Source organism: Lethenteron reissneri, chromosome 30 (assembly GCF_015708825.2).
Source record: "Lethenteron reissneri isolate LAM-NWPU_2019-01 chromosome 30, ASM1570882v1, whole genome shotgun sequence".
Taxonomy (NCBI): Eukaryota; Metazoa; Chordata; class Hyperoartia; order Petromyzontiformes; family Petromyzontidae; genus Lethenteron; species Lethenteron reissneri.
The window spans coordinates 7,202,894-7,262,592 of NC_083808.1; the positions used below are offsets into that span (position 1 = coordinate 7,202,894).

A 59,699-nucleotide genomic window follows, 5' to 3' on the forward strand; every position below is an offset into this window, starting at 1 on the left:
GAGAAAGAAATAATAGCATAATGGCCAGGAAACAAACACAAATCAATTGTATTGACTATTAAGGCAAGCAGGTAGGCTTCGGCAGGACACAGCAGTGATGGCCAATGGACGTGACTGTACGTATGTTGAACTTCTTTCGCACCCTACGTATCCAACCAACTGGTAACGGAATGGCCGCCAAAGGACAGACCACACCTGAGAGGAGGGTCACCGCGGAGATGGAACGATGAGATACGTTCACCTGCATGAGCGCAATGGATTGTGGCCTCACTGAGTCATGAAAGATGGCCTTCATCCAGCAGTGGATAGACAATGGCTATAATAATGAATGATAACCTACGAGGAGCCCAGAACACGGGAGGTAATGCCATCGGTGTTAGCCTGCAGTACGAAGGGACTAGTGGCCACGGGAGGTAATGACAGGGGTGTCAGCCTGCAGTACGAAGGGACTAGTGGCCACGGCAGGTAATGACAGGGGTGTCAGCCTGCAGTACGAAGGGACTAGTGGCCACGGGAGGTAATGACAGGGGTGTCAGCCTGCAGTACGAAGGGACTAGTGGCCACGGGAGGTAATGATAGGGGTGTCAGCCTGCAGTACGAAGGGACTAGTGGCCACGGGAGGTAATGACAGGGGTGTCAGCCTGCAGTACGAAGGGACTGGTGGCCACAGGAGGTAATGATAGAGGTGTTAGCCTGCAGTGCGAAGGGACTAGTGGCCACGGGAGGTAATGACAGGGGTGTCAACCTGCAGTGCGAAGGGACTAGTGGCCACGGGAGGTAATGACAGGGGAGTCAACCTGCAATACGAAGGGACTGGTGGTTACAGGAGGTAATGACAGGGGAGTCAGCCTGCAGTACGAAGGGATTGGTGGTTACGGGAGGTAATGACAGGGGTGTCAGCTTGTAGTATGCAGGGACTAGTGGCCACGGGAGGTAATGACAGGGGAGTCAGCCTGCAGTGCGAAGGGACTAGTGGCCACGGGAGGTAATGACAGGGGTGTCAGCCTGCAGTGCGAAGGGACTAGTGGCCACGGGAGGTAATGACAGGGGTGTCAGCCTTCAGTGCGAAGGGACTAGTGGCCACGGGAGGTAATGACAGGGGTGTCAGCCTGCAGTACGAAGGGACTGGTGGTTACGGGAGATAATGACAGGGGTGTTAGCTTGCAGTACGAAGGGACTAGTGGTTACAGGAGGTAATGACAGGGGTGTCAGCCTGCAGTGCGAAGAGAGTAGTGGCCACAGGAGGTAATGACAGGGGTGTCAGCCTGCAGTACGAAGGGACTGGTGGCTACCGGAATGATGAATAGGAGCGTTGTCACGTGACGGAAGAAGATGGTCGAGTCTGCTGGTGGAGTGAGCATCCAGAGTCAGGGAGAAGGTTCAGGAATGAGGGCGTGGCCTCGGTCCGTATATAAGGGGGAGATGTGCGGGAGACTCGGGGCTGTTGCAGTGGGGTCTCCGCCTTTGAGTGAATGTGTCTCGTCCAATAAATAAACCGTCTCAAGAAAAGTGTGTCAAATCGTCATTGCAAATGTGTCAAGGTGCATGAGCGACTTGTCTGAAGACATTCGACACTGGAACGTAGAATGACGTAATGCCCAAGTGTTAGCTTGGAAACATCAAGCAAGAGGGCATTCATTTAAAACAAGGTGTGTTTAAACAAGAGACTTGACTGTCATGGTTGGAACATTATACGCCTGACGGGTTCTCTGCCTAGCTGTGTTTTGTTTGCATTAAAGGCATCATTAAACATTGCTGTGCAGTTATGTTTAACACTCATCACCCTCCAGCATAGAGTCAACTATCCCACATACACAAAGCATCCTTTTATTTACTAGGAAAATGACTTATCTTTGATACCTTTAAAACACACACACACACGTGTGATTGTTCTTCTCCGAGATCAAAGTTTTAATAGAAACTGCATACATGTGTTGGCAGTACATGTAAAACAAACCTTTGGTACATGAAACTGCTAATAGTGTTCAAAATACAGAAGTATGGGGTAAATATGCAATAATACACTGTACAATATACTATAGTTGGTTCATATAGAAAATTACAATGCAAATTTTCAAATGTCAATGATAAATGTAAGGCTATCTATGTTTTGAGTTATTAGCATTTCATTTAAACTTGTCAGAAATAATATAATCACCTGTTCTTACTTACAGTTTCACTGCTGGCAAGTCAGCAACGGCCAGTACAGGCGAGAGTTCCATTAAAATATTCTTAAAACTTACAAATAACAATAATGTTGAGAGCAATACTGCAAAAAACAGCTGAGAAACACACATTTCCCAATTAAAGTGCAACCATTCCACTTAAGAATCCATAGCTCGTTAGCTGAACCCTGGAAGGACCCCGTGCACTGTCCCAGTGTGCAGGGTCGACTTGCTTTATCAGAGCTCTAGAAAGCCGGGCCAGGTGGGTTCCTGGCCAGTATTGTCCACTTTAAAACAAAATCCCTGCTAAAAGCTCAATAATACCAATCTCTAAGAATGTGGGGGCACTATCGGCAGAGCCCATTATCCGTGCCTAGTCCATTATCCGTGCCTATCCAGGCCAATAACTCCTCATATACACCGGTCGAGAAGTAGTACAATGGTTAGCGCACTGTGCTTTCAACCTAGCTGCCTGCGTTCCATTCCTAGCCACAGATAACATCAGTGGCGAGCGATATTTGAACCCGTTCCGGGCCACGTTTCCCCTTAACCAACCCACCAGAGCTGGGATTGACAAAGGACTGTAAATGATTATTTCTTCGTGTGGTTATCCACAGATAAACAGAGCCAGTGGACTATATTTTCAGCAATTTCCAGCGTATTCCTCTTTACGTGTTGAAAACGGTATAGGTAATATGATGAATTCGTCACTTCTGGGAGACCGCTTCTAGGTAACGTGTATGCATGGATAATGCCATGAATTTCCCACTACAGTACTTCTGCGTGGATGATCCTCTCATTGCTGGATAAACATTAATGGGATTTTGTTTTGACACTTCTGGGTCATTCCTTTTACGGATAAATAAAACACAGGGTTATAGTTATAATACATTCTGGGATATAAACAATCATTTGAGTACCAGACTTGGTCAAAACGATCAGAAGGAAACCGACAACGGTGCCATCGTAGTGTGCATGTGGAGCTGTTTATACCTGAAAAGTGATCGCACCTCATTCCGATTGCATGAATCGTCACAGCAGCCAGATGTCAATAAAAATCAACTAAGTTCAGTGTTTGCAAATCTGCTCAAATCACTGCCGCCGCAATCGTGGGCTGTATCAATCAATTAGTCTTCTCTGTTGGTGAAACGGGTGTCTAAATCACCAAGCCGCAACACCTGTGTACATTATTTAATTGAATCTCTCTTACAATTGAATAATCTTTCCAAATGACTCACCGAAACGAACCCTAAATCATTCTCCGCCCCACCAAGTCATTTCCAGCCCAACCCTGTTCTACCCGAGGCGAAACTGTCTCTTCTTATTTTTTTAATCAGAGCTGGCAACCCACAAGCAATACATTAGCCCGCGCCCGAGAGCAAAGCAATCTAATTGTCTCCGTCTACCGCACTTGAACTTGCTCATTCGACCGTCCATCACATTGCCAATTTCATTATAAAGTTTAATTTTTATGGACATGGCAAACCAAAACTATTTCTGATAGGCCGCCCCAGCTAAATCTCAATACTGCATGTTTATTATATGGGTATATATATATTATTGTATATACAAACATGGGAAACGGTTGTGTAGCGGTTAGTGCGCTACGCTACGAAACCGGCGACCCGAGTTCGATTCATGGTCAACACCAGTGACATTTATCTTAACCGTTCCTGGGCCTCCTCTAGGTCTACCCAGCCTCAAATGAGTAGCTGATGCAGTGTGTAAATATCGCCACGTTAGAGACAAATGTGACCGGGCGTGGAGTGAACACCCACTCCCTCATGCACTGTGCCAGCCTTCGGAGGTGCTCGCTAACAGCACTTGCCCCAAGTCTTTTAAAAGTTATATGGGGGATCTTTATCGTTGTCATATTTACTTTTTGGCAGATTCATGTTGACATCCCCACAATCTAGAATTCGCCAATGTACATGGTGCAAATGCCATGTTACATTTTAAAAAGACTGTATTCGTTTTAAAAAAATACCATGCTTTTGAAAGAAAATCGTCATTTAATCCCCAAAAAAGCTAGGAGACACTGCATATAGCATTTTTTCCAAAACATAAAAGCAAGGTTAAACATTGCGAACCGCTATAATCCACGTGCAGTTTCCAGTTCTTAAGTCACAGGATGCTTTAGAATGTTAGCATTCACTTGAAACGACCAAGAAAAAACTAAATCCGATTCTTCAAAAACCAGAAAGTCAACGATATTGCTGGAAAGGAGCTTCTTTCTTTCGCTGTTTGCAGGAACTGATCAAACAGTTGGGCACTCCGCTTCTGAAGGAAGGCGGACGAGCAGCTTTAAATAATATTTTTGCAGCTGCTTTTTTCATGTTGTGTGATCCAGCAGGCGGCGTTGGGGGGACCAAGGGTGGCACAGTCGGGTTTTTTACAATCGGGTCTAATTGTCTTTTTATATTAAACCCGATCATCTGAGATTGGGAGAAATCCGGTTTAATTGGTTCTAATTGCAGAACCGCACATCTCAACGATGGGCTTCATCCATTCCAAGCGAAGGAACTCACTGGCGCCCACGATTGTGGAGGAGAAGCTCCTCGTGTTCATCAAGACCAACCTGCCCGCCGCATTCTACGACTACCCCGTGCCCGACGGCCCCCCCGAGTACGATAGCAGCACCGACGAGGAAGCAGCCTAAGCCTTGGATCAGAGTTCCGTATTCATTAAACCAGGTTTTAAATCCCCGAAATCGGATTTAATTGTATTAAAGAAAAAACCCAATGCCTGCCGCTGGAAAAATCGGTTTTTTTTCCACCCATGGGGGGGACTGGTCACAGTTGCTCTGCAGGCGTTTCCAACGAAATTATTTGCTCTGTGGTCAACACCATCGACATTGGTCTCAGCCGTTCTTTGACTTTCACGAACTCCGGCACATTTCCGTTCTCCACGTCCTCCACCGCCTTCTCCCTTTCCTTTTCAGTCTGCAAAAAGATATTCAGCATTGTCATATAACCAACGATTAAATACAATTCAGAAAAAAAAAACACTGCATGCACATGACTTCCGGTTTGATTGTATGCAGTTTGCTATGCAGAAATGTGAAACGTCCAAGTGTCTGCCTGTTAAAATTAGTAGTGAGGGTAGCACCTATTTCCTTTGGCAACCCAGTGCCAGTGGTGGAAATGCCACGTCTCAGCATGGCAGGAGTTGGGCTCTCCATAAGATGACCACATACGTACATATAAACCAAATTCACTTTCTCAGCTGTTTTGATGTAGAGTGTGAATAATAAACAATCTATTTGGTGGTATGGGAGAGTAACACCATTCCCAAGGACTGTACAAAAGGCCTAGTCGTGATACTTCCCCAAAAGGGACAGCTTGGAAACTTCAATAACTGGCAAAGAATTAGTCTCGTTTAGCTTCCTAGCAAAGTCTTCTGCAAAATCCTGTTCAACAGGATGAACAGTGCCCTTGACCAGACCCTGCGGAAAGAGTAAGCTGGTTTTAGAAAAGAGAGAGAAAGAGAGAGACTCATTCAGACGCTGTCTTTCCGGCAGACCTGTTCTTCACCTGAGGACGGCTGCTTGCGTTGTGACCGAAACGTCGTGAGAATTATTTAATTATGTTTTATTTTTATTATTTTATTATTTCCCTTCTACGTGACTTTACCGAAAGAACCAAGAAGAGGAATCCCTGCAGTCACGAAAGCTTTAAATCGAAATTTAAGAGAGAGGCTGCGGGACCACGTATTCACTCGACGCAATATCATAGAACAGTGCCGGGAATGGAAAGCCCCACTATACCTCAATGTAATCGATTTTAAGAAAGCGTTTGATAGCATACACAGAGACAGTCTTTGGAAAATCCTACAGACATGGCACCCCACTAAAACTCATTGAGCTGATCAAGAGCTTCTATCAAGAATTTGAATGTACCATCCTGGTCAACAACACTACCTCGGACTGGTTGCCCGTGGCATCAGGGGTACGCCAAGGATGCATCCATTTACCAATTCTCTACCAGGTTGCCATTGACTGGGTTACGAGATGTACCACATAAGACTTTCCAGGGAGAATCCAGTGGCCCCCCTTCTCAGTGCTTGAAGATCTTGATTTTCGCAGATGACAGCTCTGCTCTCTTCTAAATAAACCCATATACAGGAGAAAACAACTGGGTGGAGTCAGTTTGCTGACCAACCAAGGCTTGCAGATAAATGTAGAAAAGACCCAAAAATGTAAATCAATACAGCAACAACAACAACAAGGTAAAACCACTGGAACAGATTTAAATTTTACATACCCTGGCACTGTAATAAGCAAAGCAAACTCCACCTCAGAAGACCAAGCTAAACAAGGCAAGGACACACCTTCTTCCAACTGAGAAACGTCTAGAAGTCTGGCAATACAGTTTAAAGACGAATATATAACAGCAATGTAAAATCAGTGTTACTGTACAATAGTGAAAGTTGGGAGAACCACCAAGATAGACATGAACTCCCCATCAACCTTCCACAACAACTGCCTGAGGAAAATCTGTCGCATCTTCCGGCCAAACAAGATTTCAAACCGAGACCTGTACATCAAGACCAATTCAAGATGCACAACGCGGGGACGTAACAGAGAGAAGACTCAGGTGGCTGGGACACGTGCTGCGAATGGAACCCGAGTCCAGAGCGGAAACTGTTGGTTATGGACACCAAGAGGGAAAAGACCACGGGGCAGGCCTAAAACCACCTGGAGACGCACCATTAAAAACCAACTATAGACCTTGGGCCTGTCTTGGGGTGAAGCAGAGAAAGCTGCTAAAGACCGTCCCGGCAATGATGTGGGCTTGTTGCAGCCTTATGCTCCACAGGTAGCGAACAGGAGTAAGCAGAAATTCTAGATTTGAAGCTTTCGTGACTGCAAGGATTCATATTCTTAGGTTTTTTTCGGTAAAGTCACGTAGGTAAAAAATTAAAATAAAAATAAAATAAAAATCACGATGTTTCGGAGGCAACACAAGCTTCCGTCTTTACTTAATGCAGCAGTCGTGCTGTGACTGTTCCACCTGAAGACGGAAGCTTGTGTTGCCGCCGAAACGTCGTGATTTTTATTTTACTTTTATTAATTTAAATTAAAAAAATTTACCTACGTGACTTTACCGAAAAAAACTAAGAATAAGCAGAAATTATTACTTAATTTATGTTTCTGAGTTAACCAGGCTTGTTTTACCATGTTTAGTTGTTTTCTTTTTTCACACTATTGTTATGTAGGCCAGGCTTAGTCACAAACCGTACCTCTCCATAACAAAGGCTCAGCCTTTTGTTATGCAGTCTATTCTTAGTCTTAAGCCTCACCTTACCATATTAATAAAAAGTGTGCCTTACTTGGCCCTTCCCCTCTCCAACCATTATATATACGGAGTGGTAGTTCTTGTAATCTCTCATTTACTTGATACAGCTGTCGTGGCTGTGACGGTTCCACCTGAAGACGGAAGCTTGTGTTGTCTCCGAAACGTCGTGATTTTTATTTTATTTTACTTTGATTAATTTTAATGTTTTACCTACGTGACTTTACCGAAAAAACCTAAGAATATAAATCCTTGCAGTCACGAACGCTTCAAATCTAGAAATATATATTGGAGTTCAATGCTTACATTAGTACGAGTTTCACACAGGCAAGCAGGAAGGAAATGGTTATGCAGGGACCAAGTGGCAACATACAGGTTATATATATATATATATCACCTGTTTTAGTCTTAGGAAATGTCGTCTGTGCATTCTGTGTTGTTAATGTTAACACAGCGGCCTTAATTTTCAAAGACGGCACTGCTCAGATCATCGAATGAAGGAAACTGGAATAAATGACCCAATTTGACAAAGCTTGGATATTGAAGTGATGCTTGCCAAGACCGCTGCTTCCCAGAGGACATCCCATACAGAACTACAGTGTCATTTAAAAGTGTCACCTCAATTCTCTGGCCATTTTCAAAGAAAGCTGAGCTCTAAAGTCACGGGGGAGTTTAATACCCTTCTCTCTATAAGCCCTGCATGAAGTGATAAGTTTCAAAGGGAAAAGTACCAAACTTTGTCATTTTCTGGAAAATGTGCTATTGCATAAACACGTGAGCAGCTCTGATTAGACACTTGCAGTTTATAATGTCACATGTGCTGCACGTTCGTAACAATCACATACACACTTTAGAGTATTCATCGCTATATTTACAGATGTAGGGTTCAGAAAGGATGTTTCCTGTGTTGAATAATTAACTCGTCCTCTAACATTCCACATCAGTGGAATTTTTAAGTTAAAATTAAATAAAAAGTATGATTACACATCCCCCCCAAAGCCACCAATTAATTTTTTGTCTCATCAAACATTTACTGTTTTCACACCTCATTTCCAAATAAACTACCCACTGGAACATATACTTCTTGCTACAATACAGCTATAATTTATCCAGCAATACCAATATAATTTGAATACAAACTTTATTCAGATTGTGGTTTTACTGAGATCATTACGAGTATATAATTAAAAGTACATGATGGCATTACACATTACATGTCGTTCTATTTGCATATAAACACAAACCAAAACATGTTTTTTATATTATATGGTCACTAATGACAGCAAATCACATAGTATGTTGTGGAATGACCCACAAGTTACTTCACAGCTCTATTTTACACACCCACTAAATAAACGAGCGGTATTTTGGTGATGTCTCTAGAAGGCGACTTGACCGCGTTTAAGTGCAAGATCCAAACGTTGTGACTTTTCTGAGCTTAACGGGCCTATGGCCAAAGCACCCGCAATGCACCCGACCTTGTCAGACCTTAAAAGCTGAGCAGCCTGGATAGCGCTCGGGTGGGTGAACATCGCCCACAAGAGGCAGGCGTTACAGGCGTCGCGGGCATCAGAGGGCACTGCAGCAATTCCCATTCTAATTCTGCACTCCACAAACTTTCATCAACCCACACTGACCACAGCTGTGATATACGTTCATTTATCGCTCATGGCCTGCAAGACGTGGGGAAGCCTTAAACATTGGCAGCAGCTTTCGTGACTGCAGGGATTCATCTTCTTGGTTCTTTCGGTAAAGTCACGTAGAAGGGAAGTAATAAAATAATGAAAATAAAACATAATAAAGTAATTCTCACGACGTTTCGGCTCCGACAGACCTGGTCTTCACCTGAGAACGACTGCTTGCGTTGTGGCCGAAACGTCGTGAGAATTATTTTATTATATTTTATTATTATTATTTTATTACTTCCCTTCTACGTCACTTTACCGAAAGAACCAAGAAGATTGGCAGCAGCGTTCGTCTAAACTACCCAGCCACCTATTTTGCATGTTCTCCCCGTGGCCGCATGGATGAGTGGATCTTTCCTCCGGGCACCTCCGGTTTTACCCCTCCACATTTAGAATCGGCGTGCGTTTAGAGTCATTTGCCCGCTATAAATTTACACGCGATAAGCCACTTCGTTGAGCTATCAATTGTGGCCAGGTCGCTTGTGAAAAAGAGCTAGACAGCTCAGTGGGCCTTACGTGGTAAAATAAAAAGTAAATACTTTAGTTTTTTTTATGTCACGGGTTAAATTGATCCCTACAGTCACAAGAGGTGCTACTATGGATAGTACAGTATATATATGAAAGTACGAGTTGAATCGCAACCCTGACTTTGAATAATTTATCGAATTGCCAGAGTGGTGAATCGTTAAATCCCTCGTGTCAATCCGCTGCTAGAGTAGGGCCTCCCCACGCCATACATGCAGTGGCCCAGTAAACATGGGATATTGAGCCAACGTTAACTTTGGCCCAACGTCGCATACCTACTGTGTTGAGGGCTGTTTGACCATGACTGTGTAGTTTTATTGTAAATCTTTTTACTAGTTTTGGATGAACAAACACAAACCTGCTCGATCTTCTCGTATCTCTTGAGCAGCTCCACGTCGAACATGGACTTGGGCCTCTGGGCATCGAGGTTGCGTTGATGGAAGTGTTGGTCCCTCCGTCTCTGCTCCATCACCTTCTGCAGCTCGGGCTTGGTGCGCAGGAGCACCCCTCTGCACGCCAGGCAATAATATACAGGTCAACTCCCCCTATTCCCAACCCTATTACTCACAGCTCCTATTATCCATGGTCTGCGAAAATACATGCGTGTGACCCTATTTATTATTTTAGCCACAATTACCCATAGTTTTTCCCATACTGCTTTGCTGGAAGGATTCCTCTTATCAGAATTTGTTCATAAGAGTCATGTGGCAAAGCCATCCTATTATCCACGGATTGTCCATTTTTCCTGGTGATAAGTGGAGTAACATCACAGAGAACCCAGAGGATAATAGTATCCGTGATACTGGTCTCCCACATCACCATAAACAACAGAAGTTCTCCTCCATAATAAGAGGTTTTTGGCTTCTCTTGTACACTACTCGTATTACAATGCACGTGCTTATATTGTTCCCAAGCTAATTATAAATTGTGCTTTCATGGTACTTAACGACTGGGAAAATGTGATGTTTTCAGTTCAGTTCTATGCATTCCTCATTATAAAACTTTTTTAATGAACAAAAAATTATCCTTGCTCATTATTTCTGCCAGAAAATTTTAGCTATAAATATGAACTTAATTAGATTGCATATATTTTTCCGCCATTAAAAGTGTATTGACGATTATTTCATGATTGTACTAAAATGGCCAATATGCATTGCAACTGGATGGTTGATGAACGTAATGCCAATGTGAAATGGATGAGTCATCAAATTAAACGTAAATTGGCCAATATAATTAATGCACTAATTTTCACCACTGTGGGAAAAATAGCATTGTCCACATCACATTATGGAGAAGACAAACTTCTCCTTTGTTTAAAGCACACACGCACAACATTGTTATAAACAGATCCGTTACCATGTGTGGTGTTAGTTTCCTGTGTCAACCCTGACTACATTATTTCCCACTTTGAAGTCTGAACAACACCTGTGCAACTACTCTTACCAGGTTAACGGTTATATTACAGATATGATCCACGTGCCACCCCAACTTTGTCGTGGATAGGAGTGCTACTTCACTGTAATTCTACTGAATCCACACAGCGATTGGCTAATGACTCGGTAGTGAGCTGACCGTCTTTGTACTACTGTTAATTTAAAGCTTCCATCATCAACATAATTTGCATTATGTATGTCACCGTGTTACGTGAATAACAATGCAGCAGACTCGAACAAACGCCATGATAATTGTCTAAAATGGTGCAGGTATCTCATAGAAATTTCTAAACAACGTTGGGATTGTTGGACACCCACAACTCCCTCCTGCCGTGGCTGTGTCCCCGATGCCTTCCCACAATCGTGAGCTGGTGAGAGATGTACAAGGTGAAAATTTTAAATTAATAAAAGTAAAATAAAAATAAAATAAAAATCACGACGTTTCGGAGGCAACAAAAGCTTCCGTCTGTGTTGCCTCTGAAACGTCGTGATTTTTATTTTATTTTTATTTTACTTTTATTAATTTTAATTTTTTACCTACGTTACTTTACCGAAAAAACCTAAGAATATGAATCCTTGCAGTCACGAAAGCTTCAAATCTAGAATGTACAGGGTGGTCCTGATGTCTTGTGGCCCTCATTTAATTCTCTAAAATGAAATGTTTTTTTTTTTAACGTAAGGTTTATTTAAAACATAAATGAATACGCAAAGGAAAAAAAATTCTGGGTCAATTAATTTGGGGTCATAAGACATCTGGACCACTCTATATATTTGGTGGGCTGGGTTGTTCACTAGATTTCAAGGGAACGTGGCAATATTTTTAATACAGAATTATATTTTACATTAAAAAAAGGGGTTCTTTTTAGTGTCACACGTACTACACCATGTTATCCAATGCCGTAACCACAAAGGGGGGAACGACTGTTTATGCATATTTAACTTATTTCGCACCGTGCATAGGCAACCGTGCAAATTGGAGGTGCGGGGGAAGGACAACAAACTAAACACAAAAAGTAGTTATATGACAGAGAACATGTTCACATTCTACGTTACTAAATATTTTCAGTTTTTACCCATTTTTCTTCGCCATGGCAATAGATATAATCTTCAATAACAAAGTGGCGTGTTCATGCACCAAGAGACAAATAAAGAGGTTCATGGTTCTAGAAAATTAGAGACCGGTAATGAGCGTGGACAAAATTGAGTGGGCTTAATGTAGGACACGACGCTAGAAACGCTGATAGGCAATGGAATGGTAATTGAGGGAGAAAATGCCGAGTGGATGAACACTGTGGAGGTGGGATTAGTCCGTGTGCGTGCGGCAGTGAGATAGAACGTCACTGTTCAGACTAAAATATAGAGCCTACATGCACCTGTACCTCGCCTTTCATATTACACTGCCACTGCTTTTGACTCGCATGTATTTCGCTTTATAGCTTGAGGACGGCTGCTTGCGTTGTGGCCGAAACGTCGTGAGAATTATTTTATTATGTTTTATTTTTATTCTTTTATTATTTCCCTTCTACGTGACTTTACCGAAAGAACCAAGAAGATGTATTTCGCCTATGACCGCCAAATACCTCGTTTGTCAGTTGTTAAATATGCCTTAAGGACCCTGTACTAGTTCTCCACAATTTTAATGTTTTTGTTGTTGCTGCTGCTGTGCTCCGGTTCTACGGAATCTCTGCTTCAAAACAGGCAGGCGACTGGCCCAACGGGATCATCCGTGGTGAACATCAAAATGTAATTCTAGATTTGAAGCTTTCGTGACTGCAAGGATTCATACTCTTAGGTTGTTTTTTCGGTAAAGTCACGTAGGTAAAAAAATAAAATTTCTAAAAGTAATAATAGAAATGAGGGCTGGTCTCTTGGAATTTTGCCTCACTTGATGCAGTAATTTTAGCTGTGACGGTCCCACCTGATGACGGAGACTTGTGTTGCCTCCGAAACGTCGTGATTTATTATTTTACTTTATTTCTATTATTACTTTAAGTAATTTAATTTTTTACCTACGTGACTTTACCGAAAAAACCTAAGATCATCAAAATGTAGTTGACTCAAAATGTATCTACACAGCGCAACGAGGGCCCGCGTATATCCTAAGGCTGTACAAAATGTATGCTCCATTATTTGTTTCAGACCGTTCACTATTCGACAATTCTGACAATGGACCTCTCCCCCCCCCCCCCTCCCTCTTACCACCCGAACAGCACCCAACCATGTACTCTCCATCTCCCTTCTTATCTAACGCTTACGCTCACGACGCAGTTTGTCTGAACGTATGTTTTTTGCGTTTGCTTGCGTATTTTCTCCGGTGGTGCCCTTGGAGCGTGCGGTGCATTTTAATATTTAACAAAATATCGCTTTGGAAAGACAAAAAACAATGTTGTAGATGGCTGTCCTTGAGCATGTGCCCCCTCATACCCTCATGGGTAGAGAACTGCTGTGTTGAGTTGGTGCCCGCATAGGCAAATGCTGTTGCATGACTCCCCTTAAAATACATTGTTTGGTTGAATCTATTTGTTGACGAGGGTAAGAAACGTTCAGCCTTAAGCTGTTTTGTATGAATGACCCGTGGAGGACCTTGGTAAAAAGAAAAGGAAATTACGGCAAATAAATCATAACGTTGGAAACACTGAAGATCAAACACGTTCAAGGAATTTTTTCGATTTAAAGCTTTCGTGACTGCAGGGATTCATCTTCTTGGTTCTTTCGGTAAAGTCACGTAGAAGAGAAGTAATAAAATAATAAAAAATAATAAAACATAATAAAATAATATTATACTTTTTTTTATTACTTCCCTTCTACGTGACTTTACCGAAAAAAACAAGAAGACTTTCAAGGAAAACAACAATATTCAAGTCACGCACCACTCAAGTAACAGCGGCAGGCAACACACAAATATATAATCGACTCGTGTGGTGTTCGCTAACCACATGCGCAAGAAAATGGGTCTCTTAAATTAAATAAAGGAGTTTAAAAACAAGCCCTCCTCTGTGCGTCTCCTAGCATCAGAGGCGCGGCCGCTGTGTGGGTGTTGTGTGGATTATTTATGGGTTTTTTTTTTATCGAAGTTGTGCGAGCACAGCCCGAAAGTCCCAAAATGTCAAACGTGGCGAGCAACAGACAGCACGAGTAAGAGTTGTCACATCTCTTCAATTGATCTCGGTTATATGAACTTGAGATGTAGACGATTAAAAAAGAGACATCCACAGATTTTTTTTGAGGGAGAAAAAATTAACCCGTAAAAACAAAGTTTTTCACTATAAATCCTTTATATGCGTGGCATCGGTTTTATTTTATTATTCATTTCTGTTTTTCTTGAGTAAGAGTTTCATTTTTATCACATTGGTATTTTAAATTAAATATGAAAAAAAAATTCCTAAAAAGTGGAAAATTTTTTGGAAAAAGTTTTTCACGAAAATAAATTGTCACGCACAACGAGTCTGTGTGCAAAATGTCAGCTCGATTGGATCACGGGAAGTGGGTTAAAAAACGACCGAAAGATTTGCACGGTCGTAAGCGCGCAAGCAAGCAAGCAAGTGAACTTAATATAAAGGATTTTAAAAAATCGTGATATACTTGGAGATGTGATTTACCTGCTGCACAAATGTGATATAAATGCCGACTGCGATGGAAGCTGTAACTATGTACGTACGTGTGCTGAACTTCTTTCGCACCGCACATAGCCAGCCGTGCTAATCGGAGGTGTTATATGAACAGTCATTGGCCAAGAGTTACCAGCAGTCGCATAGATTTAATATAACCACTGTACAGTAGTTTATATAATCAAACATATGATAAATAGGGTGTGCAAGTATTAACATATAGCTTGCCAACAGCGATTGTTGGCAGCAAGTAATGGGCACCTGTGCCTTCGTGATGTCACCAATAACCACCAATCCCGAGTGAGACAACCCATAGCTTCCAATGTGAGGCTCTGGCCCTGCTTTGGCATGGCCAATGTGTGTGTGAGGCCACATTTGCACAATACACAGAGTGACTTTTTTCTTGCAGGTGTGGCAGTTTTGATGTCAGCTAAGCCTGTTGGAACACTATTCAATTGTCCTTACGATGAAAAGATGAAAAAGGAGATTAAGGAGGTTTGGTTTTTTTTAATATCCCTACAGCAGGAAATGAATAAAGCTCATTCAGTGTGTGTACAGGTTGGTGCAGATGTCTTGTGACCCCCATTTAATTCTCTAAAACTTTTACTTTTTTCGGTAAGGTTGATTTAAAATCAGGTTTATTAGACAGGGAAATTAATGTACAAATGATAGCTTGTGTTGCCTCTGAAATGTCGTGATTTTTTATTTGATTTTTATTTGATTTTACTTTTATTAATTTAAATTTCTTACCTACGTGACTTTACCGAAAAAAAATCTAAGAATATGAATCATTGCAGTCACGAAAGCTTCAAATCTAGAATAAATGATAAGGGGTCACAAGACATCTGGACCAGCCTGCACAACTGCCAACGCTGAGTGCTGTATTCCATACGATGCAGACAATATAAAAACAATGGTCTCAACAGTCTTACGCTGTCAGCTATTGGTCTATCTCTCTACACTCGCGTCCATAGCAGAGCTCCATCTCCACACTATAATTGCTTTTACCTTAAGATTTGTGAAACATGATACTCCTCCCCTTTCTGCATTATTCTGATCGCAGGATGTGGCTGTGCAATCTCGAACGTCTAAATGCCCGCGCTTCGGAAACAACGTAAGAGGACGCCTGTGTTATGCTCAATAAAGAAAGTCATTCTGAAATCGATAGGAACCCGTCTTTAAAATATAAAAAAAAACATCCACGGTTAATTATTTGTTGCTCAAAATGGTTAACGTAGCCAAGCTCGCCTTTGTCTACTCGTGTTAAAGCTTGTAAAGTGTAACCTTTAAACTTTAAAACAACTTTCATTCGACTGAGCATGTTCAAACTGCGCAGCATTCTTCCAAGGACCAGTTTTTCAGGTCCTGGTATTTTTCGAATACCTCGTTAACAAGGGTGCCTCTTCTCTCTCTGTTCATGTTTTGATTTTCAGTTTGGTTTGCTGTTTAATTATCAAGCCATTATTATTTATTTTACTGCTTTATCCCCAAAAGTTGCATTGCTTCGGTAAGTTCATATATTATGTAGTGATATATTACGTTCAATATACAATCATAACGATGGAAAGCAAGAATTCAATCCAACTGCATTCTAATTAACCATGTTACTATTAAGGATACAGATGTGCATAGAGAGAGCACCTACGAGCAAGAACGGCTGAGGAGTTTGATGACAAGGATGGTGGCATAAGCAGGATATATCCCATATTCTTAGGTTTTTTCGGTAAAGTCACGTAGGTAAAAAATTAAAATTAATAAAAGTAAAATAAAATAAAAATCACGACGTTTCGGAGGCAACACAAGATTCCACCTGAAGACGGAAGCTTCTGTTGCCTCCGAAACGTCGTGAGTTTTATTTTATTTTACTTTTATTAATTTTAATTTTTTACCTACGTGACTTTACCGAAAAAACCTAAGAATATGAATCCTTGCAGTCACGAAAGCTTCAAATCTAGGATATATCCCAACATAGAGTCCTGGGTTGGGTCGAGTAAAGCGTGTCGGAAACCCGGCTTTCCGAACGATCATGACGCAAACATGACGCCGGGAACACGATCTGCACCCAAAAGGCATGCCGTTAAAGCAGCACAGTTCTGACTCGTTGTGCGGGTACCCTGCCTGATGCAGGACGCTAACCGATGAGGGTACAGCAAGGGATGTGACAAAGATGATTCCGTAAGAGTATGAACTCACTTGATGCAGCAAATCTGGCTGTGACGGTCCCACCTGATGACGAAGACTTGTGTTGCCTCCGAAAAGTCGTGATTTTTATTTTATTTTTATTAATTTTAATTTCATTTTTTGACCAACGTGACTTTACCGAAAGAACTAAGAGTAAGAAAACACACCAGTTGTACGCGCAATGTGAGCAGTTTGACGAGAGATTATGACGTTCAAGAGAGATGGAAAGCATCTGTCACGGGTATAAACCCTCGGTTATGAAGACGACGCGAGATAGATGGATCAGGTTACACCACGCAAGTGCATCGATACTCAGAATTACAGAGCGGCGCATTCCTGCCTCTTTCAGGACACAACTTGAGGAGACTCCTTGTGTGTTTGTTGACTGTAACTTACTGTTTTTGGTTCATGATGAGTTCCCTCGTGAGCTCCTTGTAGCTGGGCGAGGTGTGGAGGGGGCTCATCAGCTTTTTGGGTTTGATGAGGTCTGGGCATTCATCGGGGTAGTCGGGGTCACTCATGGTCCTCTGGCGAGCACGCTTTTGCAGTACTTCATAGTCCGGAGCTACGCACAGACAACAAGGGCAAATGATGCAAAGCAATCACTCACACAAAGAAAGCAATCACTTACAGAGATGAAATAATCGATATTCCCTGAGTCACTCCAATGCTGGATGAAGGCATCCCTATGCCTTCTCATTGATGGGGGGGGAGGGGCTTGTATTACTCGTCAGTATTCTCTCGTTATTCACGAATTTGCTATCCGCAATTTTGGCTATCCGCGAATCGCACCGGGAACTCTACACGACTGCATTGATAGACAGAGAGAAAGTGATGAGATGAAGTGACGCGAGAAAGTGATGAGATACAGTGATCAGATCATTTTCACGTATTTAATAGCTTGTTTACGTATTCATTTCGGGTAATTCATAACAACAACAAAAAACAGTTTTTCGTAGGTCAATATAATTATCCGCGAAATGTTCTATTCACGAGCATCTCCAGAACGTATCCCTCGCGAATAACGAGGGAGCACGACTTTTCAGCCGGTTGGCCAGTGCTGATTAGTGAAGTGGGGACGCAGAGGTAAAGAGGCTCGGACTGGTTAAGATATCGCTCGCCGCTGACATGATCCCTGTCCAAAAATAGAAATGATGCACAATGAATAACCTACAAGCTTCTGCCAGTTCACCGCTGGATTCAAAGCGTCCCCGTGTCTTGTCACTCACGGGGGGGGGGGGGGGGGGTTCCTGTGGCCGACTGTACTTCGCCACGCTCGTCAGAGTGGGTTGGTGTGTGAGGTGCCCATGAGCAACTCGGATATATTCGCTCACCGCTGATGTTAGCCACGGCTGTGAATCGCACCCAGACGAACAAGGTTCATAGTATGGTGGGATAAACAATGTGCCACGGGTAGAATGGAAATAATAAAATAAAAAAAATTTAACATAATAAAAAAAATATATTATATTCTTTTTTCTTTTTTTATTTCCATTCTACTTGACTTTACCGAAAGAACCAAGAAGATGAATCCCTGCAGTCACGAAAGCTTTAAATCGAAATTTAATGTGCCACAGCCTGGAAAAGCCATTGCTTTATCTACATTTCAGAAGAGGAAGTATGGGGAGTACAATATAGGCTCTTCTTGTGGTGCTCTTCATTAACGAACCTCTCGGGTCTTTGGCTTTGTGAGAGGTGTAGGAAGTTCTCAACTTTGCTTTAAAGACGCTTTTAAACGGGTTTGTTTTAAATATTTTACAGACCTCATAAGCAGTACAAAAAGTGTCAGGAAATCAAAGTTCTTTGACGAGAACCAAATTAAAACATATTTCGATTTAAAGCTTTCGTGACTGCTGGGATTCATCTTCTTGGTTCTTTCGGTAAAGTCACGTAGAAGGAAAATAATAAAATAATAAAAATAAAACATAATAAAATAATTCTCACGACGTTTCGGCCACAACGCAAGCAGCCGTCGAAGACGGCTGCTTGCGTCTTCGACGGCTGCTTGCGTTGTGAGAATGATTTTATTATGTTTTATTTTTATTCTTTTATTATTTTCCTTCTACGTGACTTTACCGAAAGAACCAAGAAGACAAATTAAAACAGTCAGTTTATAGTTTCAGTGCTGCAATGCAACCGATTGTCTACATCCAGAAGCATCGCTGTTCATTTGCAGCAGTTTTTTTCTTATTGTTGTTTGGAATCTTGGAAACTTTCCACTTTTGCATGCATATGTGCTACCACTTGGACAGCCGAAGAGATTGCTTATTTGCCTGTGTCAGGCATGAACGCCACACAATTTTAAGCAGGCAATGCGTTCCATTCACGCCCATGAATTTCGCAACACATGGAAAGCCACGCATTGGAAGCCACATTGCATGCACTGCCAACATACAAAATTAAACTATGAGTAGAATATAGTACTTGTACAATTTATAACGTGTGCTGTGGGGGTGAAACAAAAAAGTATATATTTATATATAACACCATGCTTCCTAATAGAATACATTATATATTTATATTCTTCAACAACTCGTACTGACCAATGTGTAAAAGTATGGCCAAACAAACCCATGACTGAAAGGTGAGCCCTTTATCCAGCAGTGGATTCACAAAGGGCTGTACATTATGACGTAAGTTTTTACAACAATAAATATTGTTGCAGTAAACTTCCACAAGGCTAAACTTCTCTTATCCGCACCCCCGATTAGCACGGTTGGCTACGTACGGTGCAAAAGAAGGTCAACGTACAAGGCTAGAATCCACTCTTCTTGTTATGCATGGGCCAGTGCTCATCTGTGCACATTCCTATTATCTACGTTGAGTATTCACAGAAAGAATAAGTTGCGCAATAAATTGCCTCTACAATCCGTGAGTAATAATGATAATTATTCGTTTTTGATATCGCGCCCTTCACGCCGTGGTGTCTCTGAGCGATTTAGACACGATAAGCGACTTGCATTAACATCCCATCTCAATCATTTTCAAGGACAGGTGGAATTATTTTTGTGGGTCGTCACAGACTATAAGACCAACTAACACCCCCCCCCCCCCCCAGACATAATTGCATATAAGAGGAGCGCTCCTATTCATATTCTTTGGGTCTTTCGGTAAAGTCACGTAGATAGAACAATAAAATAATACAAAATGTTATTAAAATTAAGTGAATAAAAATTATAAAAAAAATCATACAAAATAATGTAAATATAAAATCAGTTCTTGAGCAAGCTATCAGCATGTGGAGCGAAATGTCATACAATGTCGAATAATGCGGGCTAAGACACGTTTGCGGAGATGTGCAGCACAACTGTAAAGACCTGTTCAGTGGAAGGTCATTCGTTTTGGAATAAAACTGGTTTGGAAAGCTCGTTATTGTAGTCGGAGCAAATATATTACTTAAAAAAATAATTTCATCTCAGGTCATTGGAATATTATCCCACAAATAAAACTAACCGTTTGTACAAAATTTGATGTACAGAAGTAAGTAATGTATTTAGGGTTTACAAAATATTTGGTATATAATATTTTACAAATCATACTCCGTTGAATATAATTTGTCACTCTGAAAAAAATATATATATTATACGTGTGTTTACTTAAAATACACACACAAACTGAAATATTAATTGGTTGCAAAGCATTATTTTATTTTATACAAATGCACCTAACCCTGAATGACCATGCTATGATATGCACCCCTAGGGAAATTACCATGCAGAAGTTATCTACTAATTAATTTTCAAAATTTACCCCAAAGGGAGTTTTGTATGGGTTGCTAGTTAAACATGCGTGTATAGAAGGATGTCATATGAATTCATGCCACACAGCACTTTACAAATATAGTGTTTAATTACACACAAATAATGCAAAATGTGTTATTGAGTGGGGGAAATGTACAGTGTGTGAAAGAACATTTCGTGTCTGACGTAATCTTGTTATTTTTCAATCGCGTGCGATTTAACACATTCCTCCACACCAGTTGAAGGTCGGGGTGGCTATTCAAAGGGCTAAATAAATTTGACAACAGTTTTTATCATCCAGCAAAGAAAGGAGGCCATTCTCGAAAAAATATAATACTGCGTACTTTCTCAGTGCAGCCTGCATTCTCTGTGCGTCTCCACGCGAGTATGAAGCCCCATTATTATACAGCCCATGTTGTATCTACATACCTGGCAACCCACACGCTTTACCCGTATTCTTGTACAGGGAAATTGAGTTTTCAGGTCCATACGGCGTACAGTCGTTTCAATACGGGAAACACATGTTTTTTTATACTCTTTGGTTTGATCCTTGCAGTCACGAAAACTTCAAATCTATAAGGAAAAAAACACGTTTTTGTCTATTTGTTTGCGTCTCTCCCTTGTGATAGGACTTTGTCGGATGGTACGTTGAGATTTATAAGGGCACGAGGATGACCAATAAGGTCCGAATTCGTCTGTAAAAGGTAGGGCACAGATATGTATCTTGTTCCTCGTAAGTGATTACAGTCTGCATCAGGTTGTTGTGGCACCAAATGACCTGGAATAACTTTGGTACGTGTTTTACATTTAAATAGATTACGTGTTGACGGTGCTGCTGCTGCGTTGGAAGTTGCTGTGCACAATCACAACTAACAAAACAAATCGACACTTTCGTCAATAACACTGTGGCCTTCAAAATAGAAAGAGTACAAAAACACGCAACGTTTCGGGGAATGGTCCTACGTCGCAGAACCGAAAGAGGCCATGTGACTTAATGAAGGCCCATTGCCCAAAACGTTGCATGTTGTATGATTTGTTTTCTACTTAAAGGCGAATGTGTTGGGAGTGTTCACGCCTCATGACGGCGAGGTCAATCAAGACCTCTTGTCTTACCGGAAGGCAACGTAATGTTGGGACAATTTTAGTTAATGCGACAGTCAAAAAAATGATTCTGCGAAAAGACAATGATGTTCACGCGTTGTAAAACAAACGACATCGGCATGTAAATTGTGAGTGCACCTCTTGTGGTTGACAGTTCCTTTCTGGCTTAATGAGCCACAGCGTGTAACAATTGCAGACGTATCATTTTTTTATGTTGTGCAAAATCCTACGCCGTATAGTTCCAAATATAAACTATCACGGACAGTGGCAGATTATCACGGGCAAACTTACAAAATGCCTTTAGCAATGCGCTGGGGTGAATTACCTCTCGCACGAAATATCACATCACGAGACCAGCTTTCCCGAACGCTGGCTCGAGAACTGGCACAACCAGTTCTAATGATTTATACTCCGTGCAGAGGTGCCCCGTGTAATTATAAACAAGAGCCTGTCATGGCTTTGTATAATGAAATATAAGTAGTCACTCTGTTCGCGCGTTACACGTAAATGGATAAAGTAGCATAGTGCGGTACTCTTTTTACGATAACATTGTCCACGAGAACGGGTTGCAAATGTATATGAATTAGTATGTGCTCACGCGTAATTTCTTTATCCGAAACATACTTTAATAGTTATATAATGAAGTGAGCGTTTAGGTCAGAGACTGAGTCTCTATAAAAAAATTAACCCGTAAAAACAAAGTTTTTCACTCTAAATCCTTTATATGTGTGGCGGCTAGAGTCCTCTCGTCCTCTGGATTGAGATGGCTGCCACCTATGGGTCAGATGATTGTCTGCAGTATTAAACAATTGGTAATTAAGTATTTAACTTGTTTTCCCTAAACAGTGTAAAATTTTGGGAAAAAAATTTCACGAACATTAATTGTCTCGCACAACGAGTCTGTGTGCAAAATGTCAGTTCGATTGGATCACGGGAAGTGGGTTTAAAAACGACCGAAAGGTTTGCACGGTCGTAAGCAAGCAAGCACGCAAGCAAGCAAGCCAACTTAATATAAAGGATTAAAGAAACACGCCACTGCACAAACGTTAAGATCGTATGTTGGGTTTCTTTCGCACCGTACGTAAGCCAACCGTGCTAATCGGAGGTCAGAGGCAGAATCCGAGCAGGTAGCTAAGGGGGTAAGAGCCAACGGCTCGCTCATCGTAAGGTTGCGACTTACAATGCTGGTTGAGACATTGACTCGGCCCATCATCCCACTGGGTTCAACACATGTTGTACCACTTTGTGGGAAAATCAACAGTTCGTTGTCCTATGGTCATACACGGCCCCGCCATATGAATGTCGAAATCCAGAACTGTCTCAGGGCTATAAATAAGCGATGAGCACCGCGTCAATGATCATTTGAGCGGCAAATCACTCCAACTTGGAGAGAATAACCAGTGGGATGTAGACGTTGTTCTGAATTTTATGTTTTGAAGCTCTGGCTGCTGATGGTAGGAATGCCACTCAGGCAACGTACCTGGGCAATGTGTTAGTATTGCCAGAGCATTCAGAGTCCCCGTTTGTCGGTTGCGTAATGATGGACCACTCAAGACAATGCGTTTACAGTTAGCTATTCCCTCTTCGACTTATTCTTCTCATCTCGTGGTGTTTTTGTACCTCAGGAGGTAGCGTACTCTGTTCGGTAGCTAAGCTCTACAATATTAAAAAACAATACAAAGTCGAGTGTAGCATTTCTGTTTGCTATGAGGAAGATAATGCAAACACTTTGCTCCTTTCATCATTCTTGACATCAATGCATTGCGCTGAAGAAGCTCAAAAGGAAGCGACCGTCTGCAATGTTTGATTAGAAACATAATATCCAGGCTAAGTCATTGTCTCCAGGTGTGACAGCCAAATGCGGGCAAAAGAAGGGCATAGCGTTCCCAAAAGCAATAACATGGGTGGCTGCGAAGGCCCACTTAAGGTAAAAAGCCACGTACCTGCTACACAGCTTCTGATGCAGCATTGATGTTCAAGTATTACGATTAATTCCGGGGTTGCAGTGGCGTGATCATTTAAATAAGTTGGGTCTTGTTTATTTATGTAACAGGTGGCCATAATGTTTCATTTACTATGAAATGGATTCAATTGCTTATGGATATTTTCATTAGTGCATACACAAAGGCGTACCAAACTTGTGTCGTTATGCGACAAAACCTCGCCACCATTATATCTTGCATCAGCTGCGTGCGTGTGAATATTAATATTATTGGCTGCTTATTAATTGTTTAAACTAATTTTAAAACATATGGATATTGATTTTGCATTTAGATTTTTTTATATCTATAATATCGTGATTTTTAAGGAATGTATTGTTCAAAAAGTACAAACCCTGTGAGAATATTTCAAATGTTAATAATAATAAATATATACTGTACGTTATCCTTGAGATTTAACGGGAAAATTACATTTACAAGAAAAAATACCAACAATCACTAGACATTCCCAAGCCCGATTACACTATTGTGACATAAGCTACTAAAGTCAGATTTATAAACATAATTTCAGTTGTTCCATTGGATGGCAACAAGCAAGGCTATAAAAATAATACAAATGGTTGAGACAAATGTGAAAGTACATCACGAATCAGACGGAAAAGATCTTCAGTAAAAAAAAACACATGGCCATGATGGAAATGTATTACCACTGTCTCGCAACATTTCGCATTTCAAAAACACTGACAGCCACTAAAATTAGATGTGCATTGAAATGAGCCTCGCATAACGTGATCCATGCTTTGCATCGATAACGCTCAGTATTTGCATTTGTCCCAAGCTTAATGATCTCTAACACTTGTCAAATTATTTGGTGATGCTGCTGCATTGGTCATGGTACACAGACACAAATAACAAAAAATACACCACACGTTCATCAATAGCACCACCTTATAAGAAAGTATATTTAATAGGCAACACTTTGGGCAATGGCCAAAGCATAGAATATGTGCCGTAGAGAAGGGTAATTTCCTAAATATTTAAAGCAGTTTTCTGATTAAAATGTTGAGTTTTTTTTCAAACACTTATCTATTTTTTTTGCATACCGTATACAGTGGTAATTGACCAAGAGGCAGTATTATCAAAGAAGAATACTTTTTGACCAAAGATTACAATTAAGGGACTACATTGGCAGCAATTGACACCACTGGTGGACCATAGTTGACGAACAGCACATTAACGGATACCTGCATTGTCAAACATCAATGATGTACCACGTTGCTTCCAGAACAAATAGAGTATTATACCAATACTTAAGCATGTTATAGGTTTCAGTTAATTTGTCATCATCAGTGACAGACAGCGGTGGTTTAGAGTGGCTAACCAGGAGAGAACTTCATCCGTTCTATCATAGCTGCACACCCCAAAGGCTCATTAATGAAAAGCACTGCAAGAATTGACGATTGTATTTCCCATAATTCCTCTTTTAAAATGTCGATAAAGCAGCGACTAGTAACAGGCTGTGGCACATTGGTTATCCCACTGCACCATGAAACTAGTGACCCGAGTTCAATTTCCGGTGAAGACGAACCAGTCTTGAGCCACCCACTTCACGAACCAGCATGGGCCAGAGTGGTGAAATATCGTCAAATAATCCCAGTGACCAATTGCTAGGGATGGCCTTAATTCGGCAGTGGTGTGAAAATGGCCTGCACATTTTTTTTTAGAACACTACATGCTATATAATGCTCTTGGTTCTTTCGGTAAAGTCACGTAGAAGGGAAATAATAAAATAATAAAAATAAAACATCATAAAATACAATTCTCACGACGTTTCGGCCACAACGCAAGCAGCCGTCCTCAGGTGAAGAACAGGTCTGTCGGAAAGACAGCGTCTGAATGCTATATAATGGTTTAGCTATTCTCTTTCGGATTTATATAGTGCCCTGACCAGGGCGCTTCACAATGCGTTTTCGTTGTGTATGTCCTTCATTGGAAAACATTATGGCAATAGTTGAAATTTATTTGCGTACAATACTTCATCAGTCTCCATAAGACGCGACATTTGACACTACACGATTCTCAAGTATAACTCAAACACTTCAGCCCGACCGCATTGTTTTTTTCTGCATATAAAGAAGATGCATCACCTTAAGCATTAGCTTGAAATATACGCACGGGGTTTCATTGACCAAGTCGGTGACCCACAAAATATTTCATCTCCCGGCACACCACATTCAGTATACATATCGCCATGGCTGTATGTACTAGTTACATACTGCCAACCCGCTCCAGTTTAGCAGTGACCCACAGCATAGTTCAGCGAGAAATGAATCCCGATATATACGTGCAAATATGTTCAATTATACCTACAATGCAGTTAGATAATTACTATGGTGATAAAGCATTTTCAAGCAAGGCAATGTTTGCCTGCGAGTCTGTGGAAATATCACTGGATGTACCATACAAGACCCACCATTGTGACCGATACTTAAAAGTCAATTTCACAAAACTTGATGCAAGAAAAAATATACATCGGGTCCTGTTCATCCATTAAATCCTTATTGTAAAATCTGCGCTATTCTTAGCCAATTAATTATTATCAATGTCTAACCAAAGAAAACTAAGGCGTCCATACAATTTGACTTTTAAATATCCCGACGACATGAATTGAATCGGTGACAAAGCCTTTGCCGTTGTAGCACAAACGGCGTGGAACCACCTTGTTTCCTCCCTTCGTGTATATCTTCTTTCAAAACAAATCCTGAAGCAGAATATTAAGTGCTGGATACAGCCACATTTGTAAATGTGACTTGTAACTTTTATCCGTACCTGTGTATCGATAGTTCGGTGTCAATGCGCCATTTTATTGAACGGATGGCTGCGTGTTATCTTGGTGTGGTCTGGGTCTTTTTTGTTGTTGTTGTTTTTGCTGCCTTGTCCAAGCTTGATACATGGATTTATAAAATGATGCTGTATTTATTTATTTAGTGACCCACCTACTTTTTTTTCTATTTTGCAATTTTTTTTTTATTGTTCGCTGTTGTAACTTGCTGACCCGCCCATACTGAGCATCTGTGAACAAAGAGCTTCACAGCTCATCGGATTCCTCCTCCAGCCTAAATAAAGATTCTGATCCACTCAATGAATAACATCAGCCAGGAAAATATGTGCAGGTCTGGTGTATAAAAGAAAACAGGACGCGAGATTGTGCTGCAATTGCGGTCTTATTTTTAGAACATTGCTGCTCGTGGGAGCGCAAGAGCAGAAGTCTGGCAGTGCGAGGGATTTAAATGGGTAAGATGGCCTAAACGGAGAATTATCTGCAGGGCGTTCATGTGCTTTGTGGTTATCCTCATCCACCCTAAATATAACTTGAGGCTCAGTAACTTCAGAGACAAGCTCCAACGCATATCCTGCTGTTCTGTATGCCACATTCAAGAGCGGGCTCATGCCTGCATGCCCCACAGCTGCAAAAACAACAGGTTCAGCAGGAATGAGACATCAACAACAACCCCCTACGTACATCGTCCCCCCACCCCCGCTCTGCTGCATATATTGACACGATGATTTGTGGACTGTACGTATGAACATAAACGTTTGAACGTGCGTTGGACGGCTCTTTTGTCAATCCACTGCCGAAAGAGGGCCCTCCCCATGCCTCGATGGGGGGTCATTTGACCATACTTCACCACACTTGTCAGTGAGGGCTTGGTGAAGGCAGGGAGCATCGATGTGGGAGCATAGGAGTACAGCATCGCATTGGAATGTTATGCACTGCTCTCTGTTGCACACCACCATGTCGCCCCTAAGCCCTAAATATACTTGTTTTATGAACGACGGTCATCCATACAACGTCCAGACTCAGTCGCCGCTTAGCTTTCAATTTATGTGTCATTGGCGCTAAATGCATATCTCGTTACGTAAGTACATGTAGCCCTCACACTACGTGTTAAGTGGGCTATATGCATACGCCCAAATGTTTAAATGATTACAATTCACAGCCCTTTGTCTACCCAACACTGGATACAGTCCTCCCCCACGACTTATCTGTCACGTGGATCTGTGTAGCCATACTTCGTCATACTGGTCAGTCTGGGTTTGTTGCCCCTGGGTGAGGTGGATGAGGAGGTGGGGGTTCACCCAGGACCAGTGCAGATATCACACGCCACCGATGTTAGCTGTGGCTGGACACTGGATGTTTTGGCATGGCGCGCTAACCATACCGCTCACCACTTCTCTACCCTAACCTGCACGCATCTCGTTATATGTTGCAACAAAAAACGTGCGGATGCACCATACATCCATTAGGCACTCCCCTGTTGATGCTTGCAGCAGGGAACTGCATCGCAGTGCACTTTAATAAGGTAAAGACGGAGAAGATGTCATTTTGTGCTGTGAAAGATGCCAGTTTTACGTGAACGTGGACATAGCCCATGGTCCATGCACGTCACTGCCACCTCCCCATGAAAAATAAATAAACTGCCAGCGTCTGTTTATCCGGGCTAACATCAGAAAACCACACATTTGCATTGATTAACATGAACCCAAGACCACAAACTCGACAAGCCAAATGAGCATTGAGGTGGTGCTCATCACCTGCTTACAGGCTTGAGTCAGTGGTGGAAATTCCTCATTCGTATGCCGGCAGACTTGAGCACAAATTGGTACTCGTTTTACCGACTCCCATCTAGGATTTGAACTCGTAACCTTTTGGATTGTGGGCCGTCGTTCTACCGATTACGATTTTAATAATTCGATCTAACGACTAAAAATGCCTCCCATACTTACACAAAACGTTTCTGTCCTAATATGTAACTGAGCATTTACAAGGAAGAATAACTAAAGGCGAAATGCAAATATGACCATGACCCACAGTTGTTACATTTACTTGTGTGCAAAAAAAATGTGCCAGGTCCACAATGAGGGGCAACTTCTTGTTTACCTTCACCACCACCCCCACACCACCCCCATTAAAAAAGAAAATGCCAGGCGTGGAATGTGGCCTGGGCACGTGCGTTGATCAGTGTCACGAGCGGTCAGGTGACCTCAGCTCTGACGCACGCCAATTTCACCTGGAATTCATCTTCTTGGTTCTATCGGTAAAGTCACGTAGAAGGGAAATAATAAAATAATAAAAATCAAACATAATAAAATAATTCTCACGACGCTTCGGCCACAACGCAAGCAGCCGTCCTCAGGTGAAGAACAGGTCTGTCGGGAAGACAGCGTCTGAATGAAACACTATGTCTGTCGGGAAGACAGCGTCTGAATGAAACACCACCAGGCGTCTGAATGAAACACCACCAGGCTTGGAGCGTATATTTACGCTCCAAGCCTGGTGGTGTTTCATTCAGACGCTGTCTTTCCAACAGACCTGTTCTTCACCTGAGGACGGCTGCTTGCGTTGTGGCCGAAACGTCGTGAGAATTATTTTATTATGTTTTATTTTTATTATTTTATTATTTCCCTTCTACGTGACTTTACCGAAAGAACCAAGAAGATGAATCCCTGCAGTCACGAAAGAAGCTTTAAATCGAAATTTCACCTGGAATGTTAATCGTGTAGCGCTTGTATTTGTCGATATCCGCCACATCGGCTTGATCTGTGGTCGCGTTCGCCTCGCTCGCGACGGCCGCCGTGGCGGGAGCATCACCAGTGTCCAGCAATCCGGCAGCTTTGAGAAGTTCTGGAGGCGTGTGAGCCCTCAGTGACGGCCTCTGTTCAAAGCACGGGCAGCAAACGGGCGCACGGAAAGCTCACGCTGGGTTTACGCAGGCCCTAGGGGGCCGTCCATAAATGACGTCACGCGATTTTTTGGACGATTTTTGACCCCCCCCCCCCTTCTCGTCACACAGCATCACAAAAAGTCAGAGCACATCTCAAATGACGTCACAGAGCTCTACCCCCCCCCCCACACAAAATAAAACATGCTTCAAATCGCTTTGAACTATTGTCATTGTAGTGCGTATTTAATGTGGCGCTGTAGGAAAAAACATGTATTAAAAAGTCAATTTAATTAAGTATTAAGTAGAACGTGTTGTCTATATTTGTTTAAAGTTGCGCATTTTGATGTGACGTTCACATTTCTCACCCCCCCCCCCTCATCACACATCGTCACAAACGTCTGACCCCCCCCAGCCCCTAGGTGCGTGACGTCATTTATGGACGGCCCCCCAAGGCTGACATTTCGCACGGAAATTAATTACATCAACGATTCCATTACTCGCGCTCAAAAATGTAATAGCGCAAATTCGCGATTGATGACTGCAAGTGTGTTCGCATTCCAATGTTTCTTAGCACCAATAGTTCAATGTGAAAATATCAATACATTATTCCCATTAAATGTATCAATATATTTATTTCCATCCATTTTAGACCACCATTCCTAAAATAGTAAACGTCGAAGTGTTATTCTTTAAATGTCTTGTCTCCTTGCATAATTGGAGGGTTATTTAAGAGTGGAGGGTTATTTAAGAGTGATGTGTCCTGCATGAACGATAGGTCACATTTTTTTCCCTCCATCGTCGAGCGGAACATCCACTAAAACACTGTCACTGTGTCTAATGATGTTTTAATTTTTAAAAGCCTGGGCGATAGTCTCATATTTCAGCAAATGTTTGGGCAAGATGAGCAAGTCTGTTTTTTTTTTAAAGCCTTCAATTGACTTTGATTTAGTTTGGCAATGAGAAACATTGCCACTCTTCATTGCCACTGCAACAAAGAGAGTCTTGCAGCGCTTCGGTCGTGTCGGTGTTAGCTTCCAGAAAGCACTTCCCCCGGAACCATTTGAACCGTGGAACAGGCTTTGTTCGGTGACTTCCAAACACTTTTCCACCCTCGCTCGGAGTGGAAGCTTCTCGACGAGTTCCCAAACGTGTCCTCAAGTGACCTCACGGATTGGCACTGTCCAGCTCGGCTGCCCACAGGGAGGCTTTCATGCACGGCCCCTCCGATGTGTGCTGTGAGCTTGTTTGGGAACGAAACGACCGTCACGTGAACGGAACGCAGGAACTGAAGAAGCGCCCAGAACACGGAGCATTTCACCGCGTTCCAACCCGAAAACACCTCGGAGGAATGTTTAATTTGTTTGCATTTCACAACACGGCGTTCGAGTCGTTCTATTACCTAGATACGTAGTCAGAGAGGTTGTCAAAAAAACGCACGCAACATAAACTTAATATAGTACTTTAACAAAAAGCACATCAGGGAGAAATTCAAAGTAACAGGAGTTGTGTGCAATCAAAGTAAGTGTGCAAAAACCAACCCTTTTACACAAAAAAACACAGATTTACGTCAATAAGCACATACTTTCCCATGCTATGAGTCTCTTGTTCCGAAAATAACATTGATCTTTGGGGAATTACGTGTCCATGTTTTGGTAATGTTAACGGTCATTTTCAAGTTAAAATTCACATGTACATTTTACAAAAACAAACATTTTAACGTTACTTTTGGAATATTTCCCAATGTTATAATTGGATGTGAGAGTGGCCCACGCACGCTTTCGTGTCTTTCAAGCGCGCAAACTCTCCACTAGCATCGTTGCAGATTAACGCGGCAACTTTTTACAAGAGATCTTCATCAAATACACCATCAGCCATGATCAATTTACTGCTGGATGACATCGTCCCCCAAGCTGCCGCCACCTCTCGCTACTTGTTGTGTTTCGTTCGTTGTCCTCCCCCCGCACCTCCGATTAGCACGGCTGTCTACGTACGGTGCGAAAGAAGTTCAACACGCAGTACGTAACAAATCCACTCGGCGCCGACTGCACTCGAGTCGATTCCATCGCTCCATCGCCACGGTGTGGGCGTCGCGTCTCATCATCGAGCTATGAACGTAACGTCTATATATTGTTAATTAAATTTGCCTGGCAACACACGCAAAACACACACAAGCCTAGCAAGCGCATTGCACTAACAGCCAAACGACGCGCTCCGTCGAACTCGATCATTTATTTTACGCGTGAAAAGTGCTCGCAAGTAATGTGGCATGTCCAATAAGGGCACACGATGTGAGAGCAAGTGCACGCCACCACCAAACAGAGCCGCCCCCCCCCCTACGCTATAACGATGAAAAGAATACATTATGCATCGGTGGGAAGAAATTTAAAAAAAACACATTTGCATTGACAAACGTGCGCAAATAAGGTCGATGCAAACCTAACCGTAATTAATGCACGCTAATGACAGTCGCTCCGTTCTATTGTGGAGTGTGCACCGTGCATTCACAAACTCCTATGACATGATCCGCGAGACCCTTTCAAAGTGAACAAGCACGGCCTCTGAAACTGCACAAAGGCACTTGTACATCAAACACCATGTTAATATGTCAATTACACGGCGTTCGACCGATTCAATTCATCTCTTGAGTGATTCCATTCGTTTGCGTTGTAGTTATTCACAAAGGTACTACTGCACGCGATTAATTATACACCGCAGCAATACATTGCGCTTCAGATGATCGTAAGGGCGCAATGCGCAGTTTACTTTTACACTGCGATTAAGATGATCGGAAGGGCACAAATGCGCAGTTTACTTTTACACTGCGATTACGATGATCGGAAGGACGCAAATCCGCAGTTTACTTTTACATTGCGATTACGATGATCAGAAGGGCGCAAATGCGCAGTTTACTTTTACAGCTGTTCGGGATGACAATCGCCAATAGGCAGAGTTGTACAACAAGGTGTATACGGTGTACAGATTGTGTAAACAGCAGCAGCAAGAGATACAAACAGAGAGCTTCTTACTTTTTTCAGACTGGCGTTGTTGTTCTTTTCCTGCGCTTCACGCTTCGATTTCCTCTTGCTATTCGCGGTTCCCATGCTGTTGGCTTTTTGTTTCAAAGCGAGCCTTTTTTTTTAGTCTCCTTTAAAAAAAATGTTTTTACAATTTTAAACTTTCTTGCCTGCCAACCAACAACCCCGGAGCAGCAGTCGCGTTTCAAGTGTGCCACGACACCGTCGGCCGGACAGAGGTGGAAATGGGCACAAAATCCAAGCGGCGTCGAAAACTTAAAAGTTTTTTTTTGAAAACTCGGCTCAGCTTCGGCCCAACCGTGATGAGACGACGAACGGACGGCAAGAATCGCGGATCATTTCTCGGCAGAAGTTGTTTTCAGAGCTGCGGGGGCACGGACTAAATAACCAATCGCTGGAATGCTCCTCCCTTATCCACCCCCCACCACCACCTCCTGTTACCTGCACTACAGGCCGTGACTTGTCAATGAGGACCCATCTAAGTTGGCCACGCAGCCAGCCCCGGTGGCCGGTTCTCTCTCCGCCCGAACCAGTTTTGTGCAGTGTTGACAGATTGATGGCCGCGTCAGCCCGGTCGTGTCTACGCGTTGCATTGTTTGACCCCAAGCACGCCCGTCTGTGATCGACTCAGATCCTGTCTGTTGCTCGCATTCACAAGATTGTATCGTTGTGCACTGACATCACGTGCAAAACAAATCTCACATTTTAACTTGGTAAAAAAAAACACACACACACGAATCTACAATATTAAAAAAGGAAATCCTACTTTGGAAAATAAACATAGGCGGAGAAAAATGTTAACCATCTATGATTTGCTGATGGGGGTAGTCTTTATAATAACCGATGGAAATTAACGGAAATAAATAATTGGAGAATTTACTGTAACAAAAAAATAATGCTGCAAAGTTGGGCTCAAGATTAATATTGTACTGTATAAGCAAATTGAAAGGTGCGAACGAAAATGGGCAGAGGAAAATATGTGGCATCGACGCTACTGGAAAACAGCAAGGTATGTATACCCTCTGAGAATTATTGAAATCAGATCAGAATAACAGTGGTGAATTAAAGATTCGAGCAATAGCAAGTTGTAGTGCTTTTGGAAAATTCGATCATGAAAAGCAACGTATCCATGTGCCTGTAGGTAAATGTTTTCAGTCAGTGCACAATACCTCCTATGATATCCGAATTGTAAGCACGGCCACCCGAAATTTAATGATAAAACAGCTGAAAATTGCACGAAAGAAGCAAAGAGCTGTGCATTGTTTGGAATTACACTGAGATACAGAAAGAGATGCGTGGCTCAGAGTACAAATTCATATCAGATATATGGAATGGCAGCAAAAAGGAGTTAACATGCTCCAGAGGAAGCCCACCGAGGAGATGGAGAAATGAGATCACCTTAAATGCAGGTGTAACGATAGACTATCAATGGAACTGTGAGGAATGGTGAAGACGTGAGGAGGCCTTCATCCAGCAGTGGACGACTCGTGGTTTATAGCAAGGGAGGTACAATAATGTGACCTGTACCTTTGCATTTTCCGTCACTGTGGGCCTCTCCTACACTGTATTTTAAGAGGCCCTAATGTGGTTGGAATTATGGATTGATTTCGATATATGCATTCCAAACAATAACATACTTCAGAAATAGCCGCTTTATATATATTTTTTTGGCGCAAGTATGAACCTACCCATCATAGCGCCGTTTCCTTCATGTGTTGTCAATGGTGGGACATTGTGTACAGCGACCTTCATGCCCTTCCGTAATTAAGATCCAGCCCAGAGTGAATTGTCTTTTTAGCCGTCAATTGCCCAGAAATAGGCTAAGCATAGGTGAGTGCATAAACGGGGCTGCATGTTCCAGTTAATTAGGTGTAATTTAATAACGCTGCCACGGTCAAATTATGGCTGAACATTTTATGTGTATCCACGGAGACGACGGAAAACACAAATTTAATTAGTTGAATGTACACATCGGGGGAGGAACAGGCGCTGCCGCCGTGTAAATTATTAGCACACTAGACTTGCGATCAAGATATCGACTTGGACATCGGTTCGATCTCCCAGCGTGGCAGTATAAACAATGGTGAAATTGTCTTAACCCCCCCTCCCCGCTCGCCTCTGTCCACATACATTAGCAGTGTAAACAGGTAACACCGCAGGTCGATCCGTGCTGTTACGCGTCAGTGCTGCCACCTTTTCCGAAATATATCCGGCCACTGTTACAAAGAGTCGGCTCCCTCTAGTGGAGGGCCTTCTGCTCGCGATCGCACGAGGAAGCAATTGCAGGGCTGCAACTTTGCTATTTGTTCCATTACCATTAAGGGAGGATGGATACGAAACACCCTTTGTAAGCAAAGGCACATTTACAATGACGTCACCATGCCACTGCTGAACAATAAAAAAACATCTGTTCAATTACCTTGAGCATTGAATGCAAATGTTTGTCCATAATGCGTCAGTCACCCTTGCATACAGCTCTCCAGCAGAGCCCGAACAGGCTAACTGTGCCACTGGCTTTCAATTACAGTGTTACAAGACAATTTAATACATTTAATTTAACAATCAATATGCACTTTGTGGGTGTGACGTAAACCAAACAACATCAATTAATAACAATTATTGTTTCATGAAAGGATATTTAATGGCCAAAAAAATATATTCCACGCCTCGAAGTGAACGATAATTAGCTTAACTGTGGTTATTATGGTGCTTGTTAATGCCCAGCTGTTAAATATATTTATTACACAACCATACATTTGCCCTTGTTGAGATAGCGCGATTCAATGTATAGATTAATGAGGTGGGGTACAAAGCTGCGTTGTACGCAATTTACTCGAGCCGATGGGTTCAGCAATCTACAATTAACAGGTGAACACATTCTTGCGGAGGGAGCTGGTAGGAACGTTGGGTTGCTCGGTCAATGGCCAGGGTCAACGGCGGCGTGGTGTATTCCGCAAATTTGCCCGACTGTGAGGGCGGGCACAAGCCGGCGTGAGTAGGTTAAACGTTGAGTTTTATAAGGACACCACGGGGTGACCAGCCCCTCCCCACTCAGCCTCACCCTCCCCAACCAGCCCCTCCCTCCCCCCACCCAGCCCCTCCCTCCCCACCCAGCCCCTCCCCACCCAGCCCCACCCCTCCACCCCTCACCCAGCCCCACCCTCCCCACCCAGCCCCTCCCCACCCTCCCCACCCTCCCCACCCAGCCCCTCCCCACCCTCCCCTCTCCACCCAGCCCCACCTCTCCCATTTTTGGATTCACGACGGACGGACACAATAATCCCCTGTGGGCTGGTGGAACCAGGTGGTTCCTACCAGTAAAATATGATGGCCGTAACTCACTCCACTGCTGGCAGAAGGGTCTCCACTAGACGGCGCTCCAGAGAAATCCATTTAGAGGGTACTTAGGTCTACTCTTCCACACTGGCCAGATGTCTTGCAAGAGGTGGTGGTGGGGAGGGGGATATCCAAACTTCATCCCACCTTTGGTGTAGTTATGTATTCTATTGCGTGAATAGACAGAGGTGGGCAAATTATAATAAAATACATGCCCGTTGTTTAAATGGGAGATCCCATTGGCGACCTCTAGACTGCAACTCTAGTGTGCTAAACCATTGCACCACGGTAGCATCACACACACACATATCAGTAAATCACAAATGCAGGATGATAAAAACGTTTGTTTATCGAGTGAGACACCTAAAACAACGGAGAACACACAAAGCACCTCGCGCATAGGGGCCAAAATCGTCCATAAATGACGTCACGCGATTTTGGACGATTTTTGACCCCCCCCCCCCCTCGTCACAAAAAGTCAGACCGCCCTCAAATATGACGTCACAAAGCTCTGCCCCCCCCCCCAAACCATACTTCAATTTTGAAAATAAAACATGCTTCATATCGCTTTAAACTATTGTCATTGTAGTGCGTATTTAATGTGGCACTGCACTCTGATGTTGTAGGAGTGTTGTTATAACAATTAGTGTTGTTATAACAATTCTATATTTATTTAAAGTTGCGCATTTTGAAGTGACGTCACATTTCTCACACCCCCCCTCCCTCGTCACACATCGTCACAAATGTCTGACCCCCCCCCCCCCCTCAGGTGCGTGACGTCATTTATGGACGGCCCCATAGCAACACACTCACAAGATATATCGGTGCTGGCAGGGCTTTTGGAGCAGCGTCCAATGAGTTATGTACCATGTTGTATAGGTGGCTCTTCAGTTAGAAATGAATAATTGCAATTGCATTTTAGCGTTTTGACCGAAATTATATGCACTTTGCATGTGCACATTACACATGGCTTAACGGTGATGCAATCGTTATATTTGCAGTCTGCACATAAATGGTGTATAGCCTATCTCGCAAGCTAAGCAAAGTTGAGCCTGGATAGTGTTCTGATGGTTGGGTTGATTTCCATGACACAAAGACTGGTGCAGGAAGCGGCGTGGCCATTCGAGGGCAGTGCTGCAAAATCCTTTGCGGTTGTGTGATCCCCTCGACTTCACCAAACCGCACTTGCCAGTGTCAAGTATGGTCAAATAGCCCTCGACACAGTAGGTATGCAACGTTGGGCCAAAGGTACCAAGCATTGAGTAGGTACGCAAAAATCTGTCGAAACTTGACCCCTCCCCACCCTCCCTGTACGCACGCGCACGTTTTACCCCCCTCCCCACCTGTGTACGTACGCCTGACCCCCCCCCCCCCCTCCTCGAATCCTATAGAACGGCCGATATTTAATCCACGCAGAAACGATCAAGGATTAATAATATAAACATGTTGAAGCAAACGGATAGTCCACCGCCGGCTGCATTAAGAATTAAAATGCGTACCTTTAAAAATTGTGTCTAGTGCCTCTAGTGGCTATCGGGATCAATTTAACTCCTGACTAAACAAAAAACAAGTAATTGTTTTATTTAGGCCATTGGTAAGGCTATATAGGTGTTTTGCAGAAGCGACCTGGACACCAATGATAGCTCAATCAAGTGGCTTATCGTGTGGAAATTCACAGCAGCTAAATACTGCAAAGGCATGTTTATAAATGTGGAGGGGGAAACCGGAGGACCTGGGAAGAGAGACACACAAACTCCAAACATACAGGCATTAAGGTGATGATAGAACCCACCACCACCTGTATTCTCTGCGAAGTAATTAACATCTCGCCACCAAAGATTTATGAGCTTTAAGAGTCGATGTTAGTCGATGGATCGATACATTCGTTGTACCGCTGTTTTTTAATGTAAGCTTTTTAATGTATCACATGCAAGTCCCATGGGGCAGTGCATAAACAAAAATTGAGAACAATACATCTATGCTTCCACGCCTATGCTCCCAATCTTCACCAACCCATACTGACTTGTGTGGTGAAGTATGGTCAAAAACCCTCACGAAACGCACAAGCGTGGAGGGGTGGGGGGCTCTAATCCAGCAATAGACTGACTTGCAACTCAGTGTATTCACAGATAAGAGCCGAACATGTCATTTGGCAATTTATGTATGTGAGCTTTTTTTCCAGGAACATAAATGTTAATGTGCAATATTGAAACGTGACACATCGACGGAAAGACAAAAGACCCTTTCTAAACATATAATCCATATGGCTGACTCCCACTCCATGGATCAAAGGCAGACATGCATGGATAACTGTAGCTAATGAGCACAGAACGTTATCTAAAATTGATATCTAAATGGGCCAGCTACCAAGCTTCTCTTCAATAACTTTGTCTCATTAATGTCGCGCGCGTATTGATTGCTCAGTCTGGCTTGGTCAGAGTTCAGAGCGGCGAGTGCATGCCTCAAACTCCCTCATCATGATAAATACATACAGCAGCACTCTGACCACAAGCTTCAAATGTGAGGCCTTTCAATGGTATCGTAACAAAATGCTGACCTGCCCTCCGCAGGGGTCCAGAGAAAGCCAGTGTTTTATTGGTTTTGGGGCCCAGGGCCACCTTTGAACCATTTCTCTCCACTTCCCGTGAACAAGTTTCAACTCACAGCAGCTCTGCGGAATGATGCAGCAAAGCTGTGCCATTCCTTATTTGACACAATTGCACTCTGTTGCCACCATCAGTCACGGTACACCGATGTTTTCACCGAAATTTCGATTTTGTAGCTCAAACGGGGGGGGGGGGGAGCTCACCTTGGTTCAAGATAAACAAGATTATTTATTTGTTCGTGTTTTTTTTCCTCGAATTACACTTTTACCCGAGCCAAGTTGTCGTGGGTGGAAATGAGCACAGCGTGCTGTGTTCCATTGGGCCTAATGGGACATGATGAGCTGCACATTATTGCTTGAATGAGTTACTCAGCGGTGCGGTGTTCGCATTGTGTGTCACTTGGGTTGTGCTTGCGAGGGCACAGCCACGGTGCTTCCGGATCGTTCGCAATGTTTACAAAATGCACTGCCCGCTTATTTGTTGTCACCAGTCATCGGCTTGCAAAAGAGTTGTCGTTACCATTGCTGCATTGGAGCAGTGTTGTCGCGTGTTGAATCCCAGCGTGTTAAGCTGCATTCTTCAGGATTCGGTTCCAAACGAAGTTCCCAGCACGTGGCACTCCACGAACTGAATTGAAGACTCAGGATCGCGGCTCAATGCTGATGATTCAGGATTCAGTTTATCTCAACGCATTTGGAGCTAAACGTCGGGCATCGGTGCCAAACAACACGCGGTTACAACCTGAGAACGCGTGGGAAGGCTGTACAGCACAATGGCGAAAGCTGACCTGCAGGGTAATAACAGCAGGGGTTTGTTTACGTGACAAGCTTAACTCATTGGCTGTGCCGGGTGGTGGCGGGTTAACGACACATTTATATTTACGCGACCTAACCCAAAAAAAAATATTTTATGTAGGTAATATTGATCGCGAAAGCCTACTTTTTTTCGTCTAAAAATGTAAGTTTGTATAATTCTTCTTCCACGACCCACCTTAGCATGCCTTCAAATCTTTCATTCATTCGCATACAGACCACCAGGTATTGACCAATAGTATAAGAACCATAGTAATAGGTTTTTACCCTTTCAACTGGTACAAAAACTGACACCTTTATACAAGGAATCATGTTTGCAATAACCTGATTCCTTGTATAAAGGTGTCAGTTTTTGTACCAGTTGAAAGGGTAAAAACCTATTACTATATTTTGCCACTAGTAAAGGAGATGTCTCATAGAGTATAAGAACCATTGGAACGGTGCTGGCACAAAACCCGGGGAAGATATTTATTTTTAACACAACAAGCCTGGCTGCGAACATAATTAAAGAGGGCATCATACTTTATAATTGGATAGAAGAGAAAGCATGCGCTGCGTAATTGACAGCCAAATAAAACATAGATGAAAGCGTGTGCCCTAATTATCGGATAATTTTAATACAAATTTAGAATTCGCTCTGTAATTACAAGCCATTGAAAACATGAGCATCACCTTGCATACATCAACGTATAACCACGCCATTGACTGCCAGCAGCACACAACCAAGTGAAGAGCTGTAAGGAATATAAACTCGCCTGATTACCTGCAAAACCACTGGCCAAAAGTATCTCTCCACCGAGTTCAACATAACTCTCGTACCACTGTTGCGGAAGTCGATACATCAAAGAACAGAGTGGGGACATAAATGTCTCCTGAAAGTGCCTCTCCTCACTTGAAGTATCTTGTGCTACCGCAGTTCACCCTTAGCGTGTTCGCGGAGCTTAATTTGATGAGACAAAAACAAATAGGGACTCGGGTGTAATCAATGTGCCAGACGGGAGTAGGTTACAGGATTTGTTTAGATGTTGAACAAAACTTGCTGCTTCTGCTGCCTTGCTGGAGAGCACATTTTTCAGAATGTTGTTTTAAGTTACAAAGCATTTGGATGAATATCGCTGTTGTACTCGAACATAGCTTCCTACAGCTACTACAAACTAACCCTGAATGTGGTGACAGTAATGTGCTGAGACGGCATGCAATTGCTGCCCAGACTAGTGCGGCCTATTGTTCTGCTTGCCCTGTACTTTATTGTACACACACAGTGAGAGTCAGCTAAAACACACACAACTTTGGATGTTAAAACAAATTATTTGGTCACACTGCGTTGGCAATGGTGCAGATGCACAATTAATCTGGAACGCTCTTCCTTCCGATATTAGGAAGCCACTGTGGAGCTATGTACTTTTAAATCTAGATTGAAAACACATTTCTGGAGAACTGATTTTTGTGTTTAGTTTGTTGTCTTTCGCGTGCACCTCCTACTAGCACGGTTGGCTACGAACAGTGAAAAAACACATTCCTGCGGAGGGAGCTGGTAGGAACGTTGGGTTGCTCGGTCAATGGCCAGGGTCAACGGCGGCGTGGTGTATTCTGCAAATATGCCCGACTCTGAGGTTAAACGTTGAGTTTTATAAGAGCACCACGGGGTGACCAGCCCCTCCCCACACAGCCCCCCCACCCAGCCCCTCCCCACCCTCTCCACCCAGCCCCTCTCCACCCTCTCCACCCAGCCCCACCCCTCCCATTTTTGTATGCACGACGGACGGACACAATAATCCCTGTGGGCTAGTGTAACCAGGAGGTTCCCACCAGTATAAGTTCAACATACATACAACCCCAAAACTCAATACATTGTTCAATGACACTGCCTTGAAAATAAAAAAATAGGTGAAATTTTTAGGAAATTGCCCTTCTTCGTGGCACATTTGATGTGGTTTCAAGTTGTGCTATGCAAGAATAACCATTTAACATAACGTTGCCTATTTTACATTTTTTCTTTCAATGTAGTTATATTGTTGAATGTGTTGAGTATGTGTGTTACTTGCAGTTCGGATGTGTTTGTTTCTAAGATTAAAAACGCTTTTTTTTTTCATTTCCCCTGTTGGAGGGTTTCAGACAATAAAATATGACACAGCTCCAAAGTAAACAGCACGTAACTTATTTTGTTTATTGCCATATCCCAATTGCGAGTGAGCAAACCGTGCAATGTTCTAAACCAACAGTTAAACAAAAATTCAACACATTCATCAATAACACTGCCCCAAAGGGGAAATAAAGTCAGGATATAATTAATCATATTTTATTTTATACCTACGTAACTTTACCGAAAGAAGCAAAGAGTATGGATTCCTGCAGTCACGAAAGCTTCAAATCAAGAAGGATTTAATTGGTAACCTTTGTTTATTTCCATTATGTGGATACAGGGTAAATACCCATTGGGCACTAAGTACACTTTTTTTATGGCGATCTTGTTACACAATAGAAACCTGGTTACTATAGAAAAAGATAAAATTTTTTAAAGCAATTTACTTGGTCAAGTTTAACCATGTCGTTGGAGCTGCTTTTAAGAAGGAATTATCGCCGTGTATTATATTTATTTATTTTATTAGGGCAGTCTCACTGATGAATGTGTTGTGCTTTTTGTTATTTGTACCTATGCACCACTGCCAATGCAATATCATAATTGTCTATTTTATATATTGTTACTAATAGTATAAACAAAGTTTGCAAATGTCCTCAAAATCACTCATTATGCATTAAAATGCAATAAATGTAATGTTCAGGCAGTGGGTCAAAATAATTCAGATAAATGTTTATTTACATACCATGGCTGCATGCTTGTGTGTGGAGCTTATAGATGGAATGAATTGTCATAGGAGTATACCAATTATGATTTATCACGTGCATGGCAGCATGCAAGAATACTTTATGATGCATACATTTAGTTACCGCATCCCACAGAGTCACATTGACCTATATCATGAATACTCAATTATGTGACAGCAATGTTGGAATTAATTTTTTCCTCGGATGCCGATCTGCCAATTAGCTGGATAGAGTACATAATCACAGACAGCGATGGGGCATGAAATGGTTCCGAATTCTACAGTCGATAGTTCACAAAGCTCCGATCCTGGCCATTTGAGTTTGATTCCCAGCCATAGCTAGCCTCGGTTTTGGGCCACCTCCTTCTAAAAAATATCTGTTGCTACATTAATCTGCATTTAAATCTAATACTGTACTAATAACCATTATTACACTATCCTCTTTGGTTCTTTCGGTAAAGTCACGTAGGAATTACATAAATCATGAAGTTTCGGGCGCAACACAAGCGTCCGTCATCAAACAATCATTGCGCCCGGAACGTCGTGATTTATTGTATTTTCTACCTACGTGACTTTACCGAAAGAACCAAAGAGCGTGGATTCCTGCAGTCACGACAGCTTCAAATCAACATTGTTACTCATTTTTTATTTTACAGAAATCGTATTTTCATGCTTAATATACAAAAGTAGACAATTCTTTTTACACAGGATATAGATTTGTTTAAATATATATTTATGCAAGTGTGTATTGCTTCAAGTCCACGTTGAACTATCTCATGGAAAACCCGATGGAAAACAACCTGAATTGTTATCAAGGAAAAAAATAATGTAATTTAGTGATTCGTATATACGTGTAGTGACGAACTCGGAGACAAATAAGAGTTGGAGGCACTTCTTTATTAATACTGGTAGGAACCTCCTGGTTACACCAGCCCACAGGGGATTATTGTGTCCGTCCATCGTGCAGGGAGGGGCTGGGTGGGGTGGGTGAGGAGGGGCTGGGTGGGGAGGGTGGGGCTGGGTGGGGAGGGGAGGGTGGGGAGGGGCTGGGTGGGGAGGGGCTGGGTCACCCCTTGGTGCCCTTATAAAACTCAACGTTTAACCTACTCACACCGGCTTGTGCCCGCCCTCACAGTCGGACATATTTGCGGAATACACCACGCCGCTGTTGACCCTGACCATTGACCGAGCAACCCAACGTTCCTACCAGCTCCCTCCGCAGGAATGTGTTAAGCACCATCGGGGTTAACACTTTTGTAAGTCTGTCTATGATCAGCGACGTTACTCAGTAGGCTGCCTGACTGGTGACGCCCCGAGATGGTGAAGACGATGAGAATGGTGAAGACGACGAGAAGAATGACGATGATCCTACTCCACACGACAGCCCCGAGGTCCCCTCCATGGGCCCCTTTTATACTGTCACGTGGCCTGGCTCCGCCCCTGGGCACGCCTCCTTTCTAGAACCTACCAGCGGGTTCTTGGCGTGCCCCTTCCGTGACCTTTCCCCCCATAGATCCCCCTCTGGTGTATCACGTGACCTGCTGACGTCAGGGCTGCTGTAAGCCACAGATCCCCTTCCCCACCAGCAGCCACTACATACGTGCTATGCCACTGCATATGTGTAAAATTGAAACTAAAAGTGTATGCTTATCCACGTACAATATAGTTTTGAAATAAAAAAATATTCCTATCCTAGAACAATTACAATATATTTGGGGGAAGTACCACGAACTTCAACTATATTTGTGTTCTATATATATATTACAAAACAAATAGACTGCCAACACAAATATACTCCACACCAATACTCATAACACTTATGACATTGTCGTGATTTTTAATGTGCATTGGATCGTAGATCCATGCTTAATTTCTGAATTTGCGACGTAACTTTCCTAATGTCGGTTGAAGACGATATGGAATTGGCCAGCCGATGAGGCATCCACGCATCATGTTCATTACCAGAGGTCACGCTCGAATTATGCCTAAATATGTAACTACATTCATACAATTCCATTAAGTTTGGCACCATACCTTGTCCCCTGCCACACGCATCAGAGATACGTTGAAGTTAATGATAAATTACGTGTTTCTACCAATTCACAAAATCTTTACCACAAACTAGTCAACACAATAGAGCAGTCCATGCCGTAGCCTATTTTACGTAATTGAAACCAGTTATGCCTGTATGCAGGTTCTTGTATGTTGAACTTCTTTCGCACCGTACGTAGCCCACCGTGGCATTTGTAGGTGTAACGGATATGATTCATAGAGAGACAAATACTTGTGCTGCACAGCATAAACGCACAAACGCCGCACATCCAACGACTTTTCTTATTTTAAAAAAAAATCAAGTTGAGAGCTGGAGTTATGAAACCCTGAAAGGCATGTTTGGCAACAAAACTAAATCATTAAAAATTAACCATCATCAGCCGCGCGCAATCCATGGCTGATGAAGAGCCCCCCTCAGCCACCGCCACCTCTCATGACCCTGCGATGCAACAATCCATGCGGTACCTGCGCATGAACTGATTTCATCGCTCCATCTCCTCGTTGGTGAGCGTTCCATTTCTTGGCTACCACTCCGTTTCGATTTAAAGCTTTCGTGACTGCAGGGATTCATCTTCTTGGTTCTTTCGGTAAAGTCACGTAGAAGGGAAGTAATAAAATAATGAAAATAAAACATAATAAAATAATATTTTATTATGCTTTAAATATACTCCACACCAATACTCATAACACTTATGACAAAATAAAACATAATAAAATAATATTTTAATAAAATAATGTTTTATTATGTTTTACTTGTATTCTTTTATTACTTCCCTTCTACGTGACTTTACCGAAATAACCAAGAAGATACCACTCCGTTACTATTCTAGACCATTTCCCGTCATCCTCACTTGCAGTGACGAATCCTGCCCAAGCCCACTTAGTTTTATGAATACAAGAAAAAATACTGAAATATATCACACGTGAGAATATACACTGGCGACACGATAGTATTAGCATTTCAGTGTACCCTGCTGTACCAACATATTTCCAATTTCGTTCTCTACGTACTGTGAAGGATGGAGTGTTTCTCGTCAGCTAGATAATTTTCAACAACAAACAGTAGATGGCAGCATGGGACAAATATTAACGAAAACGAAAGACGCGCTGCAGTGCAGTATTGTATAGGTTGCATGTTTGAATAAATGTCATGATGTACTTCAGTGTGCAACGCGTGTTTTGAGCATTCACAAAGAACAGAACAGCTAATGGTGCCTCTTAAGTCAATACGATTCTTGATTGATGATATATTTTTTATCTGGAATAGAGTTTTGACATTCAAACCCATATTTATCAAGCGCTGTACTCAGAATGAACACAAACTTCATCGTGCCTTAGACCTGAGACCAAATAGAAAAAATTCATCACGGCTGACGGTAACCAGCAATAAAGTGTTACAGATGATGTGATGTCCTCAAACAACTCAAAATACGTGCTTGTGGATAGTACAAAACATTCATTTTGATACTATATACAACAAAATACTTTTAAAAAACGATCAGTTACCCTGACTGACAGTGATCATTGTATTTTGATTGGAGTACACTTTCCAGTCAAACAAAGTTACATTTTGCTCATTACAATAAGTTATTATACAGGAGTAGACGCCGATATAAATGTTACCAGAACTGACGCTGGCTGCTGTGGCCACAAACACAATTAAATAATATTACAAATCTGTACTGCTCAGCACGGTCAAATTTGGTGAGAAAAAATAACTCAATCAATATGGTGTGGGTACATTTTCTTCCACTCGTTGACTGAAAATTACCGGAATATTTTATTATCATTCATTCATATAAGTTTTACAGAAGGTGATATCAAAGAACCAATAGCACACGTCAATAACCTGAAATCAATATGTGATGGACATGTTCTGTTTATTTTCATGGCTAGCATAAGGGATCTTATAGCTCTCTGAAGATCAGAGAGATGGGAGTTTTTGTATCTTCTTTGTATAAAATTAATGTTGTTATTATGGATGGAGTGAGACGAGTGAGGTCGGCATGATTGAGTCCATGAAGGGCCTTGAAGACAGTGAGTATTGTATTATAGTTCATCTGGTACTGGACTGGGGAACAGAGGAGACGTGATGTAGTGAGCATTTCCGATTATTTAGAGTTTTGTGAGAGATTTGGGTAGGCTGTTTAGTAGAGCGTTCCAGTACTTGAGATAACATTTCATTATTTTATACGCTACTACAAACATCTAACCTTCAAATTTGCTATTCAATCACATTTATATGTTGTTAATAAAGTAATAATGTATTGTTCTTGCACAACGTATTTTTTTCTCATGAATGCATGTTGTGACACGCATTGTATCCGGCTGTTTTGGTGGCCTACGTTGGTGGCCTTGGCCAACAGACAACGAGAGCATAACCTGTTCTTAGTTCTTTCGGTAAAGTCACGTAGGTAAAAAATGAAATTAAAATTAATAAAAATATTTTTATAAATTTTGAAATAAATAAAAAAAAAATTTATGAATTTAAATTAATAAAAAAATATTTTTATTAAATGTAAAATTAATAAAAAATATTTTTATTCATTTTAATTTCAGGTCACCTGAAAACGGAAGCTTGTGTTGCCTCCGAAACGTCGTGATTTTATTGTTTTATTTTTTATTAATTTTAATTTCATTTTTTACCTACGTGACTTTACCGAAAAAACTAAGAGTATTAATCCTTGCAGTCACGAAAGCTTCAAATCTAGAATTAATACCACTCGCTGAGCCAGTGGGGGGGGGGGGGGGGGGGGTGGCACATGCCCCCCCAATAATTCGATGGAAATGAGGCAACTAGTAAGGGCTCGCATAATGCGCATGCATAATGTTCGTTGCCCCCCCCCCCCCCCCCCCCCAGAGCACAGAAGTATGGTCACCACATCTACGCCTCTATTTCAGGAACGAAACAGGTGGACTTCTCCACAAATCTGTCTGTCGCCTGATAAAGCTAGTTGTAATTGCTGGCGAAACGTGGTACTCGGATTGTAAATGTTGTGGCTTGGCTCTCCAACAAACCGGTTAGTGCTGTACTAGTGACGAATTGGCACGTTCTGTTAACGTGACAACCCTTACTAGTTGGCTGTGTCGGGTGGTGGCGTGTTTAATGACACAATTATATATTTACGCGATCTAACCCAAATAAACCTCTTTTATGGATGATGATATTGGTCGCGAAAGCCTGCTACGTGTTAAACTGACTCAAATGTGTTCGTCTCTAGGCTCCCTTTGCCCTTGTTAGTAATATCTCTACTACAGGGAAGTCCCGCACCTTCGGTAAGCACGATCGGCTACGTACAGTGCGAAATATGTTTCAACACACAGCACATATGTAGGGGTTGTTACGGGGAGAAAGGCGGACAGAAACACAAGGGTGTCTGCACCCACACACGGGTGTCTACATCCACGTCCGCATCGGTTAACCCTGGGGGGCCATGGGTGGCGCTGTGATCCCCCATAGCCCCACCCCTCGGAGAGGATTCCTATAAAAGGTGGGGAGCCAGAGGGCTCGGGGCCAGTGTGTTAGAAGCTTACCAGTGAAGACTGAAGACCGGCAGGATAGGCCCTGGGACTCCCCTGGCTCGCTGTCCTTGTCAGGGCCGAGCAGGGCAAGCCATTGGCGCGGCCCCAAGAGCTCCAGGACCGCTGCTCTTGTAAGAGCACGGCCTCGTTAGCTGGGTGCCGGGATCCGTGCTTGACCAGGGCCGGATCAGATAGCCTCCCCGAGCACTCGTAGCGGAGGACTGGGAATAGGACAGTCAGGGGATAGTGCTAGGAGTGTTTCCCATTGAGTACGAGTGAAGGGGCCGTTACCCCTTCATGTGTTGTTACCGCCTTTGGTTAAATAAAAGAGTGTGCCTCAACTACGTCGTCTGACTCACTGAGAACTCACTACACATACAAATCATTCCTGCAGCTTGCATAAACAAAACGAGAAACCTTGACAGCTCTCACGCAGCCCTCACAAAACAGCTGTCGCAACGCGTCCAGGTGTGGACACTCAATGGAAATTATTTGTAATTCTGCTGTTTAACTCCAACGCCCCAACAATAACAATGCAAACATCCGTTAATGATCACTTAGAAACGGCTTTCAGAATCCAGTGAGAGGCAGTTTTCTGGGAACATCGTTTGGCAAATGACTGCTCCTCATCTCAGCCGAGGGATGTTTGAATTTCTTGGATTTTCAATCACGTGACCAATTGTTGTCGTCACCCGGCCTTTGTGTTATTTAGTTGACCAGCAGCATCCATCAGGCCGTTACGCATAAACATCCACAATCTTCTTGGTTCTTTCGGTAAAGTCACGTAGAAGGGAAATAATAAAATAATAATAATTAAACATAATAAAATACACTGTTATTCCGACAGACCTGTTCTTCACCTGAGGACGGCTGCTTGCGTTGTGGCCGAAACGTCGTGAGAATTGTATTTGATTATGTTTAATTTTTATTATTTTATTATTTCCCTTCTACGTGACTTTACCAAAAGATCCAAGAAGAGTATTCCCTGCAGTCACGAAAGCTTTAAATCGAAATTTAACATCCACAATTATAACATATTTAGTGCCCGCGCTCTTTGAGATTTTCTTATTTTGGTTGCTGATTACAAAGTTCGCATTATTTTCACAACAAAAATAAAGAAACAAATATTTCGATTACATAATCCCTTCTAGAATACAGCTGTATTGTAATCTTATATGTAGAGTGTAAGCATTCATTACCGCAAATATTTTCAACAAAGCAACACGTCATTGCATTGTTTGAATATATGCAGATTTACATATCAGGTTTAAAATAATCATACAATTCTTTGTAATTCGACTGTCCTTTAATCACAGTTGCTAAGCAATTACATCCGCTTTCACCGTAACTTCGACTGGAACGTTGAACCCCACGTACTGAGCAATCGCTTGCTCTCATGATCATGAATGTCGTGGCTACAAAGCAAATTGCCACAAAGTGCTGCATCATAATCATGCATCGTACAGGTGTGAGCAACGATTATGCTTATTTCCAGATTTCTGCCGAAATTGCCGGAGAATCAGGTGGACCTTTAAAGCATGGTAATCAATGCGCTTACCACTGTGCTGGTTTTCACCGGCCATTTGAACGCTACTATTACTCTGTAAAGCCGTGCGGCATGGGCACAGCATGCCGCATATTAGTATGTCAGCACGTGTTAAAGACCCCTTTGCACCATTCTCAGAGGTGGATCATTGAATGCCAATACCGCGGTCCAGAGCCCCATCATTTGGCGATTCTCCTCCTCTATGCAGGCCGCCTTCCAAATGTAAATGTTTTCACATTATATTTCATGTACTGAACATTACAACATTTCAATAACAAGCTCTAATATATATCGGAACAACAAACAAAAAAGCAATTAGGCGTGCGTTGACAATGAGTCCTTACACATGTTGGAAGTGTTCCCGTGGCTCCTGGATATGTCAAATATCAAAGCTTTTAATGTTCTAAATGAGGTTTCGTGCAGAAATTGACGGAACGAGGATAATAGCCAGCCAGCACGACGGACACAGGTTGGTGACCTCCATTTTTACTCCTTTGTTAATGCTGTCAACACTTAACTACATAAGCAGGCGTGTAAATGATGTGGGTAAACCATTCATAGACACCACACGAGAAAAAAAACAATAAAGAGAACAATATTATGAAAATTATCATTTGTTTTAAAATTAAACACGGTGTACGGCTCTCTCCTATTTCAATGCGCTGATTAATTTATTTGTAACGGTCGCCTGTTTGTAAGATATTTAACGATCACTCAAAAACCTGTGGTTTTTCTTTTACTCATCCCACCAGCCACACGACACATGGTCGACAATGTGTGTACAAAATACTTACATTTTTACGTGGAGAGATACATATGGGAAGAAGTATTATGCCTGATTATTTGAATGGATCCAGAATACCGTTTTAGCGCAAAGGGCCCTAAAGAGGTGGTGATAATTGACAGTCGCTGCGTGTACTCAATTAGAACTGACACATACTGGACAGCCTTAGTTAAATTCCTGCATATGAAAGTAAACTTGCCACGTGGATATATAAAAACATCGGCATTCACTTTAGTGCAGTGTTAGTACTTCGAACCCAATGAGGCATTATCGCAGCTTACAGTTTGAAATTAAACCTTAATACAGACAAAATTAAAATCTATCAATTGCACAGGATTCAATGTTTACAAATTTACATGAACTGCAGTTCTGAAAACATAAAGAAATTCCCTAAACTATCATTAACATACACGCAAACAAAATATACGTTGTTTGGCTCTTAAATAAAACAGTCACTTTGTATTGTGCATCACCAATGTTATGCTGGAAAAGAAACAGTTTAAAAACGAAGCTATGAAATTTAAAATGTACTAGCAAAATAACTAAAAATTACACAACAATGTCACATATCTGTCCCGACAAATTATCCGCCCACACACAGCGCAGGATATGTGCACGGTGGTATAACTCATTTCCAATAGATGTTCACAAATGCGACCTCTGCACCCAATGGCGGAGCCAGGATTTTCAGGTGGGGGGGGGGGGGCAACCCCTCCAGCAATGAAAAATGATAGGAGTTGTTAGTAAGTAAGGAGTTGTTAGTAAGGAGTTGTTAGTAAGTAAGGAGTTGTTAGTAAGTAAGGCGTTAGTAAGTAAGGACTTGTCCTTTGCTTTTTATTCGACGCGTGTGCGGCGATGGCGCAGCCATCGATCGAGGGTCCAATTCGAACCGCGTTGTGTGATCGGCATCGCGCTCGCTGAAGGTGTTGATGCCTTCAGGGAAGTCGTGTGGACTGTATACGCAACTGCGCACAATTCTGAGTCACTTATAACCGCTTTGCTGTTATTTTTTGCCAATTATGGACTCAGACTATTGTCCAATCATCTCATAGAGTCTCTGGCACGTAATCATATGCTACACAGTGGCAGTGGGGGTTGCAAAATGCCGATTTATTACTAACAAACCCCAATGATCCGATCGAAATTAGGGATTTCGATCGGATCATTGGGGGGGCACATGCCCCCCCCCCCCCCCCCCACTGGCTCCGCCAGTATCTGCACCCATCCATCTCGAACATTGACCCTCGCAATTTGGATATGCGTCGTTGTACCGGAGTTGATTTTTAGTGAGAAGTACACTGAACACAAATAGTCAAGTAAGTTTTGCTGTAAACTTTTATTTCGCATAAAATCGGTCACCTTTGCTGACACGGGTTAGGAATAGCAGCCAACGCCTCTTCTCTGCAAAGTAAAGTTGTGCCACCCACTCATGTGCATCCTCAACTGGAGCCATGTCCACAGCCACTACCTCAAAAGTCCTGGGTGATCTCAGAAATGCTATGACAGCAGAATACAAATTACGCTTTGAAAAACTCACGCACGTAAATATAATTTCTGATTTTGACCAAGTTGGCACTGAACACTTCAACCTCAATCACGCATTTTCAATTGTTCTAAACGACGTCAAAATACAGACATTATGCATTTCTGCTGTGTTTCGAGGCAAACCATTGTTTTGCAAATTTTGCTCAGAATGGCAATTCCTTACAACTTTCTTGAGAGCGAAGCGGAACTGCCCCGAGAGAGAAAAGTATATGACTGGGTTGATGCAGCTGTTGGTGTAACAGAGGACAATTGAAACTTGGCTAACGATGGCGTAATCCAAGCTGTTGGTGAACAACTTTGCCTGGCAGAGCATGTAAACCAGCATGGGGATGCACAGCAGGCAGAAGGCTATAAAGGCAACCAGTGTCATAATCGTGGCCTGGCGGTTAAACAGAACGCTCGCCTGGTTATTGCGTATCATGTCCCCTCTCCTCCACAGCGTTCGCACGATCCTCGAGTAGCAGAAGACCATGACGGCGACGGCCGGGATGAACCCGACGATGTTCAGTGCCACGTCAAAGAGCAGCCTCTCCCTCTCGTCCATGACCAGCGCGCAGACGCTGCACGCACCCACGCCGACGACGCGGCTGTAGAGCCATCGGGGGGTACTCAAGCCCGAGGTGGCCAGCCAGATGAAGGCGCAGAGCAGGAGCGCGTGGTTGTAGCGCACGAGCCGCGCGCGGATGGGGTGCACCACGGCAACGTAACGCACGACAGACAGGCACACCATGCTGTAGAAGCTCACGCTCATGCTCACGTGCGATGCGACCTTGAATGCGGTGCAAACGAGCGGCCCGAAGGTCCAACTGCAGAGAACGAAGTGTAGCGTAAACAAGGGGATGACGTAGAGCAGGAGGACGAGGTCCGAGGCGGTGATGTTGAATATCAAGACGCTCGTGACGGAGGTAACGGTGTCGCCGTCTCTGTTCCGGATGCTCTCTCGCAGGGCGGCGAGCAGAACGATGTTTCCCGGCACGCCGACGAGAAAGATCAGAGCGCAGCCAAAAGCCAACGCCGATCGCAAATGAACGTTCTCAATCTCTGGGACGAAGCCCACGGTGTCTTCTGGCTTGGAGTGGTTTTGTTGAATCGTGGCATTTGTACAATTATTCAGGGTCATTTCTTTTCCTGCCGATGTCAATCAAAAATGTTTACATATTAACACAAAAAAGCATATGAACGTAACATGAGCCATGGTGAAATGTGTTAATAGAACAGTGCACACTTGCTGTTACTCGCACGGCTGAGTTATAAACATAAACTAAACATTTAAATTATTGGGTTTTTTTTATCATGTAAAGCTCACTGAACATATAGCTATTTTTCAGAAGCGACCTGGCCACACATTTTAGCTCAACGAAGTGGCTTTTCGAGTGTAAATTTATATCAGCCACATTCTCTAAACGCATGTTCCTAAATGTGGTGGGAAAAAAACTGGAGGACCTGGAAAAAAAATCCACGCGACCACGGGGAGAACACGCAAACTCAAAAAATACAGGCGTCAGGGTCGGGATCGAACCCACGACCTCCTGTATACAAGACACGTTAATTGACAGCTTGCCACTTATCACCAATATTAATCTCTCTGCGTGACAACATCATATTGTGTTTGTACATTGAATGAATTACAAATGTGAAAGTGCAATTTTCTCCACAAATCATGTGAAGATGTAAGACAGAACCTACCAGAATACATTTATGATCTACATTGTTAATGTCATTTTTTATTTGCTCACTTGAAACAGCATTGCTTTTAGGTCATCCACGTAATAATTTAGTCGCTCATTCTATCAATTTACACAGTAACTGGGTTAATATCTATTCGTGATATATGAGCATGCCACGTCTAACAACATTTACTATGTACGAACAAATTAACTCCCTTTGACGAATGATATCACAACAGTCATTGGACATAGCAACGCGCAAATACAAATAGGTATGCAAGTATTTCTCTCCTTTTATCATTATTTCTAATCCAAAACATTAAGCGTACACAATTGCGACAAACAACTCAGATGATGTACGACACATGCAGTGTATGCAATCTTGTATTTATATTGAAATAGGGTAGGTGGGTTTTTTGTTGTTGTTTCTTACCGTTTGAGTGCTCCCCCGTCGATATACGCCTTTGCGTTTCAGGGATCACCGGCGTTGAGAACAATGCTCTCACGATACGAGAAAAAAACCAGAGACCTATATACCACGTGCGTTCCCAGTGCGTTGCCTTACGCGAGGAGCAAAACCCATTCAACCACTGAAATGCAAATGCTGGCTCGGGGGGGGGGGTTCCTTTTCTGCTTTGACTTTTTTTTACGTCTCATTTCCGCGAGTGTTAAATTAAGAAAGGCAAAAAAAATAGCTAATGACATTACGCACTTTTTTTTTCCTTCTTCGTTTGTTCAAAGACAACCTGTCGCTTTTTTAATTAATTAAACATAACGTGTATTATTATGATTCCACAGAAACTGCACAGATAATTGAATATCTGGTACGCTCGAATGTATTTAACTAGGATGGTCATTATTGATGTCTTTGTTTATTAATATCATTCGTTTTTCTACATGGTAGATTTCTATTATGTTTTTTTATAGTATATGTTTTGCAGTTAATTGCATTTACCTAATGACAGGATTATGGTAGTACTTTAGGCAATGGTGCAGCCCGGAATTTTCTGGCTCATACCAATGCTGTTGGAAGGGCCTCAGCCAGAGAAAACTCTGGAAACCTGCCTCTCGAGAAATATTTTGGCCTAATCTTCCAAACCAGCCAGACGTCTTGTAATGCGTGTATATGTATATGTGTTGCACTTCGTTCGCACCGTGGACAACAACAAAAGGCAGGAGTGGCCACACTTTACCACACCATACACGAAACGCCGATCAATTGATAGTTCAATACAAAAATATAACTGCATTATATCTTTTCTTTATATTTTAACCCTGTCGTCAACAGGTGTAATTTTTTTATACAAAATATAACTGCAGATATTTTATTTTTCTTTTTTTAAAATACAGTCCTCGAGAAAAATGTCAAAAAGTCAAAAAATTGTTACCTCTGTCAATACAATACACAAGGATTGGAGCTCATGGTACACCCGAAACCACATCAGCACAAACCATGACAGATGCTCAAATCTAACATTACAAAAAATACATCTTTCCAGTGTGCAACTGTGATCATCCAGAACAGACCAAATGACAGATAACAACGCAATGCCCGATCCACAAATACAAAGGAGACATCACAGCGGACACATTCTGCTCCTCCTTACGTGGTCATCTGGCTTAACCACCTGGATTTGTATCGGTTGCCCTGCATCTACATCAGCCACACGGAAGAGGGAGAATGCAAGGCATACGTAACCATAGCAATGCCGATGTCACCATTGGCTGCAATGGCATTACATTAATAGTAACAATGTGAAAAAAGATAAAAGATGCATACTCTGGCCTTCACCTTTTTTTCTCTTGAAAAAAAGAAAACATAAATGAGACCGAGTCTTCCATTGGCTGAACTTTGCCACAGACGTGAGAAATATCACATCAAGGGACGAGAGCAGCAAGGTCAAAAGGTCATTGTAAAGTGTGAACCGCGACATGTATGCGCAACTCATCATCGACTCAACACAGAATACATTTTCACGTGGATTGTAGGTATGCTGTGTGTTCTGCCGTCGTGCAGCTGCAATTATAGACATCTGTCAATTGTTTTGCAGCCCAAAATGTATTCATTGTCCATGAAATGGAAAACATCACCTTTGTTTTGTGGCTGTTTCATGTTATAATTACAGCTTTTAATGGACGAGTGCTGTTGTTTCTATGTATGTTTTTTAAGGTGTACTTAACTTATCTCACAATAAACTCAAATTATCTACAGTCTAATCTTATGTTGTACATATAAAAGTGCGTTGTGCATTGATGAAGTTTACAGCGTGATGTGTTACAGATCACCTCTTATCCGCAACCATAATACGCAACTCATTGTCCACAGGATGGTCCACAAATAGTCCTATTAACCGTACCACTTTTCTCCCCTATTATCCGCAATTCTCCACCTTGTTTGCCATCCTGCATTGCTAAATTGTTTTACGGATAAAAAAATAGTCCATTGACAAATTTAACCTATTCTGTGCTATTTATACAATATTGTTTTTGTCACTGATAAATTGAGCAAATTCGTGGATAGCATCGCGGATTAAAATGTACAATATTTGTTCCCCATATCACCACAGATAAGAAGAGTTCTCCAGGAAAAATAAGAGTAGTACTAGTAATAACGACGAAACTCCATATGTGCTTAACAAGCGACTGTTAAAATGTATGCAACAATACATTAATTTGGCTTTGGAAATTACACTTTTGTGACCAATTCAGGACAGCACATCGCTAAAATAAGTGCGCCTTAAGACACACTTATTTGTAATGGCTCTTTCTATTCGTTGAACCCTTTCTTTTGGGGTGAGATTGTATTGGTGTAAGCCTGCATGTGTGTGTGTGTGTCTGTATTGTAGAATGCCATGCGATCTGTGGGTGAAAGGTGCTTCATAGTAAAATATTATCTCAATCTCCTTTCACTCACAGACAGCGAAAACCACCACAAATCTCTGCTCGAAGCATTTGCAAAAATGTAAAATTGGAAATATCGACTCGCAATTTACGAATGTCTCCAAATGCATTCCACCCTCGCACAATGACAGGCCAGAATACCGTTACGTTCAGGGACATTTCAGCAGAACTATGTATTGGTTCTCTTTAAAAACTCGAGTTAAGCGGTGACATTTGGATTTATCAAGATATTTTGCACCGGATGTTTTCCAGTGAAAAGCAGCGGCAAGGTTTGCAATGCAATGTGTTCACAATCACCTTATTTCCGGCATCTTGTTCAAAGTTAGTTTTTGATCCTCGTGCAATGGACAAAGGCTGCCCATAATCATGGACAATGAGGTTATTCACATCTCTCAGCAAGGAGATTGCTCTATAATACGTTTAAGCTCTTGTCACTATTTTGGGAAATATGGGCTAACGATATGCATTTTCGTTCCATGTATGTGCAATCGTTTATCACCTGTTACATTCACAGCAGCTTTTTTGAACACATTTAAATAGGAAGAACATTACCATAATCACTTTCATTTTAACACGTGAACACGGGTCTGATATTTAACACAAATACGTGCGCGCACGTTGGTTTTGATCACAATAGGTGAAAGCGCCGAGCTCAAATAATACCTGCTAGGATGAGAGAAAACACTTTCTTATTTCTATCAGCTTTTATTGTGCCCTTCGCTGCGACTGGCAACTCTTCGAGTGAAACTCTGTTATCAGATGTCTATAGCCAGACAAGTGAATTATTCATCCGACTTTCGGACGCAGGTGTGACAACAAGGCGGTATATGCAGTGCACACATCGTCGTAATAAGAATGCCATTTATAACTTGCGCAAAACAGGCTGCTTCCAAAAAAAGTGTGAACACTTCCGAGAATTTGCAACAACAGCACAAGAAATGCGCCTCCGAGCTTCTGGAGACCACCTGGAGAAGATTCCAGGCACGCGTTGGCAACGATGGCGAACAATTGTAGACTCTTTCACTTTTTGTAGCTATTAACATACATTTGTTTTAAAGCTTTCTTTGTTTTTTCGGTAAAGTCACGTGGAAGAGAAATAATAAAATAATCATGAAAAACATATTAATAATAATTTTATGATTTTTTTAAATGTACTTTATTATTTCCCCTCAATGTGACTTTACCGAAAGAACCAAGAATATACATATTCTTAGGGTTTTTTTGGTAAAGTCACGTAGGTAAAAAATTAAAATTAATAAAAGTAAAAAAAAGACTCTTACTTGATACAGCTATCGTGCTGTGACGGTTCCACCTGAAGACGGAAGCTTGTGTTGCCTCCGAAACGTCGTGATTTTTATTTTATTTTTATTTTACTTTTATTAATTTTAATTTTTTGCCTACGTGACTTAACCGAAAAAACCTAAGAATATGAATCCTTGCAGTCACGAAAGCTTCAAATCTACAAGAATATACATTTGTTATCATGTGACGGTGTATTGTCCGTTCTTTTTCCATTAAAAACGATAGTCCCATATAAGTGTCAAACATGTTTTGAAGCACCCTGCATTTCACGGACATAAATGACTGTGACTGAGGTTCAGAGCCAAGCTGAGTATCACTTATCATCATCATCCATGGTCAATACATTGCTGCATGAACGCCCAACCAAACCACTACCACCTCTTCAATCCACCACCACCACGTAATCATACCTAATGAAAACCACAGTTAAACCAATTACAGATATGATTCGTACAAAGTAAACGAATACACGTGTTGTACACCATAACGCACAAGCGCAAAACGAAATAATTCGAAATAACCGTAATCATCATCAGCCATGATCAATCGACTGCTGAAGGGCCTCCCTGAGCCACCGTCACCTTTCATCATCCTGAGATGCAACAATCGATCCAGCACGTGCACATGAGCTGTTCTAATCGCTCCATCTCCTCGGTTTCGTCCTCACAAAAGTGTTCCCACTGCCTGCGCCATAAATAGCGGTGCCACGATGGTGAAATGTTAAATACCTCGCCTGGTACACAGGAGGTCGTGGTTTTAATGCCGACCCTGTATATTTTCAGTTTGCATGTTCTCTCCGTGGTCATGTGGATTATTTTTTATCAGGGTCCTCCAGTTTTTCCCTGCACATTTAGAAATACGCGTTCAGATTATTTAGTTGCTATAAAAAAAAAAACATTACACGTGATAAGCCACTTCGTTGAGCAATCATTTGTGACCAGATCGTTTCTGAAAAATAGGTATACAGTATAGCTCAGTGGGCCTTACCTGGTAAAATATAAAAAAAACATTCATAGTTTAGTTTATATGGGTGTGCCAAGCGTAGCGCTAGCTTCGTAGAGACTCCACTACCAAACTTTTGGCAGTGTTCTTGATTCGGACTCAAGGAATTGCCACCAGTCGACTGCTTTATAGTGTTGACCTGAATCACAAAAAGACAACACTGCCCACCACGAGATGGATGATCGAGTAACATAGCTCCAACTCAGATTTCTAGGTCGGTGATTCTCTTCATTACTCGCTGTGATTGAATTATACCACATACGATACTGGTGCGATTTCCTGATCCTCTTAGCTATGCGGATGTTCTGAAGCTTTAAGATGCGATGCAACACGAAATTTAGATTGGCTAAAATAAACAAAGCTCTTACAAACCATTTGCTACCCGGAACAGTGGAAGTTATTGCTTCACTTTTGGAAAATAATATGAATGGGACATTTGGCTAAATTAAGCCAAATGTCCCATTCAAGCCAAATGTCCCATTTGTGTGTGCAGAGTGTCAAAGAACCAGACATGCTGCCGAGGTGTCATGGTTAGCAAACTGGAGTTGCAATCCAGAGGTCGCCCGCTCTATTTGAAGCAAAAATGATGGTGCCAGTTCATTAAAATCCCTCCCCCAGTCTGTGTCCACGCAGCACTATGAACGTGTACACCGCAGTCAGTGAATCGGTAGGTCACGTGTGCGTGTGGTGGGGCAAAGTGTGGGGACTGCCACCTCTTCCAAGGCGTCTGGGTCATCGTCGAAGAGGAAGCCAAAACAACCCAGATTTGAAGTTTTCGTGACTGCAGGGATCCATACTCTTTGGTTATTTCGGTAAAGTCACGTAGGTATAAAATAAAATAAATTAAATCACGACGTTTCGATTGCAACACAAGCAATCATCATCAGGTGGGACAACCACAGCAAAAAACATTGTTCTTGCTGTGGCTTTCCCACCTGATGATGATTTAAATCGAACCGTCGTGATTTAATGTATTTTATTTTATACCTACGTGACTTTACTGAAAGAACCAGAGTATAGAGTACCAAAACAGCGACTTTTCAATGTGCTCCCTGCTGCTATCTACCGGTAGAATATGAACACTGCAGTAACGCATAGTTTTCGGCAGTAATAAGTGAGAGCCACTGAAAATTGATCGTTTATGGATTACCCTTTTAAAGGTGCGCGGGGGGGGGCAATCAATAGTCCCATTTAATACACACTGTGTCACACACAAAACATACCGTACCGAAATTATTTCTAATCCATAATGTTACATTTTAAACTGAACAAAATGCGTGCAGTTATTTTTTACGGTTATTATTTGTTCTTCCACGGCATGTCGTGTTCTTGAATGCGCGTAAAACTTTGTTTGACATATTCTTAG

General features: G+C 42.2%; 2 protein-coding genes across 2 annotated transcripts; both read right to left on the bottom strand.

The window, feature by feature from the left end:
• Window positions 1–1,722: 1,722 nt before the first annotated feature.
• On the bottom strand, window positions 1,723–32,797 carry FAM107B (family with sequence similarity 107 member B). Its single transcript, XM_061562960.1, has 5 exons — window positions 32,425–32,797; window positions 29,218–29,389; window positions 17,288–17,456; window positions 10,028–10,178; window positions 1,723–5,107 (listed from the first exon to the last, which is right to left on the bottom strand). The coding sequence occupies exons 1-5, from the start codon at window positions 32,497–32,499 to the stop codon at window positions 4,958–4,960; spliced, it is 717 nt and encodes a 238-aa protein (XP_061418944.1). The 5' UTR covers window positions 32,500–32,797; the 3' UTR covers window positions 1,723–4,957.
• Window positions 32,798–51,510: 18,713 nt separating this feature from the next.
• LOC133349578 (galanin receptor 2a-like) lies at window positions 51,511–53,585 on the bottom strand. The gene is made up of 2 exons (XM_061563147.1): window positions 53,562–53,585; window positions 51,511–52,589 (listed from the first exon to the last, which is right to left on the bottom strand). The coding sequence occupies exon 2, from the start codon at window positions 52,579–52,581 to the stop codon at window positions 51,511–51,513; it is 1,071 nt and encodes a 356-aa protein (XP_061419131.1). The 5' UTR covers window positions 52,582–52,589; window positions 53,562–53,585.
• Window positions 53,586–59,699: the final 6,114 nt, after the last annotated feature.

Bases quoted from the DNA above. Each gene is read 5' to 3' on its own strand.
- FAM107B (XM_061562960.1), bottom strand. From the start codon at position 32,499: ATGGGAACCGCGAATAGCAAGAGGAAATCGAAGCGTGAAGCGCAGGAA. The intron at 29,390-32,424 runs GTAAGAAGCTCT...TGCTTTGAACAG, and splicing joins ACAACGCCAGTCTGAAAAAA to AGGCCGTCACTGAGGGCTCA. The intron at 10,179-17,287 runs GTAAGTTACAGT...CCTGGCGTGCAG, and splicing joins CTCATCATGAACCAAAAACA to AGGGGTGCTCCTGCGCACCA.
- LOC133349578 (XM_061563147.1), bottom strand. From the start codon at position 52,581: ATGACCCTGAATAATTGTACAAATGCCACGATTCAACAAAACCACTCC.